The sequence below is a fragment of the Lepidochelys olivacea genome (assembly GCF_965140295.1).
Source record: "Lepidochelys olivacea isolate rLepOli2 genome assembly, chromosome: 4".
NCBI lineage: Eukaryota > Metazoa > Chordata > Testudines > Cheloniidae > Lepidochelys > Lepidochelys olivacea.
In genome coordinates, this window is record NC_140414.1 from 148,995,994 (window position 1) to 149,064,937 (window position 68,944).

At 58.0% G+C, this 68,944-nt stretch overlaps 1 protein-coding gene and 1 long non-coding RNA gene across 2 annotated transcripts; one reads left to right on the forward strand and one right to left on the reverse strand.

The window, feature by feature from the left end:
• Positions 1-3,656: 3,656 nt before the first annotated feature.
• On the forward strand, positions 3,657-23,046 carry TTC31 (tetratricopeptide repeat domain 31). Its single transcript, XM_084626995.1, has 18 exons — positions 3,657-3,793; positions 5,226-5,308; positions 5,632-5,722; positions 7,704-7,951; positions 9,519-9,602; positions 10,700-10,768; positions 11,776-11,955; positions 12,219-12,350; positions 16,252-16,306; positions 16,768-16,858; positions 17,306-17,447; positions 17,722-17,826; positions 18,321-18,408; positions 18,805-18,997; positions 19,391-19,465; positions 20,019-20,121; positions 20,829-20,938; positions 21,401-23,046. The coding sequence occupies exons 1-18, from the start codon at positions 3,742-3,744 to the stop codon at positions 21,531-21,533; spliced, it is 2,034 nt and encodes a 677-aa protein (XP_084483121.1). The 5' UTR covers positions 3,657-3,741; the 3' UTR covers positions 21,534-23,046.
• Positions 23,047-28,767: 5,721 nt separating this feature from the next.
• On the reverse strand, positions 28,768-31,191 carry LOC311520095. Its single transcript, XR_014711489.1, has 2 exons — positions 30,458-31,191; positions 28,768-30,368 (listed from the first exon to the last, which is right to left on the reverse strand). It is a non-coding gene; the product is annotated as an uncharacterized lncRNA (long non-coding RNA).
• Between the last annotated feature and the right edge of the window lie 37,753 nt (positions 31,192-68,944).

Sequence of the window (68,944 nt, forward strand, 5' to 3'; positions counted from 1 at the left end):
GCAAAGATGGCGGGCTCGGGGCCCGCGGGCCCTCCCCGCCCCTAGCAAAGATGGCGGGCTCGGGGCTCTCGGGCCCTCCCCGCCCCTAGCAAAGATGGCGGGCTCGGGGCTCTCCGGCCCTCCCCGCCCCTAGCAAAGATGGCGGGCTCGGGGCTCTCCGGCCCTCCCCGCCCCTAGCAAAGATGGCGGGCTCGGGGCTCTCCGGCCCTCCCCGCCCCTAGCAAAGATGGCGGGCTCGGGGCTCTCCGGCCCTCCCCGCCCTCAGCAAAGATGGCGGGCTCGGGGCTCTCCGGCCCTCCCCGCCCCTAGCAAAGATGGCGGGCTCGGGGCTCTCCGGCCCTCCCCGCCCCTAGCAAAGATGGCGGGCTCGGGGCCCGCGGGCCCTCCCCGCCCCTAGCAAAGATGGCGGGCTCGGGGCTCTCCGGCCCTCCCCGCCCCTAGCAAAGATGGCGGGCTTGGGGCTCTCCGGCCCTCCCCGCCCTCAGCAAAGATGGCGGGCTCGGGGCTCTCCGGCCCTCCCCGCCCCTAGCAAAGATGGCGGACTCGGGGCTCTCCGGCCCTCCCCGCCCTCAGCAAAGATGGCGGGCTCGGGGCTCTCCGGCCCTCCCCGCCCCTAGCAAAGATGGCGGGCTCGGGGCCCGCGGGCCCTCCCCGCCCCTAGCAAAGATGGCGGGCTCGGGGCTCTCCGGCCCTCCCCGCCCCTAGCAAAGATGGCAGGCTCGGGGCCCGCGGGCCCTCCCCGCCCCTAGCAAAGATGGCGGGCTCGGGGCTCTCCGGCCCTCCCCGCCCCTAGCAAAGATGGCGGGCTCGGGGCTCTCCGGCCCTCCCCGCCCCTAGCAAAGATGGCGGGCTCGGGGCCCGCGGGCCCTCCCCGCCCCTAGCAAAGATGGCGGGCTCGGGGCTCTCCGGCCCTCCCCGCCCCTAGCAAAGATGGCGGGCTCGGGGCTCTCCGGCCCTCCCCGCCCCTAGCAAAGATGGCGGGCTCGGGGCCCGCGGGCCCTCCCCGCCCCTAGCAAAGATGGCGGGCTCGGGGCTCTCCGGCCCTCCCCGCCCCTAGCAAAGATGGCGGGCTCGGGGCTCTCCGGCCCTCCCCGCCCCTAGCAAAGATGGCGGGCTCGGGGCTCTCCGGCCCTCCCCGCCCCTAGCAAAGATGGCGGGCTCGGGGCTCTCCGGCCCTCCCCGCCCCTAGCAAAGATGGTGGGCTCGGGGCCCGCGGGCCCTGCCCGCCCCTAGCAAAGATGGCAGGCTCGGGGCCCGCGGGCCCTCCCCGCCCCTAGCAAAGATGGCGGGCTCGGGGCTCTCCGGCCCTCCCCGCCCCTAGCAAAGATGGCGGGCTCGGGGCTCTCCGGCCCTCCCCGCCCCTAGCAAAGATGGCGGGCTCGGGGCTCTCCGGCCCTCCCCGCCCCTAGCAAAGATGGCGGGCTCGGGGCTCTCCGGCCCTCCCCGCCCCTAGCAAAGATGGTGGGCTCGGGGCCCGCGGGCCCTCCCCGCCCCTAGCAAAGATGGCGGGCTCGGGGCTCTCCGGCCCTCCCCGCCCCTAGCAAAGATGGTGGGCTCGGGGCCCGCGGGCCCTCCCCGCCCCTAGCAAAGATGGCGGGCTCGGGGCTCTCCGGCCCTCCCCGCCCCTAGCAAAGATGGCGGGCTCGGGGCTCTCCGGCCCTCCCCGCCCCTAGCAAAGATGGCGGGCTCGGGGCTCTCCGGCCCTCCCCGCCCCTAGCAAAGATGGCGGGCTCGGGGCTCTCCGGCCCTCCCCGCCCCTAGCAAAGATGGCGGGCTCGGGGCTCTCCGGCCCTCCCCGCCCCTAGCAAAGATGGTGGGCTCGGGGCCCGCGGGCCCTCCCCGCCCCTAGCAAAGATGGCGGGCTCGGGGCTCTCCGGCCCTCCCCGCCCCTAGCAAAGATGGTGGGCTCGGGGCCCGCGGGCCCTCCCCGCCCCTAGCAAAGATGGCGGGCTCGGGGCCCGCGGGCCCTCCCCGCCCCTAGCAAAGATGGCGGGCTCGGGGCTCTCCGGCCCTCCCCGCCCCTAGCAAAGATGGCGGGCTCGGGGCTCTCCGGCCCTCCCCGCCCCTAGCAAAGATGGCGGGCTCGGGGCTCTCCGGCCCTCCCCGCCCCTAGCAAAGATGGCGGGCTCGGGGCTCTCCGGCCCTCCCCGCCCCTAGCAAAGATGGCGGGCTCGGGGCCCGCGGGCCCTCCCCGCCCCTAGCAAAGATGGCGGGCTCGGGGCTCTCCGGCCCTCCCCGCCCCTAGCAAAGATGGCGGACTCGGGGCTCTCCGGCCCTCCCCGCCCTCAGCAAAGATGGCGGGCTCGGGGCTCTCCGGCCCTCCCCGCCCCTAGCAAAGATGGCGGGCTTGGGGCTCTCCGGCCCTCCCCGCCCCTAGCAAAGATGGCGGGCTCGGGGCTCTCCGGCCCTCCCCGCCCCTAGCAAAGATGGCGGGCTCGGGGCTCTCCGGCCCTCCCCGCCCCTAGCAAAGATGGCGGGCTCGGGGCTCTCCGGCCCTCCCCGCCCCTAGCAAAGATGGTGGGCTCGGGGCCCGCGGGCCCTCCCCGCCCCTAGCAAAGATGGCGGGCTCGGGGCTCTCCGGCCCTCCCCGCCCCTAGCAAAGATGGTGGGCTCGGGGCCCGCGGGCCCTCCCCGCCCCTAGCAAAGATGGCGGGCTCGGGGCTCTCCGGCCCTCCCCGCCCCTAGCAAAGATGGCGGGCTCGGGGCTCTCCGGCCCTCCCCGCCCCTAGCAAAGATGGCGGGCTCGGGGCTCTCCGGCCCTCCCCGCCCCTAGCAAAGATGGCGGGCTCGGGGCTCTCCGGCCCTCCCCGCCCCTAGCAAAGATGGCGGGCTCGGGGCTCTCCGGCCCTCCCCGCCCCTAGCAAAGATGGTGGGCTCGGGGCCCGCGGGCCCTCCCCGCCCCTAGCAAAGATGGCGGGCTCGGGGCTCTCCGGCCCTCCCCGCCCCTAGCAAAGATGGTGGGCTCGGGGCCCGCGGGCCCTCCCCGCCCCTAGCAAAGATGGCGGGCTCGGGGCCCGCGGGCCCTCCCCGCCCCTAGCAAAGATGGCGGGCTCGGGGCTCTCCGGCCCTCCCCGCCCCTAGCAAAGATGGCGGGCTCGGGGCTCTCCGGCCCTCCCCGCCCCTAGCAAAGATGGCGGGCTCGGGGCTCTCCGGCCCTCCCCGCCCCTAGCAAAGATGGCGGGCTCGGGGCTCTCCGGCCCTCCCCGCCCCTAGCAAAGATGGCGGGCTCGGGGCCCGCGGGCCCTCCCCGCCCCTAGCAAAGATGGCGGGCTCGGGGCTCTCCGGCCCTCCCCGCCCCTAGCAAAGATGGCGGACTCGGGGCTCTCCGGCCCTCCCCGCCCTCAGCAAAGATGGCGGGCTCGGGGCTCTCCGGCCCTCCCCGCCCCTAGCAAAGATGGCGGGCTTGGGGCTCTCCGGCCCTCCCCGCCCCTAGCAAAGATGGCGGGCTCGGGGCCCGCGGGCCCTCCCCGCCCCTAGCAAAGATGGCGGGCTCGGGGCTCTCCGGCCCTCCCCGCCCCTAGCAAAGATGGCGGGCTCGGGGCCCGCGGGCCCTCCCCGCCCCTAGCAAAGATGGTGGGCTCGGGGCCCGCGGGCCCTCCCCGCCCCTAGCAAAGATGGCGTCAGCAGACGGCGGGGTGGACTCCTGTGACTGTGTCCGGTTTCCGCACGGCGCAGAGGATTGTGGGGTGGGCTGAGGGGGGTGTTTCTGGTGAGGGAGGGAGGCCGCCCCTCCCTGGGCTGATGCCGAACGCGGGACTCGGGGAGGCGGGAGCCCCCGGGGGGCCGGAGCGGGGTGAGTGAGGGGGAGTCTGAAGGGCTGGAGGTGGGGGGGGTTGGGGCGGTGAGGGGGGGTCTGAGGGGCTGGAGGTGGGGGGGTTGGGGCGGTGAGGGGGGGTCTGAGGGGCTGGAGGTGGGGGGGTTCGGGCGGTGAGGGGGGATCTGAAGGGCTGGAGGTGGGGGGGGTTGGGGCTGTGAGGGGGGGTCTGAGGGGCTGGAGGTGGGGGGGTTGGGGCGGTGAGGGGGGGTCTGAAGGGTTGGGTGTGGGGGGAGTTGGGGTGGTGGTGGGGATCTGAAGGGCTGGGTGTGGGGGGGGGTTGGGGCGGTGAGGGGGGATCTGAAGGGCTGGAGGTGGGGGGGGTTGGGGCGGTGAGGGGGGGTCTGAGGGGCTGGAGGTGGGGGGGGTTGGGGCGGTGAGGGGGGGTCTGAGGGGCTGGAGGTGGGGGGGTTGGGGCGGTGAGGGGGGGTCTGAGGGGCTGGAGGTGGGGGGGGTTGTGGTGGTGAGGGGGGGTCTGAAGGGCTGGGTGTGGGGGGGGTTGGGGCGGTGAGGGGGGGTCTGAAGGGCTGGGGGTTGGGGCGGTGGGGGGGATCTGAAGAGCTGGGGATGGGGGGGGTTGGGGCGGTGAGGGGGGATCTGAAGGGCTGGGTGTGGGGGGGGTTGGGGCGGTGAGGGGGGGTCTGAAGGGCTGGGGGTGGGGGGGTTGGGGCGGTGGGGGGGATCTGAAGAGCTGGGGATGGGGGGGGTTGGGGCGGTGAGGGGGGATCTGAAGGGCTGGGTGTGGGGGGGGGTTGGGGCGGTGAGGGGGGATCTGAAGGGCTGAGTGTGAGGGGGTCGGAGGGTTTGAGTGCGAGGGGGAGTTGGGGCGGTGCGGGGGGGTTTGGACAGTGGGGGGGTCTGAAGGGCTGGGTGTGTGGGGGGGTGGGGGGTGTCTGAGGGTTTGGGTACAGTGGGGGCTTGGGGAGGTGGGGGGTGTCTGAAGGGCTGGGTGTAGGGGGGTTGGGGTGGTGAAGGGGGTCTGAGGGTTTCACTGCGAGGGGGAGGTGGGGGGTGTCTGAGGGTTTGGGTGCAGTGGGGGGTTGGGGAGGTGGGGAAGTCTGGGGACATGCAGGAAGAAAGTAACTCCCAAGCCCCAGGCTGTTCTGCTCAGGGCGTTTGGGGGGAGCCCCCACCCTATGTTGGGGGGAGGAAGTGATGTTGCCCCCGGCGCCGGCTGTGGGGTTGGCCTACCTGGGGTGCTCCCTGGAGTGAGCGAGCGGTGAGGAGATACGCTGGGCCTGATGCGGGGGTGTCCCCTTGGGAGATCTCTTGGGAGGCGGCGGGGGGGGGGTGCTGGGGCCATGCGTCAGCAGGAGGTGGGTTGGTCTGTTCCCTGGCCTTCCTGACCCTCTGCACGTTCACTTTCGGTCCTGGCCCGCTTGGCTGCTTGCTCACAGCTGCTGTCTTGCAGGGCCCTTCCCGCCGGGGCACTTACCCCTCAGCCTGCTCACCAGCTACGGCTGTGACCCCAGCTTACAGCACCACAAGGAAGAGGTATGTGTCTGCTGTCCCTCTGCCTTCAAGGGAGTGTGTGGGGTGCATCCCTCAAGGGGATCATGGGGCTCCCACCTTCCCAGCCAGACCCCTGGCAACTAGACATGGCTGAGTCTCTTGGGCTGGCTGCCTGGTTTGCAGGCGGGGAGGGGGACCCTGGGCCAGGGCTCTGGGAGAAGCTCATTCCTGCTTCTTCTGTCTGATTTGACCAGAGCTTCAAGTTGTGTAACGGGTGGGCGCAGCAGTGAGCTGGGGGAGGCACTGAGGAACCCCAGCGGGGCTGCTGGAGACCCTGAGTCGCTAGCTGTGGTTCCATCTCCTAGGATCTCAACAACTTCATGGAGAAGCTGATGATGGAGAACCTGTACGGCCCCCCCAACAGTGCCATGAAGTGTAAAGCTGAGGAGATAGCAGGTACGAGGGGGTGGGGAAGGGGAGAGTCGGGGAGGCCAGGGGCTTTTGTGGGTGGACCTTGTGGGGTCAGAAGCTCTTGGAAGCAGCATGTCTCATGTTCCTGTGGAATCAGCCGGTCTCCTCAGGCAGAGCCATCCCTGGCCCCTCCTGACTCCACCCGTGGGCTGCTAACAGTGCACCTGCTCCTGGTGCTTGTATGAGGCACTGCTGTGCCCAGGGCTTCGCGCCCAGGGCTTCGCGCCCTGGCATATCCCTGCTGCGGGCAGGCTCCCCCCTCCTCACTCGTTTTCACCCCTGCTTCCATGAGCCCTGTCTGATTGCTTCACACAACACACAGTCAGCCTGTGGAACTCCTTGCCAGAGGATGTTGTGAAGGCCAAGACTATAACAGGGCTCCAAAAAGAACTAGATAAGTTAAGGGAGGATAGGCCCATCAGTGGCTATTAGCCAGGATGATGGCCTGAGCTTCTGTTTGCCAGCAGCTGGGAATGGGCGACAGGGGATGGATCACTTGATGATTCCCTGTTCTGTTCATTCCCTCTGGGGCACCTGGTACTGGCCACTGTCGGAAGACAGGATACTGGGCTAAAGGGACCTTTGGTCTCACCCAGCATGGCCGCTCTTATGTTCTTGGCAAAGTGCTTGGGAACCCCGCGGGGACAAGCCAGTGCTGCCGAGAGGGGCCAGTCCCACAGCCCTGGCCCAGAAGCTCTCTCCGAACGATGCACCCTGCCTTCTGCCAAGTGCCTCGCCCTGCCCTGGGAGAAGCAGGTTTGTGGTGGAGGGTGGGGTTCAGACTCCATGGGCTGAGAAGTCCTTTGCCTCTGATGAAGCTGCCACAAGGGGGCCTATTGTAGCTGCAGGCAGAGGACTCAGCTGGGTGCTCTTTCCCCTCCCAGTTCGTGGCTAGAGTCTGAGTGGGGCTGGGTAAAGAATACCCATCCAAACACCTGTTAGTCAGTGCCCCAGCCATGTGCATTGTGACATTACCTATATCGTGGCAGAGCCGAGCAGCCCCAGTTGTGGCCCAGGACTTCGTTGCGCTAGGCGCTGTATGCACACAGCCCCAGTGACCTCACAGTTGAAGGACAAGACGAGAGGTAGACAGAGGACCAGAGCTATGGCCTGGAGGCATGTATGGGACAAGAGCCTGTCAGCAGATCAACCTGTCCCTGCTAAAACCCTGCGGGGAAGGAAATTCATCCACATTCTAGGAGTACGTCTACGCTCCAGAGAAAAACCCACACCACCAAGTCTCAGAGCCCAGCTCAATTGACTTGGGCTTGCACTACAGGGCTTAAAACAGCAATGTAGATGTTCCTGCTTGGGCTGGAGGCTGGGATCCGAGCCCCTTGCCGGGATTCAGAGCCCAGGCTCCAGCCGGAGTGGGAAGTTCTGCATTGCTATTTTTAGCCTTGTGAGCCTGACTCCTTTGACCTGGGCTCTGTGATGTGGCCTTGCAGGTTTTTCTTTGCAGTGTCGAGGTCCCCTGCGGGACTTGTGAACGATGCTTCCCCAGAATGAGAACCTCTCCCAGGCTGGGATTCTGAACTGCCAGGAATCTCCCATCCCCTCTGGCCCTGTCCTGACAAGCCCACCCCCTGCCCATCACCACAGAGTCTGGGCACCTCCCGTGGCAGATTGACAGCAGTAGGGAAGGCCTTGGGGGTCTATGGAATCTCAGGCTCCTTCCTCAGTGGGGGAGGGGTTTGGGGTGAGTTGGTTTATTTTGGGGTTTTGGGATGGGGCTGCTCCTTCCCTGATCACTCGAGGTTTGGGGAGAGCTGGGGACTAAGGGGTTTGGAGTGAGGGGGCGCATCGAGAGCTCCACTCCCAGGAGATATGGGCTGGTGGAGTCATGCACTGGGGACTGTCTCTGGAGCATAGCTGGGACCTGACGGGGGGAGGTACAGCACAGGGGATGGGAAGCCCAAGCCATGGCTGCATGGGGCTGAGCGCCTGATGTGCTCTCCCTGTGCAGACTCAGACGAAGAGCTCTGCTATTATTACGACAATGATGGGGAGTATTACGAGGATGAGGAGAAGTGGGACGATTTCAACAAGGAGTGCGATGCAAAGACTGACGAGGACTCACTCCCTGGCACCTTCTGTGGCTTCAGGAAATCCTTCCTGTGCAAGGACACCTCACCAGCTCCCCTGCCCCAGAAGTCGATGGACTATCAACTGCTGGACCTGAAATTGCCCCAGAGGCAGCAGGTGACCGCAGAGGTGAGCCGAGCCCCAGGGTCATCCTCCCCAGTGGGTCCGTGTAACAGGGCGTACAGGGCCCCCTTTGCTCCTGCCCCTGCTCTGCTCCAAAAACCACTCAGAGACCTTCTGGCTCAGCAATCACGGGTGCAGTTTATTTACAGCGTGAAACCCCACCACCTTCTCACCATATACAGCTTGGGGGCTTCAGTCTGAAGGACTTCCCAGCCTTTGCATCCAAGAGAGAAGAGCTCCCACTTTCTGGCTTCCCCCCATTGGCTTCCTTCCTCTGAGGCTTTTATGTACCCCCAGGCTAATCAAGCTGGCAGCTGTTTCCCCTTTGCCAATCATGCAGAGGCTTCTCTAGCCAGCTCCAATTTATCTCCCGTAATGGGAGCTGGTGTGACGGAGGGCTAGCTCAGCAGTTTGTGCCCGGCACCCTGTCACAGTCCCCTGGAAGCCCCACTGTGGCCAGGGCTGGATGGGGCCCTCCATGTATTTCCTAAGGGCTTTGTCCACTGTGGTGCCTCCTGGATCTCTGCCAGTCCTCCGCGGGAGAACCTTCTGGTGGTGTCCTGGCTGCAGATCAGAGTGGACAGAACCTGGGGGAAGGGGTGGGGATTGTCAGCGCCACCTTTGACCAGCCCCGCTGCTGAGCATGGATGTAGTACTGCTTCTCTAGGAACAGAGCAAGCTGGCCTCGGACTTTGCCAGGGTGCAGACCGGGATCCCCATCCCGGATCAGCCCAGGGCTCCACGGAGCCCATCTCCAGCTGCTGCAGAGCAAGGTGCAGAAGCCCCTGCAGTAGCGGGGGTGAGAGAACCTGCCCCAGGGAAAGCTTCCTAGCTGTTAAGGCCAGAAGGGAGCATTGGACCATCCAGCCCCGAGAACCACCCAGGGATTCCTGCATCCAGCCCCAGATGTTTGACTGAGCTAGAGCCTCTCTCAGAAAGACACAGAGTGCGCCGCATCCCATTGGCTCATTGGCTCTCATCCTGCCCTTGCGTACTCACACCCTGGGTTCTCAGAAATCTCCTCCCTGTGGAGGAGGTGCTCGTAGTCCCCTCAGAACTCTTTCTTGGATAAGCTGACTAGACTGAGCTGCTTCAGCCTCTCCTGAAGGTCAGCCCTCAGAGCATCCTTGTAGCTCTTTTCTGATCCGATTCCAGTTTGTCACCATCCCTTTGAAAGCGTAGACTACAGCCATGGGCCTGCTGTCCCAGCGAGGGTCGCACTAAAGCTGCAGACAGACATGTTACCACCTCCTGGCTCCTGCTCGCCACCCCTCTGCCTGCCCATCTACGGGCCACGCTCCCCACTTACAGCCAGCATGGCACTACCAGGAGCACATGTTTAGCTGCCTGTCTACCATGGCTCCTTGCTCTAGACCTTGGTTCTGTTCTCACTGCAGTGTGATTTCCTGTGGGGGAAGGGGTCCTTCTCACAGCTGCCACCCCTAGCTGATCATCACCTGTGATCTCCTGGGGGATAGGGACTCTCAGTTCCAGTGGTGTGCCCCTGCTCCCAGTTGGGAAGGGCTGGCTGCTGGGTGGGGGCTGTGCCCAGCTGGCGTGGTTCTCTTCCCAGGAAGCGGAGAAGAACGCCAAGGAGCTGGTAGCTGAGGAAGAGCGAGTTAAAAGGAAAGCAGAGAAGAAAAGACTTAAGAAGAAGGTGAGTGCCCGGAGCTGTGCTCTCCACTCCTGCTGCTGTCCCAGCCACCTGGCATGCCTGCTTCCTCCTCTCCATTCTCAGCCTGGCCGGTGACCCCAGGGGATGGGGTGTGCATCTCGCCAGCATGCCACACCGGTGACGGCGCTTGCCTCCCCCCCAACAGCGCAAATGCCATTCTCCCACTCCCAAGCAGGGCAGGGAGCCTGTGGCCAGGAGATGGGTTTGTTTGGGGTCCATACCAGGTCTGTTGGTAAAATGGATGGATAGCAAACTCTGCCTCTGTCATGCCAACGAGCCAAGGGTCCTCTGCTGGCACTCAAATCCGGGGTCTCCCATCCTGGCTCGTGACAGATCCGGGTGCAGGGATTCCAGCTGTGGGGAGACCTTCCCCTTGTTCCCTGTCCAGCCAACCAGCTGTGCTGCACAGCCTGATGGATCCTCTGGAGGGCAAACTTCTGTTTTCTCTGCTACCCAGTTGCCCTGTGTTTTGAGCTCTTCAGCTCCATCTCTGTCTGTGGGAAGGGGGCTGTGTCGAGTTCAGTCCCCTTCTTATACTCCTAGAGTAGACTAGTGTAAAGCAGTCCCATAGAAGAGGGGTGGTGTGTCGGGTAGATTGAATGGAGTCTGGGGCTATCACTGAGCTTGGGATAAGGGATGTCTCTTGGCTCATGCAGCAATCGCACGCATTGGTGGGAATCTCTGGTTAGTGTGGAACAGGGAGTGCTGGCCAGGCTCTACTGGTGCCTTCTCTTCCCTGAGGTCCTCTCTTGCCCAGGCCCCTAGCTCCAGGCTGCAAGCCAGGAGTTCAGCCTGCCCTGCGTCTAGGCTCTGCAGGACAACCTGTCTCAGTTCCGTTCCCCTTGCCAGAGGAGCCTGGCTGGCTGCCCTGCTCCCCACAGAACCTGCCCTGGAGGTCCCTTGGGGGTGTGTGGTGCTGGGTGGCCCCCAGCCCCAGGAGGGTGAGCTGACTCTGCTCTACCAAATGTGTCAGCAGTGACTCGGAAGTGCAGCCTTCCCTGGGAGGGATCGGGGTCAGAGCCCCTGGCTGGGGAAAGCTTCAGCTCTCTGGAGCTCACTCGTTTCTCTGTGGCTTCCAGAGGCAGAAAGATCGGAAGAGGCAAGAAAAACTAGAACAAGAATTGAAGCCCAAGCCCGAGATGAAGTCGGTAAGTGGCTGGGTGTCACGGAGTCCCCGGGCGATGCTCTGAAATTGCTCCCTACATAGCCAATCAGGACTCTGGGGAAGTCTCCTTTCTGGGAGCAGACTGTCTGCAGGACACACAGCTCACCCGGCTTCCCCCTTCCTGGGTCTGACCTCGGAGCATTCAGCTTCCTCTGCCCCTCTGTACGCTTCCCACAGCGAGTCCGCCCAGGCGGGGTCCTGGGGAAGCCAGAGGGTCCTGCCCCCCAAGTCCGCAGACAGACGTGACTCTCAGCCAGCCAGTAAAACAGAAGGTTTATTAGACGACAGGAACATGGTCTAACACAGAGCTTGTAGGTGCGGAGAACAGGACCCCTCAGCCGGGTCCATTTTGGGGGGCAGTGAGCCAGACAACCCCGTCTGCACTTCACTCCATGTCCCAGCCAGACCCAAAAACTGAAACTCCCTCCAGCCCCCCCTCCTCTGGGCTTTGTCCCTTTGGGCCAGGAGGTCACCTGATTCCTTTGTTCTCTAACCCTTTAGCTCTCACCTTGCAAGGGGGAAGGGCCCAGGCCATCAGTTGCCAGGAAACAGGGTGTCAACGATTGTTTGTGTCCAGACCCCTGCACACCCCTGCCCTCCAGGGCTCTGCAACAATCATACATCCTTATCCTACCCCCTAGAGACTTAAGAACTGCACAAGGGAAACTGAGGCACACCCACACTATTCAGAGGAAACATTAAGAACAGTCCCACTTCGTCACAGCTGGGATACGCCTTGCTCTCCGGGCAGCCTGCCCTGTCATCCCCGGGCTTGGGAGCGGGGCTCAGAGCCACGTTTCTGAGGTGCAGTACTCTTGGTTCCTGTGTGTCCGAGAAGAGGGGCTGTAACCTGTGAGTGCTGGGCTGGGCTGGGCTCTCCCCTCCCCTCCCAGGGGAGTCTGGCGGGCGGGTGCCAGGTGGCAGAGCCTTGCCATCCTGGGGAAGCTGCCGGCAGAGCTCTGATCTCACGGGCTGGTGCTCTCCTTGCAGAATGAACCTTGTCTGAATGGTGACGCGGAGGAGGAAGGCGCCATGACATCATTGCGGAGGGGGACCCTGGACTCTAGCTCCTCCCGGAGAGATCCCAGCGAGGCCCCAGCTCCTAGGAGAGGGGAGGGAGCCAGGGCCCGGGACAGGAGTGCAGACATGAGCACCGAGGAGGAGATGGAGGTGAGGCTTGGGTGTGCTGGGCTGTGGCCCTGTCCTGCTTTTGTGCAGGGCCCGGTGCTCACCCGGCCTGCCTAGACAGAATGGCTGGGCTGTGAAAGTCCGGGTCAGCTGGCTCGGTGACGGCTGGGGGTCAGGGACCAAGGCACCCGCTGCCTCTGGGGCCAGGTGTCTTCTGGTCGTGCAACCCGTAGGGCGTGACGTGGCATACTGTTGTATTGATGTCCCTGCTCATCCAGCCTGACACCCGTGTCCCTCTCCCCCAGGATGAGCTGGACTTGAGCAGCACCTTTGTCTCCAAAGCTCAGCGTAAGGTGGGTGTGAAGCCGCTGACGCCCAGGAAGGAGAAGGTGCCCAGAGCTGAGCACAAGGAGCCGGACAGGAAGCCCCAGCAGGAGGTGAGCATTGGGTTTCTGGGCAGACACCTCCCTCTGAGTGGGCTGGGTTGGGTGAACGTGTCTCAGCCATGGGGCGGAGGAGGGAGATCCCTGGCTGCCCCAGTGGGTCTGATTAGTGCCAGCGTCTGTGTCCTCTTGGAGTGGGGGCACTTGTCCTCTGAGCACCCGGCTGAGCCGCCCTCCCAACAGTGAGCTGTGACGGGCCTGGCTCTGGACTCTGCAGGCTGCCCACCCTCTTGTGCCTGGCCACGCTCCTCTGGCTCCACCCCCCCTTGGTGACGTGCTCCCCCGTGGTACTGGCCTAACACAGACTCTTCCGGGCTGACTCTCAGCTGCTGAGCCCCATAGGACCAGCCTGGAGGGGATTTCCCACCACTGGGGCAGGGGCTGCAGATTCACTCCCCGCCGCTGAAGGGCTTTGGGAAGTGCTCGGAGCCTCGCTGGGCTCCAGTGAGTGGAACCAGCAGATGGGCCAGGTGATCAGCAGTTCTGTGAGGCCTGGCTGGCACCGGAGTTGAGCTCTCGTGTTTGTCTGCCACACCCATAGCCCTTGAGAACGGTCTCGTGACTCTTCAGGGAAGGTTCTGAGGTAGCCAACCTTCCCTGGAGTGAGCTGAGGCCAGCTGGTGAGGGAGGAGTGGAGCCAGCCTGGGACTGATCTAGGCTGTGTCGTGACAGGGCCTGTTCTCTATTAGCAGGCAGGGCTTTTGGCCCTGAGGCCTCGGCTCACAGCAGTGCAGGGACAAGACAGCTCTGGGTCCCTCCTGGGAGGGGTGCTTTCCATTGGCTCTAGCATCCTGCTCCTGCTCCAGGACACTCCGCGATCACCCTCCATGTCCCCAGTGCCTTTCAGTGTGTCTCAGAGCACCTGTGCACCAGATCAGCCTGGACCGCTGCTGGAGTGTCTGGGCTCTGCGCGGCAGAGGGGCCGGGGCTCGCCGGGGGCACAGGACCATGGCACAGGACCCTCCTCATGGCCACCTGCTCAGCCAGAGCCAGGCTGTCCCTGCAATGTGCTGCTCACCCAAGGCAGAGTGAATGGAGGGGTTCTGCCCCAGGGCACATCCCCCTGCCTGCTCCCAGGGAAGGGGAGTGTCTCTCTGGGGAAGGACGTGGCTTCTCGAGAGCCCTGTCTGTGGGGGAGACTCTGGTCCCCTCTGTTATGTGCTGACTGCAAGTGGGGAGCGTGGAGGGGCTGGTGGAGGAGGCGGTGGGATGTGGGGCTAAGAGGAGGAGGAGGAAAATCAGGGGCAAGTGCAGGCGGAGCTGGTCAGCCCCCTGCTAGGTCACCTGCCCTTCGCGTGACGGGGCAGAGGCAGGGCAGGCTCTGCCCCACGACCCAGCCGTGAGCACTGCAGGGGAGCCAGCGGGGAAAAGTGGCAAGTGATCTGCGATGTGACCCTGGCCTAGGACATCTGGGCCCCAACAGCCCATGCTGCCTCCCGGGGCCGGTGTCCAGGTCAAGGCCAGGCTGGAGTGTGCCGGGGCTGCTGCTAGGAGCAGCCAAAGTGTGCGGTGAGCGGCGACAGACATGGGCCCAGCATGGGGTGTCAGGTTGCAGAGTGAATGGGGGAAGGTGTGGGGCAGCCCCATGGCAAGCTGCTGTGCAAGCAAGCCATACCTGCCTGCAGACCCAAGGCTCAGGGGAGCCTGGCTAAAGCGAAGAGCAGGCTAACGGTGCAGCGTCTCTCCCAGCGAGCCCAGAGGCCCTGCGTGAGCAGGAAGCTGCTCAGTTGCTTGTTCGGTTGGCACTAGGAGAAGGTGGGTCCCCACCCCAGCCAGCGCACTCAGGCCTCTCGTCCTGCGACCTGCTGGGCTTGGCTCCTAGTGGAGTGGCAGCGGCTGGGGAAGCGGAGCCCCCCATGGGGAGAGGTGGGGCCAGTTCCAGCTGCACCCGTTCTCCTTGGCAGCGCTGGGGCGGCTGAAGGAAGTGGGTCCGTCTGCGTGTCTCTCTGGAAGGTGCCTAGTTCTGGCGCATGGCGCCCCCTCGGGGCAGGGGGCCCGGGCCTGTCTGAGAACGATCGAATGTGCAAATTCCTGTCAGGCAATCAGAGTGGAAGGATTTGCACCCTGCCTCGGTGCTGTGCGTGCGCAGAGGGACAGCCCCAGCCGGTGGGCGTGTGGGGAATTGGGTAGCAGAGCTGTGCCAGAGCAGCCCGGGTGCTGTGATGACGGGCTCAGTGCCTAGGTGCCAGCCAAGAATCCCAGCACGGGAGCTTTGGGCGCGGGCTGGGTGAGGCGGGAAGGGCTGGGCCGTTGTGTGGATTGCATCCCGGCTGATCTCACAGGGAGGCTAAACTGTGCCCTAGGGGACGGGCTGGGCTGGGTGGGGGTGGGCAGGACTGGAGTCGCTGATGTCTTTGCATGGTGTCTGGGCATGGGGCAGAAATGTGCTGGAAAGTGACAGCTGAAGGACTTCCAAAGGCACCTTGTTGCCACAGCCCTGCGCTTCCCCAGAGCTGTCCTGCGGCATGGGGGCCTGGCCCCACCTAGCCCACACAGACACCCCCACGCTCTGGTGCAGGCCATTCGCTGCAGAGACGGTAACTGGGAGGCAGAACCGGGCTGGGCTGGCTGGTCCCTGCGGGCTGCCTGGGGTGGGAGGTTGGAATTGCCTGCCATTCACGTGACTGGCTTGGGGAACTGCTGGTTTTCAGAGCTGGGGGCCCTGTGTGAGTCACAGGCCCAGAGGAGGGGAAGGGCTTGGTGGGTTGCCCCCAGCCTTGGCCAGTCCACCCCTCAGGGCCAGGGCATGTGGCACAAAGCCTTCAACTTGGGCAGAAAATATCCCCTTCCCCTTCTGGCCAAGGGGAAAGGCCAGGGTGTGAGCGTGCTCCACGCTGCCCTTCAGAGCCCTGTCCCTGACCCCTGCTGCCTGCGCTGGTCACGGCAAGACGGGCAGCCTGTGTGGGCAGGGGGAGGTGTCTTCCAGTGGTGGGGGTTTCGGGTTTTCCCCTGCATGCCAGAGGCTCTGCTGGGGCTGCACCGTGGGGGGCCCTGCAGCAGTGAGGCTGGGTGGCGGCCGTTGCAGTACCCCAGCCTTGCGGGTCCTCCTGAGTTGTGTCCGTCCCTCGGTAGGGAGCATAGCAGTTCTTTGCTGTGTGTCCTGACCCCGGGGCAGCTCTCCGGCCATGGGCTGGAGACATTGAGAATGTCCTGGAGGTGCCTGGTGCCGCCCAGGTTCTCTGGGCAGAGACAGGTCTCCTAAGGGCCCCTGCGTCCTCCCACTGCTGCACCCCAAGGTGGTCAGCACTGCTCGGCCTGAGAGAGCTCCTTGGGGCAGGTGGGTGGGGAGCCCCGGACCCCGCTCAGTGAGACCGACTGACTGGTTAGAGTGGTTCCTTGAATGATGCTGCCGGTGGGGGGCAATGCCAGCAGGTGGGAATTGGTGTAACCCGGTCCCCCTCGCTGCAGTCTGAACGGGAGATGGGGCGTCCCCAGGAGGAGCTGTAATGCACGCAGCGCCCTTCCCGTGCCAGAAGAAAGCAGCCTCCTGGCGCCGAGGCCGGGCAATCAGCGATGTCGGCTCTGTGGCAGTGTTGGGACGGGTGACTCCGGCCCGGGGCAGCGTGTGCTGCGGGGACGGGGTAACTGTCCCTGCTCTCGCCAGGGGCTGAATTCCCGCGTGGTCTGTGCCCAGCACCAGCCCGTCTGCTAGGCGGCTCAGGCGAGCGGGCTTCCCAGCCTGCCCCTCGGCTCCTGGGGGAGGCTGGCCTGGCAGCACCGCAGGTGTACCCCATGCACTGTGCTGCAGCCTCTCCCCCCTCCAGTGCCCCCTCACTCAGCCGAGCTGCCCCACATGCGCTGCCCAGCTGAGCGCTCGCCTCCTGCCAGGCCCGGGGGGTGAGCCCAGCTGCCCTGGCAGCCCAGCCCTCACCATGTTACTTGGCTCCCTGTGCAGGTGCCGAGGCCTGGGCAGGACGGGAGGGGAGTGGATCCCAGCACAGTGCTAGCAGGTCAGTGTCCCCCGCCCCCCACAGGCCCGGCCTTCCCACACCCAGCAGAAGGGGTCTGGGGCCATGGGGCCGGACAAGTGGCCACGCCTTTCCTGTGCCAACCTGGCTCCGCCCTGCTCACTCCTGATGCGCAGCCCCCCCATCCCAGCCCTGGGCTCTCCCCCAGGTCCGCTGGTGCCCCTCAGTCCCGACCCGCAGCCCCTGATAGCCCAGCCCTGAGCAGGCACAGCCCTTCCTAGAGCCCTGGTGTCAGGGATGCATTAACCCTTTCCTTCCCAGCCTCGTTTCCCTCCCTCTGGCCCATTCCCCGCTGCATCCCGCTTGTCCCATGGTGAGCGATCTCCATGTAGGTGCCAGGCAGGCACGGGCACCCGAGCCAGCCCCGCCCTGGAGGCCTGCCTAGGCTGCACGGGGTTCAGTAATGCAGTGCCTGTCTTGGTGACCCTGTTCCCTTCCTGCAGGCTATGGGAACGAGGCGGCAAAGCGGAGCTGCTTCCAGGAGGCCGTGTTCTTCTTCACTGAGGCTGTCAAACTCAACCCTCGGGAGCACAGGTAGGAGCGCTGGGCAGGGCTCGGGGCGGGGGGGCTCACTGGGGAGGGGGCAGAGTGTTTCTCTCTCAGGGTGGGGGGATGCTCTGGTGTGGGGCTGGGGGAGTGTTTCTCTCGGGGGTGTGCTCTTTGGGGAAGGGCTGGGGGGAGTGTGTTTCTCTCATTGGGAGGTGTGGGGGGTTCTCCATGCCAGAGGCGGGCTGGTAGTCCGTGCAGCCCCCTCCTAGCCCTGGCTCTGTATCCCCAGCCCGACTCCCTCTGTGCCTGCACGATCTGCTGGAGCCTCAGCCCCACACAGGCCCAGCGCTGCCGGGCGCTTTGGGGCAGGAGCAGGCAGCAGGGTTTGGCCCAGGCTCGCTGACCGGCCCAGTGCCAGTGGGCGCTTTGGGGCTGGGGCAGGAGCGGGCAGCTGGCCTTGGCCCAGGCTCGCTGACCGCGCTCTCCCTGCAGGCTCTTCGGGAACCGCTCGTACTGCTATGAGAGGATGCAGCAGTACGACAAGGCCCTGCGTGACGCCCACGTGGCCTTGAGCCTCCTGCCCGGCTGGCCCAAAGGCTTTTTCCGCAAGGGCAAGGCCCTCATGGGGCTGAAGGTACCTGGGTGTGGGGGGTGGGCGCCAGGGCTTGAATCCCTGCCTGGCCCTGCTGGTCAGGGAGATGGGGGGCCCTCTGAGCGAGCAGCTCATGGGAGTGGGAGCCAGGTCTAAGTGAGGTGGGGGAGGAGGCCCCTACCCTGGCCCCTGAGGTGCAGGTGGGATGGGGGAGGTGCCAGGCTCAGGGGAAGGAGACAGGTGCCTGGCCCTGTGGGGCAGGGAGGCGCTGGGCCTGTTGGGGGGTGGCAGTGAGTGACTGCCTGGCTCTCCCCAGCGCTACGCTGAGGCCAAAAGCACCTTCCTGGAGCTGCTGCAGCTGGACAGCTCCCATGCCGACGCAGCCACCCAGCTGGAAGTCTGCCAGGTGCAGCTCATCCTGGTGAGTGTCCCTGCTGTCTACACGGGGGTGGGGACAGGCCCTCCAGCCGTGGGCACAGCGCGGCCTGAGCGATTGTGGGGTGGGGTGGGCTGGCTGGCTTGGGCCCCGTGGGAGCCACCCCTGCAGGGGACAGAGCGTGAGACAGGAATAGTCTCTGCCTGCTGGGCAGTAGGGAGTCCTCTGCGTGCTGGGACATCACTGGGGCCCTGCTCATCTCTGGGAGGATCGCCCCTCCCAGGCTGGGGGCTCTGGCTGGGACAGACAGCCCTGCAGCCCCCTCCCTGGTCTAGGCTGCATGTGCTCAGAGCCCCTGCGGTGGTCTGGCAAGGCTGGGAAACTTTGCCAGGGGCCTCTCCCTGCGGGGACCACCCTGGGTTGATTTGATGTGCAGGGGCCCAGATACCAGGGTGATGGTCAGCAGAATCAGAGCCCTAGCTCGCTAGCTGGGGAAAGATGAGTGGGGCTGGGCTGCTGACCTGCTCCCCTCCTGACAGGAGAACGGCTTCAGCAGCTTTAGCAGTGAGAGGAGCCTGCTGGTGGAGCCGTCGCTGGGAGCCACAGAGTCCCAGCCGGCGGGGCCTGGTAAGGGCACAGGGGCATGGGGACCGTTGGGTGTGGAGCTCCGCTTCCCTGCGGAGACCTGGCTTGGGCCCAGTCTTCCTCGGGGAACCAGTAAGAGTTGGGAGCGGGAAGGCTGCAGGCTGGGACTGAGGGGCAGGGGCTGCGAGTCGGGAGTGAGGGGCACTGGCAGAGCGGTATGGGGATGGGGGAGCAGGGGGCTGCGGGTTGGGCTGGAGGAGCAGCTCGGGGTTGAACTGCCAGTCCCCCAGCCATCAGTTTGCCCCTCTGCAGTGTCCCCGCGGGGGGGGCCGAGTCTTCTGGGCAGCTCCTGAGCAGCCTCCAGCTTGTCCCTGCCTCTGGCCGAATGGCCCTGTGCCTGCAGAGCGGGGGTGTGCTAAGCCCTGCCTGTCCCCCCAGGTGAGCAGGCCAGGAGCTGGTCCCTGGGCAGCAGTGGTTACGCCGAGGGGGACGAGGATGGGGAGAGCGGGTTTGTGACCATCACTAGCTCGCGGAGCCGAGGGAAAGGTCCAGCCCAGCAGGGGCTCCGGGCCAGCAGCAGGGAGACCCCAGCTAGCACCAGACACCCTGTAGCCACTGTGCATCAGGCCAGGTAATGGGGCGCCTGGGAAATGGGCTGTGGGGGGAAACAGGCTAGTGTCCTGGATGCATCTCTGGCTATGCTTGAGGAGGGATCCGGGCCCTAAGCAGAAAGCCTGCTAGGCCTGGGGGTGGGGCAGGCGCAGGGCCCTGAGCAGAGAGCCAGGTGGGCCTGGGGGTGTTGGGAGGGGGCAGATGCTGGATCCAGGGGGTGGGGCGGGAGCCTGAGGGCGTAGTGGAGGCGCAGGTGTTGGGCCTGGAGGCGGGGAGGGACAGGTGCTGGGCCTGGGGGTGCAGCAGGGGGAGTGGGGGGTGGGGTGGGGGGTGGCACTCGTCGGCCCGCTGGCTCCTGGTGCCCGGGGTGAGGCTGGCGGGTGGGTGACCCCATGCTGTGTGCCTTTGGCAGGGAGTGGTACGCTGTGTGGGTCGGGAACGTCACCCCCAGGATCACCCAGAAGTTGCTGCGCAGCTATTTTGAGGCGTGAGTGATTCTCCTCCCCCGTCCCCCCCCCATGCCCCCAAGCTGTCTGGGCAGGGCACGGTGGGGCGGGGCTGGGGTGGAGCCTGGGCCCTCAGGCATAAACCCTGCCCTGCCCTGCTGCTTTCTGTCTCCTGCCAGCCCATCCCTCCCCCGCTGGGGCTGCCTTGACCCCTGGCCCTGCCCCTAAGCTGGTGCCCCTCCAGGCCCTGCCCCCCAGTCCCGCTGGTGCTCCCCTACGTTGCCTTGGCTAGCAAGCACCACATGCCCGGGGCTGCCCCAGAGCCAGCCTGGGGGCTGCCCAGTCAAAGGAGTACTGCCTTCTGGGCCACAGCCTCTCCCCTCTGGCTGCAGCGTGGGGCCGGGGAGCCGTGCCTGTCTTGAGGCCCGCGTCAGCCTGCCCTCCCTGGAGTAACCCGGCCAACCCAGGGCCCTCTCGCTGACTCCAGCTCCCTGCTGCCGACGCAAGAGTCCCTCGTGTCGGCTGCCCCGTGCCTGGAGAGCCTGGGGCTGGTCCCGGCGGGGGCAGCAAGGCTGAGCCCGCTCTGCTCGGCAGGTATGGGCCCATCCACTCGGTGCGGATGCTCCCGGAGAAGTACTGCGCCTTCATCAACTACACCAAGAAGGAGGCTGCGGAGGCGGCCTACGCAGCCCTACAGGTCAGGCCAGGCCTGGGGAGAGGGTCGGGGGTACTGGCCCACGTGGCTTGGCAGAGGCTGCTCTGGGCCAGCAGCCCACACTGATGCCAGCCATCAGTGCAGCCTGGTGGGCAGCAGGCAGGACTGGTCATGGCAGGGGCTCAGCTCCCCTAGGGCCAGGCCTGCTGTGCCCAGGGGGAGCCGCTCTTCTCCTGGCCCACTTGTCCTGCCTCTCTCTGGCTGGGGGGCCCCGCCCGAAGGCTTGTCTGGGGCTCTCCCCCATGGAGACAGGGCCCCACTTGGGTTCTGTCATTCCCCCACTCCTGCCCCCGGCACACACTCTGCTTGGAGACTTGCCCCAGTCAGTGCCTGGTGCTGAGCCCAGCTCTGGGTGAGCTGAGCCCTCTCCTCACTCGGCTTGAGCCAACCCTCCTCACTCGGCTTGAGCCAACCCTCCATGCCCTGCGCTCATGCCGGGTCGTCCGCACAGGGCCTGTGCCAGCAACACCTGCTTGGTGACACCAGCCTGGGTTTGTCTGCCCTGCCTGCGGCCTCTCCCCCAGGGCCCTCCTGCCCCACAGCCCAGGGCCTCCGTGTTCTCCTAGAGCCCTGCCTTGCTGGAGTGTCTCCTACTGTCCCGTGGTGCCCTCCGTGCACTGCTCCTTGGCAGCGCTGCGAGCGCCCCGCCCCACGGGGTGGCCTGTGCTGACCGGCCCCTTTCTCCCCAGGGGGCCGAAGTGGAAGGAACCAAGTTTGTGCTGCAGCTGAAGCACCCTGACCATGCAACCCCGGCCCCTGGTAGGGCTGGCCCTGGCAACGGCCCGCGGCCTGTGGGGAGGTAGGTGCTGCCCTTGGGAATGGGAATCCTGGAGCCTGCAGTGGGGCATGAGTGGGCAGGGGCCCTCCTGGCTGTCTGCAGTGCCCCCCTGCTCTGGGACTGCTGGGTCATGGAGCTGAGCAGCCGAAGCGAGGCTGTTCCAAGGCCTGAGGAGTTGGGCCCCTGCTGGTGCCCCGCGGAGGGGTCTGCCCAGTGCCCCTCCAGGTGCCCTGGCCCTGCTTGGCTCAGGCTCGGAGGAACCCGCCCCACCGCTCCAGTGCCAGCCTGGATTATTTCCCCAGTGGGGTTCTTGGGATGCTTCTTTGGAGCCATGGCCTGTTACTGCCTTGGCATGATGCCATCACTAGTGGCATCCCAGCCCAGGATCTCCTGGACGGGGGGCTGGAGCTCTGGGCTGTGCATGTATGGGGGATGGGCTGATGAGACATATGCCGGCTCTGGACCCTCTGTGTGTGCCCACAGGGAGCCAGTGCGAGTGCCCCCCACCCTGGAGTGCCATTTCTGGCGGAACGCCGGCTGCAGCTACGGGGCCGACTGCCGTTTCCGCCACCTGCCCCAGAGCAAGGGGCTGGACAAGAAGCTGGCTCAGCACTAGGGCCCTGCCCTGGCCCCATCATTGCAGGGGTCTGGAGGCCGGATGTCCCCAGGCTGACAGCTGGCTCCTCCCTGGCCATGCTGCCTCGTGGGCACAGAGTGACTGGATGGCTACCATGCTGGGCCTTCCCAAGGCCCCTCCAGCTGCTGCCTGTTGCCTACCTGTGGCCCAGCGCCAGCCAGTGGGCATCACCCCCCCGGGGTAGGACTGGACTCGCTGCTGTGTGGATGGGGACCCTGGCTGGCTGTGCTGTGGGTTCCCCTTCCCTGGGAAGGAGCCATGCAAGCTGGGTGGGGCGGCCCGCCCCCCCCCCTCCCGCCCCCCGGGACTGCCTTGGGGTTGGTTGGCCTGGAGGGAATCGCTGGGCCTCTCCTGGCAGGGAGGGCTGGAATTCAGGGCCCTGCCTGTGGCCCAGTGGGGGCACTGTGCCCCACATCTATGGGGGCACTGGAGCTGGCTGCAGACCCCTTTGCCTTATTATGGAGTGAGGCCTATGGGGACTACAACTCCCAGCATGCAGTGGAACCATGCTGTTGGGATGAAGGGCATTGTCATGCTGGGAGTTGTAGTCTCCACCCCCGGGCTGCTCTTCCATGGCTATTTCATACCAAAAATTGTCCCGGGGCAGGTTCCTGCCTCAGCCATGCTCTCTCCTTCCTGCCTTCTGATTGGCTGAGCCCTGGGTCTGTTACACTGACTCTGCCCTGCTAGGGCCTGTCTGTGCGGCGAGGGTTTGCTCCCTCTGAAGCACTGTTGGCAGACAGGACACTGGGCTAGATGGACCATTGGCCCGACCCAGTCTGGCCGTTCTTCTGTAGCTCTTTGTGGGGGGCTGGCTGGGTGGGGAGCATGGCCCAGGGTCAGGGTTGGGCTGTGGCTCCAGTCCATAGAGCCGCCCCCGGTTCCACTTGGGCTTTTAACATTGTCCCTTTGTTTTTGGAACATCCCTCTGCCCTTGGGGCTAACCTATGCCACCCCATACAGAGCCCCACAGGCCTGGGCCAGCCCCTTGCTCCCCTGCCATGTGGTGCTCTCGGCACCGGGCAGGCTGGTCCCAGGTCCCCTTTCGCTCATGTGCAGCGATGCCCCTGGGGCTCTCTGCCCTAGTGCTGGCTCCGTTCTTCGGCTCTGGCCCAGTCTGGCTGCTTTCTGCCTCACCTGTCTCCCACAGCCCTGAGTGCAAAGCCAGCTGGGTACCAGGGAGCTGCCCTGCCCTGCTGATCACAGAGACCAGCTGGCTGCTCTGGGCAGGTGCCGGGCTGTGTGTGGCTGAGGGGCCAGGATCTGCCTGGGGGCGAGGATGCAAACTGACCTGTTATGGCCCTGAGAGCGCCCAGCCTGTGCGTTCAGTGGGTGGGCCTTGCTCCCGGGCTGTGGGGCGGGGAACTCCGCAGAGCTCTTCCCCCGGGCAGCCCCGGGTTTGCAGTGGGTGCGGCGCCCAACGGGAATTTGTTCAGGGATTTGTACCTGCCTGGGGATTTATAGATTGTTCTTAATAAAACTCATTAAAGAACCCACCTTCTCCCTTCCGCCTTCCCACTCTGGCCCTGCTGGCTTCCCCCACCGTAGCCCCCCAGTCCTCTCCTGCATCTGGGAGCGTGTGGAGGAGCCCCGGGCACTGTGTGGGTTGTGCCAGCAGGGGGCGCTGTTCTCCATGGCATGCATGACAGAGCCACACCTGTTCCTGGGGCGGCTGGTGCAGCCTGGCCTGGCTGGCTGCGTCCTGTGCTCGTGGTGGAAGGAGGTGCGGGCTCCCAGCAGGCTGCAGCCAGCACAGGGGACCGTGGTGCCCCCCCGGCCACGGTAAAGTGAAAAGGGACAAAAGTAGTAACATGGGATAGGCTGAAACGGCTTCTGGGGTGTCGCCCCCGATCTCCCAGGAGCCTCCCTGTGCTCTGAACACATTTTCCCAGACGCGGTGGGGGCTGGGTGCTCTCCTCTTCCCCAGTCCTGACCCCAGAGCTCCAGTGTGGGGGTAGGGCCGTTTAACCCTTCTGGTGCTGTCTGCAGGCGCTGCCCACCGTGGGGACGTGCGTTTGCCACCCTGTCCGTATCTGGAGGATGAACGGGGCAAGGAATCAGAGTCCTAGGGCTCAGTCCCATGGCTCCCCCTTGCTGCCCCATGCCACTGCAAGCTCCATAGCTGGGGCCTGTTGACCCGGGAGCCTTCTCCCACCGCATGTACCTGTACACTGGTGGGCGTGCCCTTGGCTTTGTGCCCGTCCTGCGTGGGGAGCTTGGTGTAGGGCCCCCAAGCAGCGTTCCGCTCGCCCTGCTCTGCATAGGAGATGGAGCTGCCCTTGCCGTGTTAGGGGAGGGGTCGGTGCTAGGTGGTTCTGCACCGCTGGCCTGGATCAGCCGGGCTGTATCAGAAAAGAGCGGGCACCAACTGGGGTACAGGCATTTCCAGCCACTACTGCCACCCAGGGGAAGGACCCATGGAAAGTGGGCAAGCGCAGCGGCGGCTGGGTGGGGTGGGGAGAGACAGGGCTAAGGCTATAATCCTGAGCAAAACACTCTAGTCTGCCAGAAGCCTGGAGACCTCAGGAAGTTGTGCCCCTCCCCAGGGTCGGAGGTGGGGCTGAGGCACTGACTCGGGGCGCGGACAGCCATGTGGCAGAGGGGTGCCAAGGCTTAGAGAGGGGAAACTGCTTCTCCCCAGCTGGGAGGAGCCTGTGGAAGTCATGGCCACAGGCAGTGATGAGGTGAAGTGCTGAGCAGCGGTGTGAGCGTGAGGCAGTCATGAGTTCCACGAAGAAGCAAGAGTAACTGTCACCTGGTTGACCCCAGCTCTGCCCCTGCCCCTTCCCCTCTGAACTAGGATGTTGATGAATGTGGTCGAGTCCAGCCTGGGCTGTGAGCTGGCCCCAGCTGAGTCGTGCGTGGCCCTGGGACAGCGCATGGCCTTGGAGTGGCTTGTTCTGCAGCCCCTTCTCCCCATGACGGTACCTCCGCAATGGGATCAAGTGGCCTCAGTCGTCCTTGTGACAAGCTAAGCAGAGTGCGCTCTTGCTAGCCGGTGTTTTCTCCAGCTCGAGTCACTGTGGTGGCCCTTTTCTGCACCCTCCGGTTTTACAACTTCCTTCTAAACTGTGGGCACCAGAGCCAGATGCAGGATTCTGGTGTCTGTCTCCCCAGAGCCTGAGTACAAGAGAGAACCACCTCCCTGCTGCTGCTCACCCCCACTCTGCAGATCCGTCCACGGAGCCCTCTTTGGCACAGCAGTGCGCTGTCTGCAGTGACCCCAGGATCTTTCTCTGTTGCTGCTTTCCAGGAGACAGCCCGCACTCGGGCCTGTGGTCTCCCTGCCTTGCTCTGAGATGTACAGTGCTGGCTGTATGAAAATGTTCTGTTGGAATGCGCCCAGCTTACCGAGCAATCCAGACCACACTGGATGGCTGCTGTCCTCATTCCCTGCTCCCCCAGTGTGTGTGTCGCATGCAGATTTGATATTTACTTTGACATCGTTGGTGAAGATGTTGGCGTCTTGAGCCTAGTACCGCCCCTTGTGGTGCTGCACTGGTATACCGCCATGCAGCGAAGAGTCCCCGGGGATGATTGCTTTTGGAGATGTCAGCCCATTCTTAAACTGTTGAACGTGCGCTCTGTTCAGAGTGGATAGAGCTGATTGTCCAGTCAGAATATTATGCAGTACTGAGACAAATGTTGTACCAAAGTCCAAGTATACTGCATTTGTGCAGTCACCTTTATCAACGAAATCTATAATCTCATCAAAAAATGAAATCAGGTTTGTTTAACAAACCCTGTTTTCCCTGAAACCACGTTGACGGGTCTCAGTGATACGCCAGCCTTCGTTAGTTAGCTCATCCCTTATTTTCCCTGGATTTCTGATGTCAGGCCAACCAGCCTACAGTTACCCAGGTCATCCCAGCTCTTTCTGCTTCTTTACAAACAGAAATAGTTATTGAACGCATCTGCCTTTTCTGCACCTTTACAATACTTCTAGCGTTTCCATTGAGTAGTGGGCCTGGACCATTGCTAGGATTTCTTTTGCTCCTAACATACTTTAAACCTTCTTGTCGTGCTTGGCCCTGCCAGCTAGAGATTTTTCCCTGGTGTTTTTAGCTTCTGTGATCAGTTATCTCCAGGTCATCTTAATCCATCATAATGAGGTCCAGCATTTCCCCGTGCTGGATGTAATGCTTCTTGTGGTAAAAAGTTATCTAAAACCATCATTAGAGTTCTGAAAATTAACAGCTGGCTGCATGAGATCTCCAGCATGTCTCCTCCAGATTGAAATCCATCAGAGCACCACAACTTGTCTTTCCACACACTGTTAGACAGTGTTCGAGGTGTAACTCACCTACCCCCCTTGCGGGATCACATCTGCTCTCCCTCTCTGAGTCGGGCCCTGCCTGAGGCCCCTCCCTTTCCTGCAGCACCAGCCCAGCGGGAAGGCCTGGCTGGCTCGTGCCCGCTGCTGAGCTCAGCGCTATGTGAACTCAGAGGGGCCCAGGCTCAGGCTGAGCGCAGGGCATGGAGTTGGGGGATGCAATAAATGGTGGTACCTGATTGTGCCAAGACCGGGGTAGCTGCTGTTGTCTTGCGTCACTGAGGACAGAGCTCCAGCAGGGCGAGCTCTCTGCGGTGGCCAGGGAGGGGTGGGGACTGGACCCATCGGGGCCAAGCACGACATTGATCCTGCCCCGGGCATAGAGCAGTTAACCAAGGTGAACAAACTTGGGTCCATCCCCCCACCCCTCATCAACACAAGGCTCAGCGCCCTCCCCCTCCCACGCCAGCTGGGATTGTTTGTTGCCGTGACAACATTATGGATGCAATAATCGTTGCAGGCAGTATCTGTCCCTGTGTCTGTCTGTCTCTCTTTTCCCCCCCCCCACCCCACCCCCCAGTATCTCTCACTCTCCACCCTGCGTGTGTGCACCTGCCTCTTGTCTCTTCTGGCCCCAGATCCATGGGTCATGCCCCGCACCCCATGTATTCTTCCCTCCCTCTTTCCCTTCATTCGCCCAGGGCAGCCCCAGTGCTGGGCACCGTAGGGGATCCCTGCTGACTTGGTGCCAAGTGTGTAGCTGGAATGGACCCACAGGTCCCATCTTGACCACTCCCTACCCCAATACAGACCCTTCCAGCAGCCCGGGTAGGAGTGTTCCAGTTACCACAGGGGCATCGCCAGTTTGGAGTGTTCCCAGCAATGGGCCCTGCCCCCTTTTCCTGTGGGGGAGGTGGGTTTCCCAGCCAGTCTCTTGGATGGGAAAGGGATCCTGTAGGCCTGTGCAGCTGGGCAGGAATCCCAGGGACAAGGAAGAAGCTTAGGGTTGGGAGATGCTTCAGTGAATGCTTCAGCTGTCCCCTGTGTGGGTTGCCTGGCCAGGGCTGGTGAGTCCAGAATGGAGGGCAGGCCTGGGGAGCGTGGATCCTTTGGCCATGGCAGGAGGGAGACAGCCACACATGGAGAGCAAGGACAAACCCAGAGGGTGGGCCCCTCTCCAGGAGTGGGTGTGTGTGTGGGGGACAGGACCAGGCTGCAAAGGGGAGAATACCTGGGCTCCAGCTGCCAGCCCAGCCGAAGTCTGTGCTCAGACCCTCACTTGCAGACTTTGCATATCCCCCTGTGAGGGTGATGGGGCCTTTGAGCTCAGAGATCTACAGAGGAAAGAGCATGGGTTCTCCCAAGCCATTATCTACCTTGGTGGAATCTAGTCTCACCAACTCCCAGTGCTGAAAAATCATGAACCAGACCTGAGATAACCTTAAAAACCATGGGATTTGGACCATACTGAATGTGGGTTTGTTCCTTGCCTTCTGGCTTTGGATCCTTGAGGCTGCACTCAAATCACTTTGTCAAGCCTTTGTCCCCAACAGGAGGCTTAGAAACCAAGAATTTCATGAAATCACCTGAATCCAGGAGCTGGAGCTTGAAGAGAAAAACCAAATATCATAATAAAGCCACAAGAGCTGGTAGCTCTGGTAATCTGAGGAGACCAGACTGGCATCTACTGTCTGGGCTTAGTTTCTGCCTTGCTTAGTGGCCTCTAAGCAAAAGCAACTGGCTGCCCTTTCTACCTAAATCATGCCCCTTGTCCTTCGGAAGCTGCATCTACCGACAGTGCAGATGGCTTAGTTAAATCAGCGTGTTCCAAAGGGTGATCGGTGGTTTAAGCTGCTCAGATGCTGCTACCTATCTGGCTGCCCAGCACCAGACAATGCCATTTCCCAGCCATTCCCTAAGGGCCTATTGCCCACCGGTGGGTTTGGAATGAATGTCGTCAGTTTGCCTGTGTCTGGAGGGACATTGTGCAGTGGGCATGTCAGCTGCTGCTGTCATAGATAGTAAGGCCAGTCTGCCCTCCTGCCTGGCACAGCCCAGAGACCCTCCTGCTGCAGGGTTTGCATAAACTCCTCATTTCTGCTTTGAGCCAGTCGGTCTTTGGGAAAGATGGCCTGTCTCCACTCAGAGCCTGCACAGGATGGAGAATGCCCGCGTCTCTGGGTGGGTTGCGTCCCCTTGCTGGTAAAAATCTGCAGCTTATTTCAGGTTTTAATTTCTCCTGCTTCAACTGCCAGACTTTGGATCTCGCTCTGCCTTTGTCTGCTCAGGTCAGGTCCTTCAGCTACCACACAGTGCGTGCCCAGACAGGTACTTACAGGACTTCATCAAGCCAGTGCCACTTGCTCTTGGACAAAGCTTCTGGAGCCTGTCCCTATAAGGCAGGCTTGCCAGACCCCCAGTCAGTCTTGTGTCTCTTCTGGGAACCCTTTCCATTTGGTCAGTGTCCAGTATCCAGTAACAGACTGAGGTCACACCACCTGCCTTCTCCTCAGTATTTTCCTGCTCACGTGTCTGTGGAGTGTGTTTTCCCCCTTAGCTGCAGCATCACACAGACGGTTCACATTCAGTTAGTCTCCAAGAGTCATGCTTTCCACAATACAGTCCCCCCATCTGATAAGTGTGACCTACAGTCTTGTTCCTAGGTGTGTGAGCTTACAGGTGGTTGTTTGAAAACGTGTTTAGATGAGCCCACCTTACCAAGGTGCCCAGGTCAGTCTGTGTATCTCTCCCCATCATTTACCACTCCACTAATTTTAGTGTCATCTGCAAATGTTATCTGTAGTGCTTTTCTATTTTCTTCCAGCTCATTGAGAGAGAGAATAAATCACATTGGGCTGAGCACAGATCCCTGTGGGACTGCACTAGAAACACCCCTTTGGACAATGATTCCCCATTAACAATTTACCTTTTTGAGATCTGTGAAGTATCCAGTTTTTAATCCATTTAAAATGGGCTACATTGACATTGTGTAGTACTCATTGTGTCTGCATGTCATGCAGGGCTAAGTTCTTTCAGACACTAAATATATTAAGTTAGTACAGTTACCTTTAGCAACTAAACTTGTCATCTCTTCCAAAATGAGAAGGTTGTTTAAGACCCTGTTTTCCATCAAATCATATTGATTGGCATTAATTTTGCTGCCATCATTTAGATCTTTATTGGTTATGCTCCATATCAGCTTTTCCATGATTTAGCCCTGGATCAGGACCAATGTCATGCTGCCTGGCCTGTGGTCACACACACCATCATCGCATTTGCCCATTTCAAATGTTGGCATAAACTCAGCTCTTTTCTAGTCCTCTGGAACTCCACCACCATTCCGAGGTTTGTAAACACCAACATTAATGGTTCACAGAGCTCCGCAGCCAATTCTTTTAATACAATGTGGGTTTAAGTTATCCAGTCCTGTGGAATTAAAAACATTTCAATAGTGGATGATTAATAACCTCACTGCACTGGTAACTGATGAAAGAGAAAATATTGAATTATCACTGTAAGATATAAATACATTATCCTGCTTCTTTCTGAACTCAGGATAGCAATACTTACGGAATATTTCTCTCTTTTCTGCCTCATTGTTGACAATTTTTACCATCCTTATCTAGTATTGGACCTATACCAGTGCTAGGATTTCATTTGTTCCTGATTTAGTTAAAGAATTCTTTCTTATTCTCCTTAACCCTATTTGCCATAGATTTTTCACTAAAACCTTTAGTGCCCCTTATCAGTTGTCTGCATTTCCAAACTGCATTGGCTTCCCCATTTTGTCCATTTGTTATATATATTTTTAATGGCTCCTTTCACTTTCTTCCTTAGCCAGGATATTTTTTAATCAAAGAAGCCTTCTTTTGTGACTGCAGAATTATGTTTCTTTGGTCTCAAACAATTCCAGTTATCATTTACCTTTTTCATGTTGTTTATATCTTTCCTCTCATTTTTGTTTTCAGCTTTGGGAAATTAGTCTTCTTAATATCCCAAGTGTGTGGATTGCTCATTGGCACTCCATTCTGTATGCACATAACAAATGAAATTAGGTTGTGATCAGTTGCACCTAGGCAACCATCAATTTTTAGTTCAGTGATCAATTTGTCGTTCTCCGTTGGAATGTGGCCTGATATCGGTTGCAATACTTTCTGTGTTAGAAAGTTATTGTCTGTAATTTTCAGGAGCTCCATGGACATTTGAGTAGTTGTGGCATGAGCTCTTTTATTGCATCTGGCCCAGAAGTTCAGCGATTTATAGCCTGGGAGTGTAACGTAGCACAATCTCATCTGTGGGCAAGTTAGCGACAGAAAGGGAAGGGAGGTGTCATTTGAGTCGTAAAACTCTCCACAATCCTCATTTTGATGGTGTTCCCCTCTGCGATATGGGAGAGGGAACTTGCTGCCCAGCCAGCTCCCAGCTCTACCTCCCCTGGTTGGCAGAAGTTTTGATAATACAGGGTAATGGAAATGGGCTGAGTTGGGTGTCCTTCGAAAGCCTTTTCTCCCATGAACACAGTGGTACCAAGCATGACAAACCTAGAACAATTACGTAGATATATATTAGGGGAAATGTATAAAAATCAACTTTTTAAAAGTATCCTTTAACACAGGGATGTTTTGCTTACCTAAAGTAGACACTGATCTTGGCTAATCCTAGGGAAGCTAGCCTTGGCATGTAGGACCAAAAACATGTATTCACCAATGTCATCATCACTGTCATCTCTGTCTAGGGCACCACTGCTAGACACGTTGTCACGCTGCTCCTCTGCGCCACCCTCGTACATCTCCAGACAAAGCCAGAGCACTGGGGCTGTAGGATTGGAGCCGCAGGGAGCTGTGATAAACAGGGGGAGGGGCTGCACCTGGCTGTTTGGGGAGGCAGTCTCCTCCAGCCTATGCGACCCACCACCCATGCTCACAGGGGTGGTTCCTGGGCAGATGGAGGCCCAGACATGGGCCCCCAACTCCCTTGCAGGGCTAAGCCCTTTACTGTCCTCGGCATTTCCTCTGTGCTGGTTCAGGCAGCTCCCTGCTCAGCGGTTTGCGAGGTCCCAGTGCGCTGTGGAGGGAGCCTGTGTCATGGAGTCCCTGGGCGATGCTCTGGAACTGCTCCCCATGAAGCCAGGCAGGACTCTGGGGAAGTCTCCTTTCTGGGAGCAGCCTGTCTGCAGGACACACAGCTCACACAGCTTCCACCTTCCTGGGTCCGACCTTGGAGCATTCAGCATCATCTGCCCCTCCATGTGCTTCCCACAGCGAGTCCGCCCAGGCAGGGTCCTGGGGAAGCCAGAGGGTCCTGCCCCCCAACTTCGCAGTCAGACGAGACTCTCAGCCAGCCGGGAAAACAGAAGGTTTATTAGACGACAGGAACATGGTCTAACACAGAGCTTGTAGGTGCAGAGAACGGGACCCCTCAGCTGGGTCCATTTTGAGGGGCAGTGAGCCAGACAACCACGTCTGCCCTTCACTCCATGTCCCCAGCCAGCCCCAAACTGAAACTCTCTCCAGCCCCTCCTCCTCTGGGCTTTCCCCTTTCCCAGGCCCAGAGGTCACCTGATTCCTTTGTTCTCCAACCCTTTAGCTGTCACCTTGCAGGGTGGGGGAAGGGCCAGGCTGCCAGTTGCCAGGAAACAGGGTGTTGGCCATTCTCTGTGACCAGACCCCTGCACACACCTCCCCTTTAGGATTCTGCAACGATCATACACCCTTATCCTACCCCGTAGAGACTTAAGAACTGCCTAGGGTAAACTGAGGCACCCCCACAATATTCAGAGGAACCATTAAGAACAGTCCGCTTCGTCACATCTCTCCCCCCTTCAAGACCGAATTGAGCGGGATCACTTTAGCTGGTGACCTGGGGAAGTTCGAAGCCACCAACGTTCCCATGGATGCCCCAGCATCTCTCCCATTCCTTGGTGGGAGTTACACCAGGCCCTTCCAGTTTCACGCCCTCCCTTAGGTTGGGGGTGGTCGATAGCACTTGCATGCCGCATGTGGGAAGGTTTATGCGGCCCATGCCCTTTGGCCACCCCAAAACCCCAGGGGGTCAAACTGGGATTGGGTCTTCTCCCCAACAAGCTGGCCAAACAGCCACTTGGTTAGAGGACTGTTTAACTTTCTAAACAGCTTTCACTTCATCTGAGACCTTCTCAGAGCTATCCACACTGGGTCCTTCAACAGGAAAGTCAGTGGATCCATTCACAACAGAAAATTTTTGGCTGGTAGGAACTGAAACTTTCTTGATTAAATCACTTTCACACCCTTCAGTTGCAGTAAACTGCTTGCAAAGACTCCATGAGGATTCCTTTCCCTAGGGCTTTTCTATGCAACAATTCACCCCCACAGAAATTCTGCTCTTACCCTCTTTAACAAGGGCTTGCTCTAGAGGAACACTTTCCTGAGCAACAACAGACTCTTTCTGGGTCTCCCTCACATCCAGAATCACCTCTGGCCCATCCGGCGGATTCCTACACAATCCCCTTTCAGGCAAACTGACAGACTTCCTAGATAAAAGGTCAGAAGCATTCTCCTTCCCTTTGCCACACACAAGTTCAGGAATCTTTTCCTTCTAGCTACAGGTTTCCACACCCTCAGTAGGTAACATAATCAAATCACCTTCATGCTCTCCTTGTGCCCTGGCTAGGATCTCACCCTGATTAGACAGAGTTGCTCCACCCTTTCCCAACAACACACTAGCAACAGGCAAAATACAAGCACCAGAATTGTCTGGTCTCTGGGATTTTACATAGATCCTAACTGGATGCGACCTAGTAACAGGGCCATTCTCCAGAGCAGACACAAACTTAGGACCCTTCCCTTCCTGGGCTTTAGCTGAATCCAGAAGCAGCTCTGAGACAACTGCACGACCCTCAACCATCACAGGCTGAAAGGCCCCTTCTGTCTGCTCCACAGACAAAGAAGAGCCGGACACACTTTCTCCTTTCCCAGACACACAGCTTGGGATCTCATTCCCCTGGTCCCAGCACACAAGGCTGGTCACAGACAACTGCTTGGAGATCAGGGTAGCTCCCTCCACAGGCAAGTCAGTACCCCTGACAGACACAGACACGTTTCCTTCCCTGTCACACTTCTCCACCCAGTGAACAGGTAAGGTCCACACTCATCTTCCACTCTCCTCGCCTTCCCACCCTGCTGACTAGACACAGCCATCAGCTCACAAGGCTTCCTAGGCTCATCCAGACTTTCCTTACCAAGCACCTTGCCACTCCCCACAGATCCCCTGCCCGGCCTGTGTCTCCCCCACTCAGCTGGGGTCTCAGCTCCCATTGTGCTCAGCGTTGCCCTTGCTGTCCCAGTGGGGGTAGGCAGCGAGCTCCCTGCTTTCCTCACTGCATCAGAGCCAGCCTGAGCCCCCGCTCTGGTGTGGTAACAGGCAGGCAGGTAGCCTGAGCCTAGCCGCTCCTCCCTCCTGCATTTTCACTGACCATTTTCACTGCATTTTCATCTGACCATTTCCCTCTCCACTGACTGGTTCCCTGGATTCAAATTCAAACCCTTGGCAGTTACCGGAGCAGGGCTTAGATCCTGTCCCAAAGAGACACAGTCACCCCACAACAGGGTCTCACAGCTGATATCCCGGAGAACCCCAATGACCAGCCAGCCCCACCCTTCCTGTGTCTGCACAGGGATCTGGGCCATAGGCAGGGCGAGGGGCTTCGTCCCTGGGACCTTCACCCAGGTCACCCAGCCCCTCAGCCTCTGAGGCTGCACCACCCAGGGCCTGACACCAGTTCTCTCTGTCCCAGGATCTCGCCACCCCAGGAATGTCTCCCCATTGACCATCACCTCCTGCTCCCACTGGGGGTCCGAGGGGCCTGAGCCCAGGAGACTCCACGCAGACATATAGGTTGGGGTCAGGAGTGGGAGCCTGTCCACCTCCCCACCCATCTGGCTGACGGAGTCTATGGCCTTGGGACCCAGCAAGGGAGCTAGACACCGGGGCTTTTCCGCAGGATCCCCCTGGTTCAAATCGCTAGCCTGCTCAAAGGCAGTGAGGTGGCATCCACATCCCCCCCTCCTTAACCAGGGGCAGCAATTTAGTCTCAAGGTTCCCTGTGGAACTGGCCGCCCAGGGTCTATCCCCACTCACCCCTGGGGGGTCCCCTAGGCCTCTCCGCCCCACCACCGCCAGTTCATGCTTCTGCAGCTCTTTCTCGGTCTCTCGCTGTCTCTCACAGTCCTCTTGCTCTCTCGGACTCAGCTCCAATCCCGTCCGTCTCCGATTCCCGGATGGGGAACCTGATCGTGAAGACCCTCGTCTGGTCGGGGACAGGAGTCTTGGGGATGCCTGGCTACTACTCCAGCTGCTTCCAGATCCTGCTATCGCCCCATTTGGGGTCAGGAATCTGTTCCTTAGAGTGGTTATCCTCCTCCAGCTGCACGATTAACTCTGCGTTGGTGAACTTTCCAATGTGTAACCCTCTCTCTTTTTGCACAGGGTTACAATGTCCTTCTTAAGGAGACGGTGACAGGCCATCACTCCACTCCTCCCAAGTTGTTGTGGATTCACAGGCCTGTGTGTTCTCAGCTCCCCACGGTTTCCAGGGAGAACCCCTCGTGTGCCAGCCCTTCTCGAGGTCACCCCCTCTTTGCCAGGGTCGAGCTGCAGACTCCTCTGCCCCGGGACCGCTCACTGCAATCCGCAGGGGAACCCTGTTACTGCAAAAGTCCGTCTCTCTCCCAGGACCAAGCCGCAGGCTCCTCTGCCCCTGAGACTGCTCCCCACAGTCCCCAGGGGGACCCCATTACTGCACAGTCCTTCTCGCTGGTCACACACTCCCAGGGGTTAACCGCCCCCCGAAACCGCTTCTCTCTGAGTCTTCAGCACACCTGGTCCTCATCAATCCCCCTTCGTTTTACTGCTCCCCAGTCACTTACTGCAGGAAGCGCCATCCATGGGGTGCAGTACATCCCACCTCTGCCACCAGTTTTCACGGAGTCCCTGGGTGATGCTCTGGAACTGCTCCCCATGAAGCCAGTCAGGACTCCGGGGCAGTTGCCTTCCTGTGAGCAGCCTGTGTGCAGGACACACAGCTCACACAGCTTCCACCTTCCTGGGTCTGACCTCGGAGCATTTGGCATCCTCTGCCCCTCCGTGCGCTTCCCCCAGCGAGTCTGCCCGGGCGGGGTCCCGGGGAAGCCAGAGGGTCCTGCCTCCCAACTCCGCAGTCAGACGTGACTCTCAGCCAGCCAGTAAAACAGAGGTTTATTAGATGACAGGAACATGGCCTAAAACAGAGCTTGTAGGTGCAGAGAACAGGACCCCTCAGCTGGGTCCATTTTGGGGGGCAGTGAGCCAGAGAACCCCGTCTCCACTTCACTTCATGTCCCCAGCCAGCCCCAAAACTGACTCCCCCTCCAGCCCCTCCTCCTCTGGGCTTTGTCCCTTTCCCGGGCCAGGAGGTCACCTGATTCCTTTGTTCTCCAACCCTTTAGCTCTCACCTTGCAGGGGGGAAGGGCCAGGCCATCAATTGCCAGGAAACAGGGTGTCAGCCATTATCTGTGTCCAGACCCCTGCACACACCTGGCCTCTAGGGCTCTGCAATGATCATATATGCTTACCCCACCACTTAGAGATTTAAGAACTGCCTTGGGGAAACTGAGGCACCCCCACATTATTCAGAGGAAACATTAAGAACAGTCCCGCTTTGCCAGAGCCTGCACCTCGCTGGGGCTGGCGATTCCAAGCACAGCAGGGCGCAGGCACAGCGTTTGTCTCCTTTGAGGCTCTCGCTCCATGGGCTTGGGAGTTTCAGCCTCATGTTGGGGAAATCAAACTCTACGTTGAGTGGTTGCCATGTGGCAGCATCTCCATTGTGGGCGGGCTGGGGCCTTCGCTGGCTCTGCACAGGGCTGGGCCATGCAGGCAGGTTACAGCAGATTCCTGCGGCAGCTCTGGTGCCTTGTGCGTTTGGCATCCCACCGACAAATGTCTTTTCTGAACGGGGGGGCAGAGGCCCCCACATTCTTTCCCCTCAGTTTCGGGTCTGGCTCATGCACCAACAGACCCACGCTTGCCCTGGGTTGTGGAAGAAAAAGAAAATGTCTTTTAGAAGTGAAGATTCTCTGACATCACAGAGCCCCCCTTCCCCTGAGCTGGGCCAGATCTGTCCTGGGTCAGAGCATCACATGCACCCCATGCTGCTGGGCCTGCCCCTGGAAGAGGTGGCCTCACCCCTCCAGTCCCCTTGGGTGATAACATCCTGGACTCGTGCCGTTGTTCTGTGAGCTTTCCTTGGGGCACCGCCCCAGCCTGAGCAGGGCCCTTCTCCGCAGGGCCACCCCCTGCCCCTTTGCCCACAGCTCCTTTCCCGCTTCTGTAGCTGTCCCATGAGGCCCCTGCTTAGCAGCTGACACCCACCTGCCCCCTGAGTCCCAGCGAGGCAGGCAGGGGCCAGGAGCTGAGTTTGTCGTTCCAGTGAAACTCCTTGATTCCTTCAGAGATCCCAGAATGACCCGTCTCCTGTAACGGCAACACCCGGCCAATCTGCCCCTGTCCCTGGGAGCCAGGAACCCCCCCCCCACCAGTCATGCCAGAAGTTCTTACCCTATCCCCACATTTCTCCACCTTGCTTCCCTGAAAGAGGCTGGCTATTGGGGGGGAGGCAGCCCCCCTGTGTGGCCCTGATGTAAGCAGAGTCAGGATGAGCTCCACCCTGACATCTGGTGGCGAGGTGTGGCAAGTTGTGGAAAAGAACTTCAGGGGCCGATCTCATTTGCATAGGCACACCCACCCCGCCTAGAATGAGGCCATAGCTGCCCAAATGGTCACTTTGGCTGCTGTGGGATCCCCAGTGTCTCTGTTATTGGGGCAGGAAGAATAAATTGTTATGACCCTGATTATGGGAACTGTGCTTGGAACTGTACGTGGCCTTTTGTTATGATGGAGGGACTCACCATCAACTATGTAGCACTTGCTAGGCAAGGGTCATGGGTTCCAAAACTGTGAATTGAGAGAGGTTGGGGACAAGTATTAATGCTTTGTGGTATGGGCCCCTTAGTGAGGGTTTTATATGCTAATTGCACTTTCTCCTCTCTCCACTGTGGAATATCAGAACTAATTTTGATTCTGTTAGGAGTCTAATTACAGGCTGCTGAGCTCATTTTGGGCTAATGGTGCACCAACACCGAGGCTCCCCTCCTAAATGCTGAATTCACCTAAGAGCTGAAATCACTGAGTGTTGTGTTAAGTAGCAGGGGAGCCTGAAGATATATTGTGGAGCAGTTTGCGGGCTGGCTGGAGTGCCTTGTGGACAGGCTGATGGAGCAGTTTGTAGGATGGCAGGAGCTCCTGGTGGGATGCGGAGCAGTTCGTGGATCGGCTGGTGGAGCAGTTCGTGGGATGGCGGGAGCTGCATGTGGGCCAAGGAGCCGAGCGAAGCAGTTTGTGGGGTGGCGAGCGGAGCGAAGGCCTATGGAGCTGTGGGGCGGTCAGCTTCAGATCATGTAAGGTGCCTCTTACCTCCACCTCCATCTCCACCCAGGTTGAGAGGTAAAGCTCTGCAGATAAACTTTCGAACTCTGGGGCTGCCCTAACCAGGGAAAGAGACTTTTGGGTCATTGGACTTTTCGGACTTTGGGTGATTTGGGGTTGCTGGACTCAAGAACAAAAGGGAAAGGGGCATGCCCCAATTTGCTTGGGGTGGATTTTTTGCTAATGGGTTGTGTTATGGATCCTGTTGGTGGTGTTTCCCCAACATAATGCCACATTGCTTCTCTCTGTTATTAGAAGGCTTTTTGCTACACTCAGACTAGGTGCTTGCGAGAGGGAAGTATCGCCTCTTGGAGGTGCCCAGCGGGGGTGGTATATATTTGTCCCAGGTCACTGGGTGGGGGCTCGAGCCGATTTGCATTGTGTTATTGGAATGGATCCCCTAGATACTGAACCCAGCCCTTGTTGCTGCCAACTCTGACGGGCAGAAGGGTTACACTTATTCAGCTACAAGGTGGCTTTTAACTACTCTGGCTCTAGAACTGAGCAGGTTCTTAGGCAGCCCATTGTGTGCACGTCCCCAGGGGCCTGGACCTGGCCAGCAGCTCGTCAGCCTCAGGATAGTTTCCACAGCAGCCGGAGCAAAGGTTGCGGGAAGAGAAAGCTCTGAAGCATGGGAGTGAAGGGGGAGGTGGAATTCCTGAGGGCTGCACCAAGTGCATGTGAAATGGAGCGGGGGCCAGGGAGCCCCAGGAGGCTGCAGGTCCCAGCGTGCAGTGCCCCATCGTCTCCGCAGCCGGGCCCCGTTGCGGGCTAGGAGCTGTGCAGCTGTAGCGGCTGCAGGCAGCAGCTTTGGGCGTCAGCCCGCCACATCCGCCACCCCTGAGCTAAGGCCTGAATGTGCCAGGGTGTGGCTTCACCCCAGCAGCCTGGTCAGCTGCTCAGGCCCCACCTGCTGTTAGGGGGCTGTGCTGCTGGGGTGCTGGCTATTGGACCCTGGCCACGGCTGCTGTGTGGCTGGCCGGGCGTGGCTCCCCGCTGGTGTGTGGGTCTCCTCAGGAATTGAACGGTCAGTCACCTCTGGTGGCAGCAGAACCTCGCTCTCACCAGGCTGCCTGCAGGGGAGATGATGGTCCGTGCGGATGGATGGGGTGTCGCACATGCTGCCTGCTTCTCCCGCAGAGCCCCCAAACCGTCCAGCCTACGCCCTTCTCCCACAGGAGCTGGGAGCCAGGAGCCGCTCCAGTCAGGGGAGGGCTGGCTGCCCCAGAACAGCTGGTGGTGTTGGGCCCCTATAGGAATAGGCAGGGTTCCTCTGTCCAGCTCCTGAGTAGGGGGAGCGTGCACCCAGCACAGGAGGGAGGAGAAGCTGGGGATGGGGGTTAACCATTTGGCGAGCTGACCTGGGGCAGTGGTGGATTCTCCATCCCTTGGGGTGTTTCTGTCCAGACTGGATGTCTCTGACAGCTCTGCTCTAGTTCAACCAGCTCTTCGGGGCTAGCTGGTGTCCTGGGGGAGGGTCGCTGGCCTGAAATGTAATGGAGTCTGATTAAATGGTCACAGTGGTCACTTCTGGCCTTAAAAGCTGTGACTAGAAGTAGGTTCCTTAACCAATGTGGGGTGAAGGGAAGGAGGGGAGGGGACGGAACGAGGCCTCGGAAAGAGCTCAAGCAGTTCCCTGCTTTTGGAATCTGCCCTGATCCCTGAAAAGAGGAGCCCTTGGCAGTCGCTACCCCAGCTGCCTCTTTCCAAACCGGCCAACAGCTGGCACTCGCTGTTCACACAGGTCGGGTTGGTTTAACCAGAGGGGGGGTGTTACACTGACTCAGTGGCCCTGGTGCGTGGATGCTCTTACGCCAGTACACCCCTGGCTTGTGCGGGGCTCACTTGCACCTGCTCTTGTACAGCTGCACTTAAATCGGTGCCACCTCACACCTGCGTGTGCAGAGCTGGCTGAAGAAGTGGAAAATCCCATTAACTGTCTTGAATGATAATGGACGCATGAGCACCAGGCAGCTCGGGTGCTGCGTAAAGAGTCAATCTAGGCAGCCAGCCATGTCTTGCAAGGTCAAACCATGAGGTGAGAGGCCACAGGGATCGCAGGCGAGGGCGGAGAGCTGGAGTTCAGTAGCAGATCTGAGACTGTGGCTCCTGGAATCGTAATTGAAAAATTAATTCCAATGGGTTGGCCGTGCCCTTGTCGTGTGGGCTGAAAGCAGGTTGATGGGGTGTGAACAAAGGGGATGACTGGACTACGTCTCCATTTAAACCGCGGCAGAGATGCTGCGCTTCAGTGAAGCCGCTTGCTAGATTCACAGCGCTGGGGTTCCTCCTCCTCCTCGAGACGGATTCTGCCATCGGCCCAGCGCTGTCTGCACGGGGGGGGGGAGCTCAGCAGAGCGCCCTCACTAAGGGGGTGGGTTTTTCACACTCCTCAGCAACCTTGCTGGGTTGACCTCACTTTATAGTTAAGCGCTGGCCTGTCTGGCAGCGTGAGCTGGGGGAGCCACGCGGGGCGCTGGGAACCTCTGTTCGTTTTAACGTCATCATTAAGGAAGTCAAAGAGGCGAGCAAATGGCACACGAGTGAACTTCTCAATGAAGTCAGCGTGGGAGGAGGCCCCAGGCTGCGGGAGGACAGAGAAATATCCAGGGGAAGGCCAGGTGCAGGGCAGAACCCACCAAGAAAAATGCAGCTAATCCACCTGGGGGAAAATAACCAGACACCCCGCATGAGGGAGCAGGGATGGCCAAGGCCAAGGAGGGTGGAGGGCACAGCAGCAGGACTGGCCTATGTAATAGGAGAGGGTGGGGAATAGGCCAGTGGGTGGCAGTTGGGGCAGGGGGAAGTTCCTCAACTCTGAGCCCCTCAATCCCCGAGGTTCCTGTCCTGGAGTGGCAGCAAGGGGCGAGCCCCTCTCTGCTCTGCTCTGGCATGACTGCAGCGGGGTACAGAATTTGGTCCTGGGTCCCTCCTTGCTGGGAAAGTGTGGACAAGGTGAAGGAGGGTCAGAGCAGCCCCCAAGATACTCTGGGGCCTGCGGGGCTCAGCTCTGGGGAGAGATTTAAAGGAACCAAATGTGACTGGCTTTGCTGAGTGATGTCTAAGGAGGGGGTGGGCTCAGGGTGGATCTGAGCAGTTTGGCCGGTGAAGCATTTGCATGCTGGGATCTCCAGCCTGGCTCTTGGGGTGTCCAAGGGCTGCACCTCCATAAGATGGCTGCAATCTGCTCCATTAGAAACACATTAAGTGTAGCCCTTGGTTGGGTGGCCCTGGTTTGCCGTTAGCTGGAGAGGGCCCAGACTCTGATCTCAGGGGCCAGGCCCAGGCCCAGCCAGGCCAGCAGACCTTGGGGAGAAGAAGCGAAGCAACCAGGTCTCCATCAGGTTCGCCGTTGCTCTGCCTCAGTGGCTCTGTAGCACATGGGGGAAGGGCTGCTGCTCCCCTTCACCTCAGGCAAGTTGGGGGGCTCCTCAGACGGAGGGAGGAGTTGGGATGTGCTGCACCCCAGTAACCTGGGTACCTTCCTGGGAGAGCTGCATCCCCTTTTGGGGTGTGGAATGGGCCACACAGCCCCCAAGGGGGCAGCAGCCGAGAGAAACCAAACCAAACCCGGGACTGGGGATCTGACAGTGGCATTAACTCCAGAAAGGATGGGACTTGGGTTCAGCATGACCAGGGCTGAGTGGGTACAGCTGGGAGGGCGCCTGTCCTGCCAACTCCAGCAGCTCAAAAGGTAGGAGATCCAAAATGAATGAAAGATTAGCTGTGTGGTTGGCTGCTATGTGAGGTCCCCCTGCTGCTGTGTGTGAGAATTAGCACTGCCCTGTACAGTGTGAAACACAGTCATAGAAATGCAGGGCTGGAAGAGCCCTCCCTAGGTCGTCTAGTCCAGCCCCCTGCACTCCTCTGGACTAGAGGGGGGATGGGACTAGACGGCCTCTCGAGCTCCCTTCCAGGTCTATGATTTCTATGACTCCATATTACCTGGACCATCCCTGACGGGTTTGTCTGACCTGCTCTGAAACACCTCCAGGGCCAGAGATTCCACCACCTCCCTGGGCCGCTTGTTCCAGGCGTAACCACCCTGAGAGCGAGGAGGGAGTTTTTCCTAATCTCCAACCTAAACCGCCCCTGCTGCAGTTTCAGCCCATTGCTTCTTGTCCTGTCCTCCGAGGTTAGGAGAACAATCTATCACCCTCCTCCTTGTAACAGCCTTTTACATACCTGAGAACTGGTATCAGGTCCCCTCTCAGTCTTCGCTTCTCCAGACTAAACAACCCCAATGTTTTCAATCTTCCCACCGAGCTCATGGGCTCCGGACCTTGAATCATTTTTGTTGCTCTTCTCTGGACTTTCTCCAATTTGTCCCCATCTTTCCCAAAGTGTTGGCCACCCACCACTCCTGACAGCGATTAACCTTGTGCCCCAGCTCCAGATCAATTCCCCTCAACTAGAACTCTGCCCCCCTCCCCCGGCTCCACACTGACCCCCCCCGCTGCCGCGACTCTGCACCCCTCCCCTGAACCCACACTGACCCCCACCACCGCCATGACTCTGCCCCCCTCCCCTGGCCCCACACTGACCCCCACCACCGCCATGACTCTGCAACCCTCCTGCATTGGAGGTACAGCTGTGGAGTCATTCAGTGGACAGCACCAGGAGAAAGACTGGAGGGATATCTGTGGGGAGTGGCTGAGGGGATAGCGCTGGGCGGAGGGATATCTGTGGGGAGTGGCTGAGGGGATAGCGGTGGGCGGAGGGATATCTGTGGGGAGTGGCTGAGGGGGATAGCGGTGGGCAGAGGAGGGATATCTGTGGGGAGTGGCTGAGGAGGATAGCGGTGGGCAGAGGAGGGATATCTGTGGGGAGTGGCTGAGGGGGATAGCGGTGGGCGGAGAGATATCTGTGGGGAGTGGCTGAGGGGGATAGCGGTGGGCGGAGAGATATCTGTGGGGAGTGGCTGAGGGGATAGGGGTGGGCGGAGGGGTATCTGTGGGGAGTGGCTGAGGGGGATAGCGGTGGGCGGAGAGATATCTGTGGGGAGTGGCTGAGGGGATAGCGGTGGGCGGAGGGATATCTGTGGGGAGTGGCTGAGGAGGATAGCGGTGGGCAGAGGAGGGATATCTGTGGGGAGTGGCTGAGGGGATAGCGGTGGGCGGAGGAGGGATATCTGTGGGGAGTGGCTGAGGGGGATAGCGGTGAGCAGAGGAGGGATATCTGTGGGGAGTGGCTGAGGGGGATAGCGGTGGGCGGAGGGATATCTGTGGGGAGTGGCTGAGGGGGATAGCGGTGGGCGGAGGGATATCTGTGGGGAGTGGCTGAGGGGATAGCGGTGGGCGGAGGAGGGATATCTGTGGGGAGTGGCTGAGGGGGATAGCGCTGGGAAGAGGAGGGATATCTGTGGGGAGTGGCTGAGGGGATAGCGCTGGGAAGAGGAGGGATATCTGTGGGGAGTGGCTGAGGGGATAGCGGTGGGCGGAGGAGGGATATCTGTGGGGAGTGGCTGAGGGGATAGCACTGGGCAGAGGAGGGATATATGTGGGGAGTGGCTGAGGGGGATAGCGGTGGGCGGAGGGATATCTGTGGGGAGTGGCTGAGGGGGATAGCGGTGGGCGGAGGGATATCTGTGGGGAGTGGCTGAGGGGAAAGCGGTGGGCGGAGGGATATCTGTGGGGAGTGGCTGAGGGGATAGCGGTGGGCGGAGGAGGGATATCTGTGGGGAGTGGCTGAGGGGGATAGTGGTGGGCGGGGGAGGGATATCTGTGGGGAGTGGCTGAGGGGATAGCGGTGGGCAGAGGAGGGATATCTGTGGGGAGTGGCTGAGGGGGATAGCGGTGGGCAGAGGAGGGATATCTGTGGGGAGTGGCTGAGGGGGATAGCGGTGGGCGGAGGAGGGATATCTGTGGGGAGTGGCTGAGGGGATAGCGGTGGGCGGAGGGATATCTGTGGGGAGTGGCTGAGGGGGATAGCAGTGAGCAGAGGAGGGATATCTGTGGGGAGTGGCTGAGGGGGATAGCGGTGGGCGGAGGGATATCTGTGGGGAGTGGCTGAGGGGAAAGCGGTGGGCGGAGGGATATCTGTGGGGAGTGGCTGAGGGGATAGCGGTGGGCGGAGGAGGGATATCTGTGGGGAGTGGCTGAGGGGGATAGTGGTGGGCGGGGGAGGGATATCTGTGGGGAGTGGCTGAGGGGATAGCGGTGGGCAGAGGAGGGATATCTGTGGGGAGTGGCTGAGGGGGATAGCGGTGGGCAGAGGAGGGATATCTGTGGGGAGTGGCTGAGGGGGATAGCGGTGGGCGGAGGAGGGATATCTGTGGGGAGTGGCTGAGGGGATAGCGGTGGGCGGAGGGATATCTGTGGGGAGTGGCTGAGGGGATAGCACTGGGCAGAGGAGGGATATCTGTGGGGAGTGGCTGAGGGGATAGCGGTGGGCGGAGGAGGGATATCTGTGGGGAGTGGCTGAGGGGATAGCGGTGGGCAGAGGGATATCTGTGGGGAGTGGCTGAGGGGATAGCGGTGGGCGGAGGGATATCCGTGGGGAGTGGCTGAGGGGATAGCGCTGGGTGGAGGGATATCTGTGGGGAGTGGCTGAGGGGGATAGCGGTGGGCGGAGGGATATCTGTGGGGAGTGGCTGGGGGATAGCGGTGGGCGGAGGGATATCTGTGGGGAGTGGCTGAGGGGTTAGCGCTGGGAAGAGGGGGATATCTGTGGGGAGTGGCTGAGGGGGATAGCGGTGAGCAGAGGAGGGATATCTGTGGGGAGTGGCTGAGGGGGATAGCGGTGGGCGGAGGAGGGATATCTGTGGGGAGTGGCTGAGGGGATAGCGGTGGGCGGAGGGATATCTGTGGGGAGTGGCTGAGGGGATAGCGGTGGGCGGAGGGATATCTGTGGGGAGTGGCTGAGAGGGTAGCGCTGGGGAGAGGAGGGATATCTGTGGGGAGTGGCTGGGGGATAGCGGTGGGCGGAGGGATATCTGTGGGGAGTGGCTGAGGGGGTAGCGGTGGGCGGAGGGATATCTGTGGGGAGTGGCTGAGGGGATAGCGCTGGGTGGAGGGATATCTGTGGGGAGTGGCTGAGGGGATAGCGCTGGGCGGAGGAGGGATATCTGTGGGGAGTGGCTGAGGGGATAGCGCTGGGCAGAGGAGGGATATCTGTGGGGAGTGGCTGAGGGGGATAGCGGTGGGCGGAGGGATATCTGTGGGGAGTGGCTGAGGGGGATAGCGGTGGGCGGAGGGATATCTGTGGGGAGTGGCTGAGAGGGTAGCGCTGGGGAGAGGAGGGATATCGGGGGGAGTGGCTGAGGGGAAAGCGGTGGGCGGAGGGATATCTGTGGGGAGTGGCTGAGGAGGATAGCGCTGGGCAGAGGAGGGATATCTGTGGGGAGCGGCTGAGGGGATAGCGGTGGGTGGAGGGATATCTGTGGGGAGTGGCTGAGGGGGATAGCGGTGGGTGGAGGGATATCTGTGGGGAGTGGCTGAGGGGATAGCGGTGGGCGGAGGGATATCTGTGGGGAGTGGCTGAGGGGTTAGCGCTGGGCAGAGGAGGGATATCTGTGGGGAGTGGCTGAGGGGATAGCGCTGGGTGGAGGAATATCTGTGGGGAGTGGCTGAGGGGATAGCGCTGGGCAGAGGAGGGATATCTGTGGGGAGTGGCTGAGGGGATAGCGCTGGGTGGAGGGATATCTGTGGGGAGTGGCTGAGGGGATAGCGCTGGGCAGAGGATGGATATCTGTGGGGAGTGGCTGAGGGGATAGCGCTGGGTGGAGGGATATCTGTGGGGAGTGGCTGAGGGGATAGCGCTGGGCGGAGGAGGGATATCTGTGGGGAGTGGCTGAGGGGATAGCGCTGGGTGGAGGGATATCTGTGGGGAGTGGCTGAGGGGATAGCGCTGGGTGGAGGGATATCTGTGGGGAGTGGCTGAGGGGATAGCGGTGGGCAGAGGAGGGATATCTGTGGGGAGTGGCTGAGGGGGATAGCGGTGGGCAGAGGAGGGATATCTGGGGAGTGGCTGAGGGGATAGCGCTGGGAAGAGGAGGGATATCTGTGGGGAGTGGCTGAGGGGATAGCGGTGGGCGGTGGGATATCTGTGGGGAGTGGCTGAGGGGGATAGCGGTGGGCGGAGGGATATCTGTGGGGAGTGGCTGAGGGGGTAGCGGTGGGCAGAGGAGGGATATCTGTGGGGAGTGGCTGAGGGGATAGCGGTGGGCAGAGGAGGGATATCTGTGGGGAGTGGCTGAGGGGGATAGTGGTGGGCGGAGGGATATCTGTGGGGAGTAGCTGAGGGGGATAGCGGTGGGCGGAGGGATATCTGTGGGGAGTGGCTGAGGGGATAGCGGTGGGCGGAGGAGGGGTATCTGTGGAGAGTGGCTGAGGGGGATAGCGGTGGGCGGAGGAGGGATATCTGTGGGGAGTGGCTGAGGGGGATAGCGCTGGGAAGAGGAGGGATATCTGTGGGGAGTGGCTGAGGGGATAGCGCTGGGAAGAGGAGGGATATCTGTGGGGAGTGGCTGAGGGGATAGCGGTGGGCGGAGGAGGGATATCTGTGGGGAGTGGCTGAGGGGATAGCACTGGGCAGAGGAGGGATATCTGTGGGGAGTGGCTGAGGGGGATAGCGGTGGGCGGAGGGATATCTGTGGGGAGTGGCTGAGGGGGTAGCGGTGGGCAGAGGAGGGATATCTGTGGGGAGTGGCTGAGGGGGATAGCGGTGGGCAGAGGAGGGATATCTGTGGGGAGTGGCTGAGGGGGATAGCGGTGGGCGGAGGAGGGATATCTGTGGGGAGTGGCTGAGGGGATAGCGGTGGGCGGAGGGATATCTGTGGGGAGTGGCTGAGGGGGATAGCAGTGAGCAGAGGAGGGATATCTGTGGGGAGTGGCTGAGGGGGATAGCGGTGGGCGGAGGGATATCTGTGGGGAGTGGCTGAGGGGAAAGCGGTGGGCGGAGGGATATCTGTGGGGAGTGGCTGAGGGGATAGTGGTGGGCGGAGGAGGGATATCTGTGGGGAGTGGCTGAGGGGGATAGCGGTGGGCAGAGGAGGGATATCTGTGGGGAGTGGCTGAGGGGGATAGCGGTGGGCGGAGGGATATCTGTGGGGAGTGGCTGAGGGGATAGCGGTGGGCGGAGGAGGGATATCTGTGGGGAGTGGCTGAGGGGGATAGTGGTGGGCGGGGGAGGGATATCTGTGGGGAGTGGCTGAGGGGATAGCGGTGGGCAGAGGAGGGATATCTGTGGGGAGTGGCTGAGGGGGATAGCGGTGGGCAGAGGAGGGATATCTGTGGGGAGTGGCTGAGGGGGATAGCGGTGGGCGGAGGAGGGATATCTGTGGGGAGTGGCTGAGGGGATAGCGGTGGGCGGAGGGATATCTGTGGGGAGTGGCTGAGGGGGATAGCAGTGAGCAGAGGAGGGATATCTGTGGGGAGTGGCTGAGGGGGATAGCGGTGGGCGGAGGGATATCTGTGGGGAGTGGCTGAGGGGAAAGCGGTGGGCGGAGGGATATCTGTGGGGAGTGGCTGAGGGGATAGTGGTGGGCGGAGGAGGGATATCTGTGGGGAGTGGCTGAGGGGGATAGCGGTGGGCAGAGGAGGGATATCTGTGGGGAGTGGCTGAGGGGGATAGCGGTGGGCGGAGGAGGGATATCTGTGGGGAGTGGCTGAGGGGATAGCGGTGGGCGGAGGGATATCTGTGGGGAGTGGCTGAGGGGGTAGCGGTGGGCGGAGGGATATCTGTGGGGAGTGGCTGAGAGGGTAGCGCTGGGGAGAGGAGGGATATCTGTGGGGAGTGGCTGGGGGATAGCGGTGGGCGGAGGGATATCTGTGGGGAGTGGCTGAGGGGGATAGCGGTGGGCGGAGGGATATCTGTGGGGAGTGGCTGAGGGGATAGCGCTGGGTGGAGGGATATCTGTGGGGAGTGGCTGAGGGGATAGCGCTGGGCGGAGGAGGGATATCTGTGGGGAGTGGCTGAGGGGATAGCGCTGGGCAGAGGAGGGATATCTGTGGGGAGTGGCTGAGGGGATAGCGCTGGGCGGAGGAGGGATATCTGTGGGGAGTGGCTGAGGGGATAGCGCTGGGTGGAGGGATATCTGTGGGGAGTGGCTGAGGGGGATAGCGGTGGGCGGAGGGATATCTGTGGGGAGTGGCTGAGGGGGATAGCGGTGGGCGGAGGGATATCTGTGGGGAGTGGCTGAGAGGGTAGCGCTGGGTGGAGGGATATCTGTGGGGAGTGGCTGAGGGGATAGCGCTGGGTGGAGGGATATCTGTGGGGAGTGGCTGAGGGGATAGCGGTGGGCAGAGGAGGGATATCTGTGGGGAGTGGCTGAGGGGATAGCGGTGGGCAGAGGAGGGATATCTGGGGAGTGGCTGAGGGGATAGCGCTGGGAAGAGGAGGGATATCTGTGGGGAGTGGCTGAGGGGATAGCGGTGGGCGGTGGGATATCTGTGGGGAGTGGCTGAGGGGGATAGCGGTGGGCGGAGGGATATCTGTGGGGAGTGGCTGAGGGGATAGCGGTGGGCAGAGGAGGGATATCTGTGGGGAGTGGCTGAGGGGATAGCGGTGGGCAGAGGAGGGATATCTGTGGGGAGTGGCTGAGGGGGATAGTGGTGGGCGGAGGGATATCTGTGGGGAGTAGCTGAGGGGGATAGCGGTGGGCGGAGGGATATCTGTGGGGAGTGGCTGAGGGGATAGCGGTGGGCGGAGGAGGGGTATCTGTGGAGAGTGGCTGAGGGGGATAGCGGTGGGCGGAGGAGGGATATCTGTGGGGAGTGGCTGAGGGGGATAGCGCTGGGAAGAGGAGGGATATCTGTGGGGAGTGGCTGAGGGGATAGCGCTGGGAAGAGGAGGGATATCTGTGGGGAGTGGCTGAGGGGATAGCGGTGGGCGGAGGAGGGATATCTGTGGGGAGTGGCTGAGGGGATAGCACTGGGCAGAGGAGGGATATATGTGGGGAGTGGCTGAGGGGGATAGCGGTGGGCGGAGGGATATCTGTGGGGAGTGGCTGAGAGGATAGCGCTGGGAAGAGGAGGGATATCTGTGGGGAGTGGCTGAGGGGGATAGCGGTGGGCGGAGGGATATCTGTGGGGAGTGGCTGAGGGGAAAGCGGTGGGCGGAGGGATATCTGTGGGGAGTGGCTGAGGGGATAGCGGTGGGCGGAGGAGGGATATCTGTGGGGAGTGGCTGAGGGGGATAGTGGTGGGCGGGGGAGGGATATCTGTGGGGAGTGGCTGAGGGGATAGCGGTGGGCAGAGGAGGGATATCTGTGGGGAGTGGCTGAGGGGGATAGCGGTGGGCAGAGGAGGGATATCTGTGGGGAGTGGCTGAGGGGGATAGCGGTGGGCGGAGGAGGGATATCTGTGGGGAGTGGCTGAGGGGATAGCGGTGGGCGGAGGGATATCTGTGGGGAGTGGCTGAGGGGGATAGCAGTGAGCAGAGGAGGGATATCTGTGGGGAGTGGCTGAGGGGGATAGCGGTGGGCGGAGGGATATCTGTGGGGAGTGGCTGAGGGGAAAGCGGTGGGCGGAGGGATATCTGTGGGGAGTGGCTGAGGGGATAGTGGTGGGCGGAGGAGGGATATCTGTGGGGAGTGGCTGAGGGGGATAGCGGTGGGCAGAGGAGGGATATCTGTGGGGAGTGGCTGAGGGGGATAGCGGTGGGCGGAGGAGGGATATCTGTGGGGAGTGGCTGAGGGGATAGCGGTGGGCGGAGGGATATCTGTGGGGAGTGGCTGAGGGGATAGCACTGGGCAGAGGAGGGATATCTGTGGGGAGTGGCTGAGGGGATAGCGGTGGGCGGAGGAGGGATATCTGTGGGGAGTGGCTGAGGGGGATAGCGGTGGGCAGAGGAGGGATATCTGTGGGGAGTGGCTGAGGGGGATAGCGCTGGGCAGAGGAGGGATATCTGTGGGGAGTGGCTGAGGGGATAGCGGTGGGCGGAGGGATATCTGTGGGGAGTGGCTGAGGGGATAGCACTGGGCAGAGGAGGGATATCTGTGGGGAGTGGCTGAGGGGATAGCGGTGGGCGGAGGAGGGATATCTGTGGGGAGTGGCTGAGGGGATAGCGGTGGGCGGAGGAGGGATATCTGTGGGGAGTGGCTGAGGGGATAGCGGTGGGCGGAGGGATATCCGTGGGGAGTGGCTGAGGGGATAGCGCTGGGTGGAGGGATATCTGTGGGGAGTGGCTGAGGGGGATAGCGGTGGGCGGAGGGATATCTGTGGGGAGTGGCTGAGGGGATAGCGGTGGGCGGAGGGATATCTGTGGGGAGTGGCTGAGGGGTTAGCGCTGGGAAGAGGGGGATATCTGTGGGGAGTGGCTGAGGGGGATAGCGGTGAGCAGAGGAGGGATATCTGTGGGGAGTGGCTGAGGGGATAGCGCTTGGTGGAGGAATATCTGTGGAGAGTGGCTGAGGGGAAAGCGGTGGGTGGAGGGATATCGGGGGAGTGGCTGAGGGGATAGCGGTGGGCAGAGGAGGGATATCTGTGGGGAGTGGCTGAGGGGATAGCGCTGGGCAGAGGAGGGATATCTGTGGGGAGTGGCTGAGGGGATAGCGCTGGGTGGAGGGATATCTGTGGGGAGTGGCTGAGGGGATAGCGCTGGGCAGAGGAGGGATATCTGTGGGGAGTGGCTGAGGGGATAGCGCTGGGTGGAGGGATATCTGTGGGGAGTGGCTGAGGGGATAGCGCTGGGCGGAGGAGGGATATCTGTGGGGAGTGGCTGAGGGGATAGCGCTGGGTGGAGGGATATCTGTGGGGAGTGGCTGAGGGGATAGCGCTGGGTGGAGGGTTATCTGTGGGGAGTGGCTGAGGGGATAGCGGTGGGCAGAGGAGGGATATCTGTGGGGAGTGGCTGAGGGGGATAGCGGTGGGCAGAGGAGGGATATCTGGGGAGTGGCTGAGGGGATAGCGCTGGGAAGAGGAGGGATATCTGTGGGGAGTGGCTGAGGGGATAGCGGTGGGCGGTGGGATATCTGTGGGGAGTGGCTGAGGGGGATAGCGGTGGGCGGAGGGATATCTGTGGGGAGTGGCTGAGGGGATAGCGGTGGGCAGAGGAGGGATATCTGTGGGGAGTGGCTGAGGGGATAGCGGTGGGCAGAGGAGGGATATCTGTGGGGAGTGGCTGAGGGGATAGCGGTGGGCAGAGGAGGGATATCTGTGGGGAGTGGCTGAGGGGGATAGCGGTGGGCGGAGGGATATCTGTGGGGAGTGGCTGAGGGGATAGCGGTGGGTGGAGGGATATCTGTGGGGAGTGGCTGAGGGGATAGCGGTGGGTGGAGGGATATCTGTGGGGAGTGGCTGAGGGGATAGCGCTGGGCAGAGGAGGGATATCTGTGGGGAATGGCTGAGGGGATAGCGCTGGGCAGAGGAGGGATATCTGTGGGGAGTGGCTGAGGGGATAGCGCTGGGTGGAGGGATATCTGTGGGGAGTGGCTGAGGGGATAGCGGTGGGCGGAGGGATATCTGTGGGGAGTGGCTGAGGGGATAGCGGTGGGTGGAGGAGGGATATCTGTGGGGAGTGGCTGAGGGGATAGCGCTGGGCAGAGGAGGGATATCTGTGGGGAGTGGCTGAGGGGGATAGTGGTGGGCGGAGGGATATCTGTGGGGAGTGGCTGAGGGGATAGCGGTGGGCGGAGGGATATCTGTGGGGAGTGGCTGAGGGGGATAGTGGTGGGCGGAGGAGGGATATCTGTGGGGAGTGGCTGAGGGGATAGCGGTGGGCAGAGGGATATCTGTGGGGAGTGGCTGAGGGGATAGCGGTGGGCGGAGGGGTATCTGTGGGGAGTGGCTGAGGGGATAGCGGTGGGCGGAGGGGTATCTGTGGGGAGTGGCTGAGGAGGATAGCGGTGGGCAGAGGAGGGATATCTGTGGGGAGTGGCTGAGGGGGATAGCGGTGGGCAGAGGAGGGATATCTGTGGGGAGTGGCTGAGGGGGATAGCGCTGGGCAGAGGAGGGATATCTGTGGGGAGTGGCTGAGGGGATAGCGGTGGGCGGAGGGATATCTGTGGGGAGTGGCTGAGGGGATAGCACTGGGCAGAGGAGGGATATCTGTGGGGAGTGGCTGAGGGGATAGCGGTGGGCGGAGGAGGGATATCTGTGGGGAGTGGCTGAGGGGATAGCGGTGGGCGGAGGAGGGATATCTGTGGGGAGTGGCTGAGGGGATAGCGGTGGGCGGAGGGATATCCGTGGGGAGTGGCTGAGGGGATAGCGCTGGGTGGAGGGATATCTGTGGGGAGTGGCTGAGGGGATAGCGGTGGGCGGAGGGATATCTGTGGGGAGTGGCTGAGGGGTTAGCGCTGGGAAGAGGGGGATATCTGTGGGGAGTGGCTGAGGGGGATAGCGGTGAGCAGAGGAGGGATATCTGTGGGGAGTGGCTGAGGGGGATAGCTTAGGGCGGAGGAGGGATATCTGTGGGGAGTGGCTGAGGGGATAGCGGTGGGCGGAGGGATATCTGTGGGGAGTGGCTGAGAGGGTAGCGCTGGGAAGAGGAGGGATATCTGTGGAGAGTGGCTGAGGGGAAAGCGGTGGGTGGAGGGATATCGGGGGAGTGGCTGAGGGGATAGCGGTGGGTGGAGGGATATCTGTGGGGAGTGGCTGAGAGGGTAGCGCTGGGGAGAGGAGGGATATCTGTGGGGAGTGGCTGGGGGATAGCGGTGGGCGGAGGGATATCTGTGGGGAGTGGCTGAGGGGGATAGCGGTGGGCGGAGGGATATCTGTGGGGAGTGGCTGAGGGGTTAGCGCTGGGAAGAGGAGGGATATCTGTGGGGAGTGGCTGAGGGGGATAGCGGTGAGCAGAGGAGGGATATCTGTGGGGAGTGGCTGAGGGGGATAGCGGTGAGCAGAGGAGGGATATCTGTGGGGAGTGGCTGAGGGGAAAGCGGTGGGCGGAGAGATATCTGTGGGGAGTGGCTGAGGGGGATAGCGCTGGGTGGAGGGATATCAGGGGGAGTGGCTGAGGGGATAGCGGTGGGCAGAGGGGTATCTGTGGGGAGTGGCTGAGGGGGATAGCGGTGGGCGGAGGGGTATCTGTGGGGAGTGGCTGAGGGGATAGCGGTGGGCGGAGGTGGGATATCTGTGCGGAGTGGCTGAGGGGATAGCGGTGGGCAGAGGAGGGATATCTGTGGGGAGTGGCTGAGGGGGATAGCGGTGGGCGGAGGGATATCTGTGGGGAGTGGCTGAGGGGGATAGCGGTGGGCGGAGGGATATCTGTGGGGAGTGGCTGAGAGGGTAGCGCTGGGGAGAGGAGGGATATCGGGGGGAGTGGCTGAGGGGAAAGCGGTGGGCGGAGGGATATCTGTGGGGAGTGGCTGAGGAGGATAGCGCTGGGCAGAGGAGGGATATCTGTGGGGAGCGGCTGAGGGGATAGCGGTGGGTGGAGGGATATCTGTGGGGAGTGGCTGAGGGGGATAGCGGTGGGTGGAGGGATATCTGTGGGGAGTGGCTGAGGGGATAGCGGTGGGCGGAGGGATATCTGTGGGGAGTGGCTGAGGGGATAGCGGTGGGCGGAGGGATATCTGTGGGGAGTGGCTGAGGGGATAGCGGTGGGCGGAGGGATATCTGTGGGGAGTGGCTGAGGGGATAGCGCTGGGCAGAGGAGGGATATCTGTGGGGAGTGGCTGAGGGGATAGCGCTGGGCAGAGGAGGGATATCTGTGGGGAGTGGCTGAGGGGATAGCGCTGGGTGGAGGGATATCTGTGGGGAGTGGCTGAGGGGATAGCGCTGGGCAGAGGAGGGATATCTGTGGGGAGTGGCTGAGGGGATAGCGCTGGGTGGAGGGATATCTGTGGGGAGTGGCTGAGGGGATAGCGCTGGGCGGAGGAGGGATATCTGTGGGGAGTGGCTGAGGGGATAGCGCTGGGTGGAGGGATATCTGTGGGGAGTGGCTGAGGGGATAGCGCTGGGTGGAGGGATATCTGTGGGGAGTGGCTGAGGGGATAGCGGTGGGCGGAGGGATATCTGTGGGGAGTGGCTGAGGGGATAGCGGTGGGCGGAGGGATATCTGTGGGGAGTGGCTGAGGGGATAGCGGTGGGCGGAGGGATATCTGTGGGGAGTGGCTGAGGGGATAGCGGTGGGCGGAGGGGTATCTGTGGGGAGTGGCTGAGGAGGATAGCGGTGGGCAGAGGAGGGATATCTGTGGGGAGTGGCTGAGGGGGATAGCGCTGGGCAGAGGAGGGATATCTGTGGGGAGTGGCTGAGGGGATAGCGCTGGGCAGAGGAGGGATATCTGTGGGGAGTGGCAGAGGGGATAGCACTGGCGGAGGGATATCCAAGAGGCAGACCAAGATAGCAAATGAGAGGGACAGAGTTTCGCATGCCTGCCCAGTCCTGGACGCCCATCCAGGTGTGGGGCAAGCAGGCTCAGCCCAGCAGGATCCAAGTGTGGAGGGGCTTAGTGTGGGGGGATCCAGATGTGGGGTGAGAGGATTCTGTGTGGGGCAATCTGGGTGCAGGTGACTTGGTGGGGGGGCCAGTTGTGGGGGGATCTGGATGCACAGGGGCTCATTGGGAATTTCCAGGGACAGCAGGAATGGTATTCTGTAGTGGGGTCCAGGTGAAGAGGGTTGGGACTGAGCAGGATAGGTCTGGGTGTAGGGGGATGAGTCTCAGCAGGGGTCTGGGAGTGGGGGGGCTTAGTGGGGAGATCCAGGTCCTCAGGGAGTGGGGCTTGGTGGGGTGGGGATTCTGGTGTGTGGAGCTCATCGGGGTGGTCCAGGTGCAGGGGGGTGTGGCTCATTAGGGTGGGGTTCGAGTGTGGGGAGCTGAGCAAAGGATGGGGGTTCAGGTGTGGGGGGTTCAGTTGGGGGAGTTCTGGGTGTAGGGGGGTGTGAGGCTAGGTGGTGGGATCTGGGTATGGGGTGGGGTCCGGATGCATGGGGTTTGCTGGGCAGGGGAGTAGCTTCCTATACAGTGACCCCTCCCTCTGCAGCTGAGGAGTGGTGGGGGCAGGAAGCGGGTGGAGGGGGGCATGGAGCTTCCTGCAGCTGGGGGAGGTTTCTGGGGGTGGGTCTGACCCAGCCCCATGTTCCTTGCAGGGGAAGAAGAAATCCCTTCCTCCCCCTCTCCCAGCCCAGCTGGGACTAGCAGCTGAGCCTGGCACAGGGTAGGAGCCCCTGGCTTGAGTGTCCCCAGTCCTGTAGTGATTTACTTCTCCACCAGCTGCTCTGGGCACCTGTGCTGGGGAGGTGTGGGTGATCTATCTTGCGGCTTCCCTTTGCTTCCTCGTCACAAGTCATTTTTCTGCAGAGAAGCAAATAAATCTGCGGGGGTCACAAATTCTGCATGTGTGCAGTGGCGCAGAATTCCCCCAGGAGTAGATATTGGACGGTTGAAAGGAGATCCAATATAAATCCCCTTAAGAGACAATGCTGAACCATATAGTGTACATACACCTCACAGCAGGAGTGCCGAAACCCCAGTAGACGTAGGGAGGCCAAAAGGTCCTGCCCCTCTCCATGGTCACGCCCCTGCTCCTCCTCTTCCCCCCGAGTCCTGACCCCTGACCAGGTGTCCAAGAGCAGCTGCCAGCCTGTGTCCACACCCTCTGTGGTGCGCTGCCCAGGGCAGGTGGAGGGTCTGGGGCTCCTCACAGTGGCCTGGACTCCCTGGGCAGCTGTTACCACTGCGTGCCTCTGGCTTCCAGCCTAGCCATGTGGTGGGGTTTCAGGGGGAAAAGGAGGGACAGGCGCAGGGCCACAGAGAGGGGTGGGCGGTCTCTTGGCGAGGGGGGGCTAAGGCCCATCTCATCCCCCCCAGTGGGAAGAGGCTGGTGCCAGTGGAAGGGGAAGCTTTGTGTCTGCCTAAGGCTTGCAGTTTGGAAGGGCAACGTGCCTCCAAACTACACCCATGTTAAAAAGTGGGCAGACATGACCCTCCCACTTTTAACAGTGTGGGGAGGGGCATGGCCCTCTGGCCTGCCCTCTCCCGTTCAGGTGCCCTTGCCTCCCAGGATTCCTGTCCCATTACTTCATAAAGTGCTGAGTTAGAGAACGGAGCAGATTGGCAGAATCAAGAAAATCTCTGAGCCAACCTCATGGTGTGCTCCAATGGTACCAGGAACAAAATAAAATGGAAAAATCTGTATCTGTGGTGGATCTTAAGACTAAATGAAGCAGTTGTAAGAGAAAAATTTATCCTCTCAAGCCTGGGTGACTTCATTCCCAAAGTGAAAGGAGTGATAGTATTATCCAAGCCGGATGCCTCAGCTGGATTCTGGCAAATTTCTTTAGCCAAAGAAAGTGCTAAACTGAGGGCAGCTATCACACCCGTTGGGAGATTTTGCGTTTGAAGATTACCCTTTGGGATGACCGGGGCGCCTGTCATTTTCCAACACGAGTGGCAGAACTGTTAGGGAACACGACTGGAGTTGTAGTTTTCATGGATGATATTCTGATATCTGGTTCTTTGATGGAAGAACATAACAAAGCCTGCAACGAAGTCTTAAACCTAATCAGTCAGCTTGTATTGAAGCTAAACGAGGAAAAATGCATTTTCCGCCTACTCCAGACTGGGTTTTTGGGACAGACAATAACAAGGATGGAATCAATCCTAGCCCTGTGAAAATAAAAGTAATTTAAGAACTGAATGCACCAACTAATATACCAGTGTTGGTGACACTGGGCACTGCTCTAGGTAACTCGGGAGGGTGGAAGACCACGAGTGTCGATGAAGCCCTCTTGCTCTAGGCCCAGGCAAACTGAAGCCCCTCCATTCCTTGAACTTTCTGTGACCCTGCACAACTATGAGGAAGCTAGCATACAAACAGACAGGTTTGCACATGGCTTGCTAGCCAAGGCCAGCTTCGGCCTGGTAAACGTATAGATAAGGCAGATATGTTTAGCAAAAACTAGTAACAAATAGGACCAAATAAGGCAAGGCTCGGGCAATGCTACTGAGGAAAACCATAACTGGCTGCTTTAGCTGATTGGCAATGGTATTGTACGGGGCAACAGGTAATTGGTTGTATAAGCTTGTGTAGTGAAGTAGGCAAAGGTATAAATTGTATACTGTAATCTGTGTTCAGGGCTGCAGGATTTGAGTCAGCTCAGTCTCCCTGCGCCATATCTGAAGCTTCAAATAAAACTCGCTGCTTCTCCACCCCATTGTGGTCATTGGCGCGACGCACACCGGGCAACGAACCCAACTGTTGCTTGCCTTGGGCACACCAGGACTGAGATGCATACTGGGGCTGGTAAATTACCTTGGTTGATACTTACAACGCCTTTCTACAGTGACAAAACCATGGAATGAAATGTCAAAGTCCAACATATCTTGCCTATGGAGGCCAAATCAAGAAACTGCCTTAAAAAAGTGTAAAAGAAATTATCTCAACAGCTCCAGTTCTCAAGTACAACGATTGTGGACAAACCCACCACGATCAGTGTGGATGCAAGCAGCTGTGGCCTATGTGGTGTATTGTTCCAGCAACTTGCCTGAGTGGAAGCCAGCTGTATTTTGCTATCGCACACTCAGAGGTAGAAAAACAATATGCCTGGATTGAAAAGGAGCCCGGCGAGTGTCTGGGCATGTGAAAAAGTGTACAGATATCTGTGTGGGCTGGATTCGTTTACACTGATAACCAACCATAAACTGCTTGTAGCCTTTCTCAATGGAAAAGATGTGGGCCAAGCACTGCTGAGATGCCAACATCTATTGCTAAGGGAAATGCGATTTAACTCAATTGCTAAATATGTTCCTCGGAAAAATCTGGGAGTAGCAGACACTCTGTCACAGAGCCCAGTATTCCACTCATCTACCTTGGAGCTCAAAGATGATATAAAGGTTACATGCATACAGTGGATGTAAGGCTGATGCCATATTAGGAGAGCAGCAGCCATGAGCCTTGAAGCAGAAAGTCACATCCTCACATTCCATCTAAATTACATTAAAATGATGTCATATCAGGCTGTTAAGGAAGCTCCTGTCCTAACAGCTCCCACCATCACCAGAAAGAGAAACAGAGCTTAAGATGGTTAAAGAAAACTTTGTTTGACAGAATTCTGTCTGGCAAGAACTCACTTATCAAAAGTTGTGGTTGTGAAATCCTCATTTCTTTATTGTTTTGTCCTTATGGCCCCCATTTCTCTATTGTTTGTCTGTATGGTCTCTGTCTGGTTCTTAGATTGTTTCTGTCTGTTGCATAACTAATTTTGCTCGGTGTAAATCAATTAAAGTGATGGGATATGATTGGTAAAGGATTGTTTTACAACACGTTAGGATTGGTTGGAAAATTGTTTAGTAATAATTTAGTATAATGATTGGTTAAGCAAGCTAGGCAAGACTCAAGTTTCACTGTGTAAAGTGGGGTCCAAAAGAAAGTTCTTTGGAACCAACCCCAGGACACAGCCCTGAGAGCAGAGCTGCCAGATCTCAACACTCTGCCAATGACACCGTGCAGAAAGTGGAGTTCCCCAGATGACCTGATCCTGAATGGCCATCAAGAAAAGTTCATCTGCCCTCTTGGGAGTGTTGAGCATTGTATGCTTAGCGTGTGCCTTCTGTTTTGGTGATTGTTAATAAATAGAGGTTAAGTAGGACATTACTGTGTATGGCTCTTCCACTGGTAAAAAACCCCATAAACCTGCAAAGATTAAGCCCTGAGGCAACAGGGACTGGGTGTTTGCTCTGAGTCCACAGAGGAGTAAAGTTCAGTGCCTTTCACCTAGAGCCTTAGGAACTGGGAAAGGGTGGGGGAGCCTAAATCAGCCAGGTTACGCCTTGAGCCCTAGGAAACTAGGTAGAGGAGGGGTGTCCTAGAGTGTGCAGGCAACAAATTTAGGGTAAAGTTGGGTGCCTTAGTGTGTGTGTAAAACGGAGAATTTTGTGCAGGTAACATGGACACATACACACCAGTGTCGGAAAAGAAACTACTGCAGCTCCAAAAGCAGCCTTAACAGACACCCAGCTTCAGGAAGTTCTAAGCTACATTGGAGGTGGCTGGAACACATATCTAAAGGACACTAAGAAATTGACAAGAGACTACTTTGCAGTGTGTGGACAATTAAGTAAGTCAATTGGACTCATAACTAAAGGCAATTGCACATAGGCACCAACTTCCTCTCTACCTGGGGAGTGCTCGACCCCTCCTCTGCCCCAGGCCTGCCCCAACTCCACCCTTTCCTCCAAGCCCCCACCCCTGCCCTGCCTCTCCCACCCCTGCTCTGGCCCAGGCCCCGCCCTCTCTCCATCCTTTCCCCCGAGGCCCCACCCCACCTCTTTCTACCCCTGCCCCACCTCTTCCCTCCACTGAGCGCGCCCCATCCCCACTCCTCCCCCTCCCTCCCAGGTGCAGCTTTATGTGACTTCAGTGAACATCATGATCTGGCTCTTGTGACTATTTCTAGAAATATAGAAATAATGTACTTGAAAGACACAACATGGTGCAGTGTTATTGAGAAACTGAAGTGCACTTTTGCACACTTTGGTATTCCAGGACAACTCATGATGGACAATGGATCTCAATTCACTGCAGCAGAATTTAAGTCATTCCAAAATGAAATATGATTTTGATCATATTCCTAGCAGCCCACATTACCTACAAGCGGTAATGAGGCTGAGAGAGCTGTACAGACAGTCTAGAAAATCCGACAGCAGGAAGACCCATTCCTTGCTCTTCTGAGTTACAGATCAGTGCTAATAACAGCTACTGGATATAGTCCAGTACAACCCCTGATGGGAAGACAACTCGGACAACCAGCTTTGGAAAATAATCTATTTCCAGTGTGGCCAGACATGAAGAGATTAGCCAAATAGGATAAAAAGGCTAAAAGAAATTACAACAGACATCACTCAGAGAACTGCCAGGTCTAGAACTTGGTGACTATGTTCATGTTAAATGGGATGGAGAAAAAGAATGGATAACTCCAGCAGCCAGAAAGAAACATAATTCAGCACCCAGCTCATATGTGATAGAGACCGACAGTGGAGAGTTCAGCAGAAACTATTGACATCTACGGTTTGTTCCTCAGAAAGAACAATCAACAGAGCAAACTCTGCAGATGCAGAACAAGAAGAAGACTCAAGGATTCCAAACCACCCACGGCCAGTCGTTGCAACCAATGGACAACCAGATGATGAAGTTGTTACACATTTGGGTTGTGTAATTAGAAAACCAGGACGATTCAGAGACACTGAACAGACTGTTACGTACTGAACTTCAAAGATAGTGTGACAGTGTAAATACCCTGAATGGGAGGAATGCAGAATTTAAAAGGAATGCTAATCTGTGTTATATTTTTCCAACACCAGGTGGCATTGTGGGTAAAATACCTTACTTAGACGAACCTCAGCCTTACCAGTCAGGGTGTTAAAGGATCTTATGATGAACACAGCTGGTGTGTATAAGCAAGCTCTGCGACCAGTCCATATCTGGTACAGAAGAACATGAGGGAGAGAGAGACCATGAAGAGCCTTGAAATGAAGAGAAGTAGTCAATGTGTGATTTGACAGAGAAGGGGGAGCCAGTGGAAGGCAGTGTGTATAGTAGGGGTCTTGAGAGCCATTGAACCAAAGTGTAAACCCTGTATGTGATGGAAACTACTTCCAGCACCTGTGGTGGAGGGATGCAAAGAGAGGGATGACTGGGTCAAAGGAACAAGCCAAAAAAATTACCTTTGCTAGAGAATTTTCAAGGGGTCTGAGTGGGGCAAGATTGCATTTGTCAGGGCTGGAGAAGAGGATGTTGCAGTAGTGAAGATATGAGTTGATAAGACCTTGGCTGTGAGTTTTAGCTGTGTGACTGGATAGGAAAAGCCATATCTTAGTGCTGTGATGCAGAAAGAATCCTAAGATTGAGACACAGCCTGATTGTGAGGGTCCAGGGAGAGGTGTAAGGTGAAGACGACTCTCAGGTTGTGGCTCAGTAACAGGGGGATGTTGGTGTTTTCCACAGTGATCAAGAAAGGAGGGAAGGGAGAGGGCTTGGGGGAAAAACACAGAGTTATGTTTTGACCACGTTGAGTGTAAACTGCTGGCTGGACATTCCTCCCCGAAAGTTAGATGGGGGATGAGGAGAGGCCTCAAAATGACATGCTGATGGAGCAATTAGAGAGATTGGAGGAGAACCAGGAGAGGAGAGAGTCACAAAAGCCAAAGGAAACAAGAATATCAAGAAGAAGAGTGCGGTCAGTGGTGTTGAAAATGGCTGATAGGTCAAGGAGTATGAGGATGGGAGTACTGGTTCTGAGTTTTGGACAGGAAGAGATCCGTGATGGGATCCCTGGGGTGCAGCCTGGGATTGGGGGACTGCTTTGCCCCCTTAACTCTCCGGCCTGGCTGTCTCTCATAATGCCTTGCCAGTGACAAGCAACAAACCCCTCCAGGCGCTGTGATCGCTCAGCACAACCGCATATGGAGCCCCACACCCAGCTAGGCTGCATGAATGCTCCCAGAGCCACTCATGAATCACACAGAGAATGGCACCAGGTGAATCCCCCCAGCTCCCAGCCTTGTACCTCAGGAATATGCCAACTTGCACTCAAGACCCTTTCTTGAACAGTGCAAGTTTATTAATTGGTTCACCACTTCATCAAAGAAAAGTGGACATACACCAGCCTTTGTAACCTGAGCAGATTCACCAGACACTTCAGACAAACTCACTGGTAAAGATAAACAGTGAAACAAATTTATTGACGACAAAAGATAGATTTTAAGTGATTATAAGTGATAGGCAAAAAGTCAGAGTTAGTTACTAACGAAAATAAAATATAAGCACGCAGTCTAAACCCTAACCCTTAGCACACTAGGCAGTATTTAGGTCAAGCAATGTTCTCACCCCACTGGATCTTACAGTCCTTAATATACAGGTTTGTCTCTTAAACCTGGGCCAGTTTCTATTGGAGTCTTCAGTCTTCTGAGTGTCCTTGTTGCTTGCAGCATGCGGGGTGGGGAGGAGAAAAGATGAAGCTTGCGGCCCCCATGTTCTGTTTTATACCGAGTCCATGTGCTTGCAGAACACAGTCCAGGCATGTCTGGTGGGCATTGCTGAGTCACAAGGTGAAGCAATACCCTGGTGTGTCTCATAAGAACATAAGAAAGGCCATACTGGGTCAGACCAAAGGTCCATCCAGCCCAGTCTCCTGTCTACCGACAGTGGCCAATGCCAGGTGCCCCAGAGGGAGTGAACCTAACAGGTAATGATCTCGTGATCTCTCTCCTGCCATCCATCTCCACCCTCTGACAAACAAAGGCTGGGGACACCATTCCTTACCCATCCTGGCTAATAGCCATTAATGGATTTAACCTCCATGAATTTATCCAGTTCTCTTTTAAACCCTGTTATAGTCCTAGCCTTCACAACCTCCTCAGGCAAGGAGTTCCACAGGTTGACTATGCGGTGAGTGAAGAAGAACTTCCTTTTATTTGTTTTAAACCTGCTGCTCATTAACTTCATTGGGTGGCCCCTAGTTCTTCTATTATGGGAACAAGTCAATAACTTTTCCTTGTTCACTTTCTCCACACCACTCATGATTTTATAGACCTCTATCACAGCCCCCCCTTAGTCTCCTCTTTTCCAAGCTGAAAAGTCCTAGTCTCTTTAATCTCGTTTCAAACCCCAAATCATTTTAGTGCCCTTTTCTAAACCTTTTCTAATGCCAGTATATCTTTTTTGAGATGAGGGGACCACATCTGTACACAGTATTCAAGCTGTGGGTGTACCATGAATTTATATAAGGGCAATAAGATATTCTCCGCCTTATTCTCTATCCCTTTTTTAATGATTCCTAACATCCCGTTTGCTTTTTTGACTGCCGCTGCACACTGCATGGATGTCTTCAGAGAGCTATCCATGATGACTCCAAGATCTTTTTCCTGATTAGTTCTAGCTAAATTAGCCCACATCATATTGTATGTATAGTTGGGGTTATTTTTTCCAATGTGCATTACTTTACATTTATCCCACATTACATTTCATTTGCCATTTTGTTGCCCAATCGCTTAGTTTTGTGAGATCTTTTTGAAGTTCTTCACAGTCTGCTTTGGTCTTAACTATCTTGAGCAGTTTAGTATCATCTGCAAACTTTGCCACCTCACTGTTTACCCCTTTCTCCAGATCATTTATGAATAAGTTGAACAGGATTGGTCCTAGGACTGACCCTTGGGGACCACCACTAGTTACCCCTCTCCATTCTGCAAATTTATCATTTATTCCTACCCTTTGTTCCCTGTTTTTTAACCAGTTCTCAGTCCATGAAAGGATCTTCCCTCTTATCCCACGAGAACTTAATTTACGTAAGAGCATTTGATGAGGGACCTTGTCAAAGACTTCCTGGAAATCCGATGAAGTGAGCTGTAGCTCACGAAAGCTCATGCTCAAATAAATTGGTTAGTCTCTAAGGTGCCACTAGTACTCCTTTTCTTTTTGCGAATACAGACTAACATGGCTGCTACTCTGAAATAAGCCCACTATGTCCACTGGATCCCCCTTGTCCACATATTTGTTGACCCCCTCAAAGAACTCTAATAGATCAGTAAGACACGATTTCCCTTTACAGAAACCATGTTGACTTTTGTGCAACAATTTATGTTGTTCTATGTGTCTGACAATTTTATTCTTTACTATTGTCTCAACTAATTTGCCCGGTATTGACGTTAGACTTACCGGTCTGTAATTGCCGGGATCACCTCTAGAGCCCTTCTTGAATATTGGCGTTATATTAGCTGTCTTCCAGTCATTGGGTACAGTAGCTGATTTAAAGGACAGGTTACAAACCATAGCTAATAGTTCTGCAATTTCACATTTGAGTTTTTTCAGAACTCTTGTGTGAATGCCATCTGGGCCCGGTGACGTGTTCCTGTTAAGTTTCTCAATTAATTCCAAAACCTCCTCTAGCGACACTTCAATCTGTGACAATCCCTCAGATTTGTCACCTACAAAAGACGGCTCAGGTCTGAGAATCTCCCTAACATCCTCAGTCATGAAGACTGAAGCAAAGAATTTATTTAGTTTCTCCGCGATGACTTTATCGTCTTTAAGTGCTCCTATTGTATCTCGATCGTCCAGGGGCCCCCCTGGTTGTTTAGCAGGCTTCCTGCTTCTGATGTACTTAAAAAACATTTTGTTATTACCTTTGAGTTTTTGGCTAGCTGTTCTTCAAACTCCTTTTTGGCTTTTCTTATTACATTTTTACATTTAATTTGGCAGTGTTTATGCTCCTTTCTATTTACCTCACTAGGATTTGACTTCCACTTTTTAAAAGATGCCTTTTTATCTCTCACTGCTTCTTTTACATGGTTGTTAAGGCACGGTGGCTCTTTTTTAGTTCTTTTAATGTGTTTTTTAATTTGGGGTATATGTTTAAGTTGAGCCTCTGTTATGGTGTCTTTGAAAAGTGTCCATGCAGCTGGCAGAGATTTCACTCTAGTCAGTGTACCTTCTAATTTCTCCTGTGAGTAAGTCATTGCATTGTAACTCCTCTGCTGGACAATGGCTGGTGATGTCTGTTCAGCACCCACCTGGGCTTTGGTTACCTCCCTGTTGGTTGTCTCTGGAGAGCTGGTATCTGGGCGCTTCCCAAACCCACAGAATGCTTTAGTGACAACTACACAACACAATCCTCATAACTTCATATGCATTGAGGCTACACATATTTAGATGGAACAGTGACTTTCAGCAGATCAGAACCTTTCCCCTGATCCCTCACATGACCTGCTTTATATGCAAGATCACAATGATATATAAATGAGGAATTTGAGGGTTACAGGGCGCTCCCCCGAGGTACAGAGTTTCACAAGATCATTAGCGGCTTTGGTCAGAAAGTGGACTGCAGCAGCTCTAGGATGGAATTAGACAGCAGGGCAGAATGAATGTGAGCAGCACATTCAGTGAAAGGAAAGAGGAAAGAGAGATGGGACAGTCATTGGAGACGCAAGTGAGGCTTTTCCAGCTGGGGGAAACTAAAGCCTGTTTCTATTGGAGCGTGAGAGCTGGCCTGTATCCCAAGGTCTCCATCCGATGAAGTGAGCTGTAGCTCACGAAAGCTTATGCTCAAATAAATTGGTTAGCCTCTAAGGTGCCACAAGTCCTTCTGTTCTTTTTCCTCTGTCAAGGTTCACCTGGAATCAATACCAGCTTTCCACCCTCACATGGTGTAACGATGCTGGTTCTGGCGGGACCCAACTGAGAGTGCCAATTCAGGACGTATTACTTAAAGCAGGGCAGTTACAGCCCAAGGCTGGGGTTTCTGTGCACACCAAGGCAAACCAAACCAGCCAGACAGAGAGGACTTTGGTCTCACCCCACTGGCGAACCACAAGTCACACAAGCAATTCCCTTAGACACCCCAGTTTCCCAATATCCCCACCAGTGCCACTCGTTATGGGGACAAATGGTTATGAAAACCAAATACCCCAGTAAAAGAAAAAAGGTTCTCTCGATCCCAAAGGACCAAGCCCCAGACCCAGGTCAATATACAAATCAGATCTTACCGATAAATCACTCTGTTGCCAATCCTTTAGAATCTAAAATCTAAAGGTTTATTCATAAAAGGAAAAAGATAGAGATAAGAGCTAGAATGGGTTAAATGGAATCAATGACATACAGTAAGGGCAAAGTTCTTGGTTCAGGCTTGTAGCAGTGATGGAATAAACTGCAGGTTCAAACCAAGTCTCTGGAGAACATCCACAGCTGGGATGGGTCCTTCAGTCCTTGGGTCAAAGCTTCAGTGTAGCCAAGTCCCTCCAGAGGTAAGAAGCAGGACTGAAGACAAGATGGAGATGAGGCATCAGCCTTTTATAGTCTTTTCCAGGTGTAAGAACCCCTCTTTGTTCTTACTGTGGAAAATTACAGCAAAATGGAGTTTGGAGTCACATGGGCAAGTCCCTGCACACTTTGCTGAGTCACTAGGCATATTTGCCTTCTCTCAATGGGTTAATTGTATAGCTGATGGTCCTTAATGGAATCTCCTTCCTTTGAAGTTTTTAAGGCCCAGCTTGACAAAACCCTGGCTGTGATGATTTAGTTGGGGATTGGTCCTGCTTTGAGCAGGGGGTTGGACTAGATGACCTTCTGAGGTCCCTTCCAAGCCTGATATTCTATGATTCAAGCAGGCTAGGCAGAGCTGACACCAACTTGTCTGGGGTGTCACCCAGAAGCATAGCACAAGTTTGAAATACAGGCAGTATAGAGCCAATATTCATAACTTTAACTACAAAAATGATACCCACAGATAGACAGTCTAATAATAACCAGCCAACCATAACCTTGTCTTAGACACCTTATTTGACCCCCTTATAGAAGATTTGGTGCCACTACAGGACCTTGGTTGCAACAATGATCTATATGGTCCCAGATTTTGTCAATAATGTCACACATGGATAACTGATCTGTTTGTTCTAATGACGTGACAATTAGATCCCTGAAAGGCCTGGAAAGATTGTACCTTCAGCTAAGGGAGCCTGTTTCCCTTTGGGACTTGAACTTAGTTTTGTCTACATTTATGGGACCACCATTTGAGCCTATAGCAACATGCTCCTTTACTACACCCTTCTTGGAAGGTGGTTTTCTTAATTGCTATCATTTCTGCTAGAAGGGTCTCCGAACTGTGTGCCATCACATCTGAATCACTGTACACAGTCTTCTTCAAAGATAAGGTGTACTTACGCCCTCATCAAAGGTTTCTCTCTAAGGTACTTTCAAATTTTCATACTGAACAATCAATTTACTTGTTGTATTTTACCCCAAACCACACGTCAATAGGGACAAGCAATGGGTACACACTTTGGATGTTAGATGAACACTGGCATTCTATATAGGACCAAACCATTTTGGTGATCCACCCAACTGTTTGTGGCCATAGTGGACAGAATGAAAGTCTTCCAATCTCTGCACAGAGAATTTAATCTTGGGTAACTTGTATCCGTGCGTGTCATGATCTATCAGGGTGTCTCTCCTCCAGGCAAGCTGACTGCACACTTCACAAGATTGCAAGCATCCTCTGCGGTATTCCTAGAGCAGATCCCTATCCTGGACATTTGCAAAGCAGCAGTCCGATCATCGATGCACACTTTCTCCTCCCGTTACTCCATCACGCAATATTCAAGGGATGATGCCAAATTTGGTTGAGCTGTACTGCAGATGGTATGCATGAACTCTGATCCCTTCACCTATTTAACTGCTTGGGAGTCACCAAGAGTGGAATGCACATGCTCAGGGAGATTAGAGAGGCTATTAAAATAAAAAACTCAGTAATAATGGGGATTTCAACTATCCCCATATTGACTGGGTGCATCTCACTGCAGAACCGGATGCAGAGATAAAGTTTCTAGACACCTTAAATGACTGATTCTTGAAGCAGCTAGTCCTGGAACCCACCAGAGGAGAGGCAATTCTTGATTTAGTCCTAAATTGAGCACAGGATAAGGTCCAAGAGGTGAATAGAGCTGGACCGCTTGGTAATAGTGACCATAATATAATTAAATTTAACATCCCTGTGGTGGGGAAAACACCACAGCGGCCCCACACTGGAGCTTTTCATTTCAGAAAGGGGGACTACACAAAAATGAGGAGTTTCAGGGGAGCAGCCGTGTTAGTTTGTATCCGCAAAAAGAACAGGAGGACTTGTGGCACCTTAAGAGACTAACACATTTATTTGAGCATGAGCTTTCGTGAGTTACAGCTACAGATGCATCCGATGCAGTGAGCTGTAGCCCACAAAAGCTTATGCTCAAATAAATGTGTTAGTCTCTTAAGCTGCCACAAGTCCTCCTGTTCTTTTTGAAAAACGAGGAAGTTAGTTAAACAGAAATTAAAAGGTACGGTGCTAAAAGTGCAATTCCTGCAAGCTGCGTGGAAACTTTCTAAAGACACCATAATAGAGGCTTAACTTAAATGCATACCCCAAATTAAAGAACATAGTAAGAGAACCACAAAAGTGCTACCATGGCTAAACAACTGTAAGCGGAGTCAGGATGAGCTCTACCCTGACATCTGTTGGTGAGTTGTGGAAAAGAACTTCAGGGGCTGATTTTGTTTGCATAGGCACACCCACCGTGCCTAGCATGAGCCCACAGCAGCCCAAGTGGTCACTTTGGCTGCTGTGGGATCCCCAGTGTCTCTATTATTGGGGCAGGCAGAATAAAGTGTTGTTACTCTGGTTATGTGAATCAAGGACGGTGGAACTGTTTTATGATGGAGGGACTCACCATCAACTAAGTAGCCCTCGCTAGACAAGGGACATGGGTTCCAAAACCCAGTGAATTGAGAGAGGTTGGTATTAATACTTGGTGGTATGGGCTCCCTTGGTGAGAGCACTAAATGCTAATTACATTATCTTTCTCCACTGTGGAATATCAGAGCTAGTTTTGATTCCATTAGGAGTCTAGTTACAGGCTGTTGAGCTGAATTCACTGTGGGCCGATGGTGCACCAGCCCTGAGGCTCCTGTACAAGCTGAAATCACTAAAGAGGTAAAATTACTAACAGCTGGATATATTGTGGGGTGGCTGGAGGGGCTCCCGGGACGGCTGGCAGAGCAGAGTGGAGCCCCACGGAGAGGTGGGGCAGTCGGCTTTGGACCATGTACCCAGGCTGGGAGGTAAAACTCTGCAGATAAACTTTTAAACTCTGGGGCTGCACTGACCGGGGACAGAGACTTTTGGGTTGTTGGACTTTTGGGACTTTGGGTGACTTTTGGGTTGCTGGACTCAAGAACCAAAGGGAAAGGGCACAGCCCAATTTGCTTGCGGTGGGTTTTTGCTCATGGGTTGCGTTATGAATCCTGTTGGTGGTGTTTCCCCAACATGATGCCACATTGTTTCTCTCTGTTATTAAAAGGCTTTTGCTACACTCAGACTCTGTGCTTGCGAGAGGGAAAGTATTGCCTCTTAGAGGTGCCTGGGGTGGGGGGTGGGGTGGTATATATTTGTCCCAGGTCACTGGGTTGGGGCTCGAGCCAGTTTTGCACTGCGTTGTTGGAACGGAACCCCTAGATACTGAACCCGGCCCTTATTACTGCCAACTCTGACATGCAGAAGGGTTACACAACAAAGTAAAAGAAGCAGTGAGAGGCAAAAAGGCATCCTTTAAAGAGTGGAAGTTAAGTCCTAGTGAGAAAAAGAGAAAGGAGCATAAACTCTGGCAAATGAAATGTAAAAACATAATTAGGAAGGCCAAAAAAGAATTTGAAGAACAGCTAGTCAAAGACTCCAAAAGTAATAGCAAAAATATTTTTAAGTACATCAGAAGCAGGAAGCCTGCTAAACAACCCAGTGGAGCCACTGGACGATCGAGATGCTAAAGGAGCACTGGACCACTCAAGGACAATAAGGCCAATGTGGATAAACTAAACAAATTCTTTGAATCAGTCTTCATGGCTGAGGACGTGAGGGAGATTCCCAAACCTGAGCCATTCTTTTCAGGTGACAAATCTGAGGAAATATCCCATACTGAGGTGTCATTAGAGGTTTTGGAACAAATTGATAAACTAAACAGGGCAACACCAGGACCAGATGTATCACCCAAGAGTTCTGAAGGAACTCAAATGTGAAATTGCAGGACTACTAACTGTCGTCTGTAACCCATCATTTAAACCAGCTTCTGTCCCAAATGACAGGAGGACAGCTAATGGGACGCCACTTTTTTAAAAGGGCTCCAGAGGTGACTCTGGCAACTACAGGCTGGTGACCCTGACTTCAGTACTGGGCAAACTGATTGAAACTATAGTAAAGAACAAAATTGTCAGAC

Coding starts and splice junctions, on each gene's coding strand:
- TTC31 (XM_084626995.1), top strand. CDS start 3,742: ATGCCGAACGCGGGACTCGGGGAGGCGGGAGCCCCCGGGGGGCCGGAG. Junction 5,723..7,703: donor TAAAGCTGAGGAGATAGCAG/GTACGAGGGGGT, acceptor CTCCCTGTGCAG/ACTCAGACGAAGAGCTCTGC. Junction 11,956..12,218: donor GCACCGAGGAGGAGATGGAG/GTGAGGCTTGGG, acceptor CCTCTCCCCCAG/GATGAGCTGGACTTGAGCAG.